We start from the raw sequence: 60,948 nt of genomic DNA, 5'->3' as shown, positions 1-60,948 counted from the left end.
CAGACTAGACGAAGACGCATGCGCTGTTCTGCACGGTTTCCCTAAAGCCTTTTACCCCTCACACTTTCTGAATTCCGCAGAGGCCGCACAACTCAAAACTAACTTGCACAATATTCCCGTTTTTTTTATTGTTGAGAAAAATCGTCCTTTTTCCTTCTGAAAAAAAAAAGACGAAACGTGGGGAACCACTCTACGTGGCATCCATAATGTCCGTCGATAAATAAAAGCAGCTGACAGGAGCCTCAATGTCTCGGGAATAGAAATGGATTGTGGAGTGTTATACGCGCTAGAATGTTTACTGTTCTCATTTTCTTGCTACTACATTTTTTTTTAGTCTGCGCATGAATCATGCATCCTGACTACACCTAACTTTATCCGAGGTCAATCCAACCCTGTCTGCTCTCCTCCATTTGTCTCCAACCAGCATTGCCAGAGTCTGCAGAGCTTCCAATCCAGTTCGGCTCGAGTGCACTGTCGTGCAGCGGGCCAACGCTCGCCTACCATAACGGACGAGGCTAGGTCTCGAAAGCATAGAAAAAAAACGAAAAGAAAAAAAAGATTTATCTTCCATCTTGGCGCCACCTTGTTTTCTGAAGCATCCCCTGCCGTGCCCCTGTCGACACCTTACTTTCTTCCGGTAAAATAAAGCCCCACGCTGGTGTGTGTGCGCAAAGGGCACGGCGACGACGAGGGGACAAGAGGGTGGCGAGGGAGCAGGAAAGGGAAGTGGCGGGAGCTGTGGAGGGCAGAGTGCGAGCGGTGGCGTCCCCTGCCGCTGGCGCGCCTCGCATCGACGTCGTCCGGTGCGGCCCCGCGCACATGCTGTGCTGGCAGCAACACGGACACGGCGCGCCAGGATTTCGCACTTTTCTTGGATAACTCCGGCCGCTTCCCGCTCGGGTGAGTAGTTCCCGTCGCCGCTTGCCGCATTCCTTTCGCTGTGTGTGAAAAAGCGCTGCGCTGTCAAAAGTTGTTGGCGAAGTTGCGAATCTTCGCATCAAGTTTCGATTGGGAATGTAGCAGCTCTGCTCGAAGTGGCGCAGCGGAATAGGGCGAGGGGAGTTTTTTTAGTCAACCGATTTCTTTCGTTCCGACAATTATTTCAGTTGTTTTGTGCGCAGAATAAGAATGAGAATTTTAGTTAACTTGTGTGAAAAAGGTGAGAAATTTAGTTAAACAGATTACAGCATAGCATGTATTTAAAGCCAAACTGCATTATTTCTCTGTTCGCGCTTCTTTATTGCTGCCATTTTAAAGAAGTACGTGTCCATTTGTACGAAACGATAGCCAGGAAACCTCTTAGGGAAAATATCTCTGAAGTCAACAACAGCACAGCAAAGCAATAAAATCAACCAGTTATTCGAGCACTCAACTAAGGACTCAACAATGATTATAATAATACATGAAGAAAAATTTGCCACTGGCACTGCACAAATTAATCAGACAAAGAAACCAATTTACATGTCTTGCCTAAGTTTCTTCCAGCTTTTACTTCGCGACGGAGGTGTTTTAATGGCTTCGAACTGACAAATGCTGTCGCTCTTTCATTACGTACATTGCCGCAGACAGGTAAAGCCACATTATCATGCACTGGCCGAATACCCTGTGCTATGAACTGGGAAGGAAAATACAGCTTACGGCAGCGGGAAGTTCGTTGTTGGTGTTCTCTGTAATGCAAGGACAACACGATAACGTTATAATAACGAGCAGAGGTCGCGAGAATACTCAAACCTCGTTGGAGAAAGATCTTGCTTAAAGGAACAAAATGTGGGGAGGTTATTGTGTGAAAGAAGCCAGTAAAGTGCGATGTCGGCAATCTCACACAAGCAGAAAAAAAAACGAACAAAACAAGCACTGTAGCTGCTTATCAGCACAGAACGAAAATACCTGCATTTTCTTTGCTTTTAATTGGGACGTTCTGGTCATAACTGTGCTTGGTAGATGAAGTTGACTTGGTGCTTGGTAGATGAAGATGAATGATGCGCATAAATTTTGTACAAGTAAATTTTTTTCAACGAGAAGTTTTTATAAATGCATTTTATCGCACATCTCAAGATTGCGCTTTAACAATCAGTATACGCTTGTAGTTTTCTACCGTTTATTGTCTTAAACGCGCCCCATTGGTCGAACTTTAAAAGCAAGGTTTTGCTACTTGTTGGAAAGTCACACAATTTCCATCTATTCTTTTATAGCGGTATCTTTCAATATTCAACAGTCACCTTACAATTAAAAATGATCTTGAATAGAGCTTGGCTTGTTTCTGCTTTATCCCTCCGCCGAGATTTTGTCAGTAATGCCGTGATTCACGTTTGTGACCGGCTGAGATAGAATAGGCGAAAATTTTAGGGGGCAAAGCCAAACAATGGTAAGTTTTCTTTCGTTCTGGTGTGCGCACAAATCTGAAGATGTTCCAGCCACAAGAAATAGATGTTTGGCAGCCGTTAATGCGGCGATCATTTTTTTTTTGTTTCTGAGAATCGCTTTATTCTATTTTACTTGTAGTTCAGTTCTTGGAGTCATTTTCAGGAGCCAGTACTGAAATGCGAAAACCATTAAGATTTTTTTGTGTTATCACTGCTGAATGCACATTGCAATGAGAGAAAAAGTTGTTTATTGTTTCCTCCGAAAGAATTAAAAAAAAATTGCGGGGGCAACCTTCTAACTGGTGGGTATATTTCGGCAACATTAATCAAATTTATGAACACAAGGTGACTTTTCACGCGCCGTAGATCTCTAAAACAGGTGCAAAAATACTGGCAGCGTTCGAATGTGTCTATTTAGCGTGGTAAAAACCTGCATGCTATTATGGATGTGGTGGATACAAGTATAAAGTGCCTAGACAAGCATATACGGGATGATTCTGTCACTCTTTACATGTTTACAATATATTACGCTGATGGTGACGTGGAGGCGATCTTCACTGTGTGTGTATTGAGCTCGGAGAACATAATATAACGACAAAGCGGATAGGTTTATGAGAATAATTGGGTAAATTGGTTGATTAAATTTTAATTATTCGCTTTATGCTGCATGTTGCAATCGCAATCTTCAAGACTGCATTGGTTCGAGACTGATGCAACTTGCCGAAGTTGTAAAAATGCAAGGGGTTTTGATGTATTCATCAATGAATTTTATTTTGTTTTCACACCTCATTCCTGAACTGGGCGCATGCCGAGGAAAAGAAAGGAGTGAATTTCTAAATATCTCAAGACCCCTTGCATTTTGACAACTTCTGTAAATCGGATTAATCTCGAACTAGTACAGTCTTCTAGACCGCGATCGCATCATGCAGCTTAAGTGAATGGTTAAACAATTTTGTGACAAACTCCTGCTAATCAGTCGCATAACCTTGACAGCTCTCTCGCTACCCTGTGTCCTCGTAGTCTAATACACATACAGTGAAGACAGCGTTCACGTGACCATCAGCTCCTTTTTGCTTTTTTCAAAACTGTGAAGATTATAAAGAACCACGCGGTGGAGTACGGTATTATCTCCTCGCATAATACTTCGGAAAGAAACGCAGTTCCTAAAACTGCCAAACTCCTAACTGAATGATTTGCCATGTTTTTTTTTTTTTGCGTGACGTGTCCTCGGCTAGTGCGCCAGTCGTGTGTATGCTCTCAATTGCTTCACGTGTGTCTTTCCGCGCCTAGATTAAGCAGACCTGAGTAAACTCAGGGGGGAAGGCAACGTACATTTCTTGCGGGGGGTGGGGATAATGAGAAGCCCAAAAAATGTGAGCCAGTCGTGCTGTATTCGAACAAGTGAACGTAAGTTTACTACTGGTGAGGTTTTTGCTGCTATTCATAAGCAGCTCCGCTTGCGTGCTCTTAAGTTTAAGTAGAAGACAAAAGCCCAGCGGCCAAACGCACAAATCCTGAGACAGCCATCGCACACCTCACACCCATTTTCTCTAAATTGTCCTCCTATCGTTCATGTTTTGCGGTCTTTCGTTATTTTCTACTCAGTTTGCTATCAAGACGTCAGCCTCTGAAAGCATAGAAGATTACATTACCCGGTTCGGCTGCTAAAGAGTAGCAGGAAAGCCACCGCTAAAGGGCTAGAAAGTGCATAACTAGATTGTAGGTCATCACAGCCGCACGCTGTGATGACCCAGACGAGAGGCATCAAACATTTGTGAGCTAATGGATCATCTCCACCAAGAGTTCATCACTTCATCATTACGGTAACTTCGAAGATGCAGTAGCCTCGGTCACGAAATTTCTCCCGCGCTTGTGGTCCATACTCGCATGACCTGAGCCTAACTTTGCGGGGCAGATAAGTTTTTTTTTTTGAGCGAGAAAGCTTTTCGCAGTTTGTAACGATGGCTGCTTTACATGCTGCCGGTTTGTTCATCCTAAGTGGACGTGAAAAACTCTCAAGAGCTTCAAAATGTCTTAAAGCGTCAGCCGTCAAAATCATCGAAATGAAATTTCCTTGCTCCTTATGAGTGAAGCAGGGATAAGTTCACTGAACAGAAACAGAGGGTGGGAGAGACATAAAAAAAAACGCAAAATATCATCTCATAACCTGATTGAGCACGCTGCATCATGACGTGATCTGACCTGTGCCTGAGCAGAAAACGTCGATCCTGGGATTTGGCGCATATCGTGGAATTAAGAAAGCCGCGATACGACGCGACGCTAGCCGCAATACGACGTTGCGGACGCTCGCCTGTCATTTGTTCAGTCTTGAAGAGACGTAACAGTTACTGGCTCTAAGAAGCTCGTCCGAAATTGGTTGAAGCCCGTGCAAACAAGCACGCACTTAGGCTGCCCTTTTTTGGCAGCAATAACGCCTTCAAGGAAGAACGCCATGGGAGAATGACGCAGGACATGGGCTGCTTTCATCTAACTTTATTCTCGGCGAAGTCAGCAAATGTAAGAGACACCAAGGCATGAGCGGAAAGCAAGACAGTGCAGAATCAACCAAACCGTTCAAGATAGGACATCAAGGCCTTAAAAAAGGTCACAGATAAATAGCTAACAGAATCTATCCACTTTTTTTTTTATCTGAAAGAAAGCCTTGGTTTTTCTTAAATTTGCTGGCTCCTGCGAGAATAAAGTTTGATGAATAGAACGCTTGCCTTTTGTCTTTTTCCTCTCGTGTTCGCCTTTGTGGGCACCACCATTTCCTGTCTTAAGTAGTATGCACCATAGAGCCCAGATTCAAGTTCTTTTAAATAGAGGGGCTCGCGCTTGGATCTTTGTCAAGCGCACTTTGACGGGCGAGCCGGTGTTTGGAACAGGGACAGCGATCCTTTTGCCACTCTGTCCTAAATGTTCTCACCTTTGTAAAGAAAACAATTGTTGAATAGTGCTCGCAGATCGACGAAGCTTAAAAACGTTCCCGCAAAGTGCCGCGTGATCAACGAATCATCGAGGATCTTCCAGGACCTCGAAGTTACCACTGCTACTGCTAGAAAGAAAATGGCCGAAAGCTGTGTTGTTCTAGAAACACCGCCATCATCTTTTTTCAAAATCAGCTCCATGTATTCCTGGTTTCCAACTATAATAATGTCTTCAAACGCCCACAGCAATGGGTAATAAACAAATTAATTCATTATTTTTATATTGACAGCTGTAAATCCGACTTCAGTCCTCGCGCCTAAAAAATCTATCATTATCAGCGTAAAAATCTAGCGCTAGAATGGCGTCTAGCGTTGTTATACGTCATAACAGAAATCTGCCGCGTTTACTTGCTGTTAGGAGGGACAGTAAAACAAAGAAAAATAATAGTTCACAGCTCGAATACCAGCTAGAAATAGAAAATATTATTAATGTATACCCAGTATGTAGTGAGCACACTTCAGAATCCGCGCTGCACGCATGTGTAGTATTGTGATAAGCTCTATCACTAAGGGAGGCCTGGAAGGGTGGAGGGAGGGAGGGTATAAATTTTTGCCTGTGTGCTGCGGAGATGGCCTAAAAGTCTGCAAGTTTATTGCTTATTTTAAATAGGACCATGTTACTTGCTCCATGTTTGTTGCTTTAAATTTAGTCGTTGAGGGTTCCTAATAACTACAACTCTCGCATAACATTTCTAGTAGAGAAGAAAATACGCTGCCGCTCCAAAATGTGTAAACATTTTGATGCCAAGAAACTGGCTCAACATTCAGCTCACTGGCTGTTATTAAACAATAGGTTTTGCAAAAACTTTTCCCCTTTCAGAGGTTGGGCTGCATTCCGCTTTACACACAGGTTAGCAAAATCATCAACTGTGACCAACGAACTACCAGCGCTATCGGCATCTCTTTATATGAGTACTTGCACATCACTTCACATATGTTTCCCATGCATGATATGACGATTGCTGAGATTATATTCTACGCGTAGAGAAATGGTTTGCGGGTATGTTTTTTGTTGTTACCGTTTTTATTTTCTTGTCTTAAAAGTGGAACGTCTTTTCGTTCACTAAGCACCAAGTGGCCAGTGCATCAATCACTAGTCATTCTGTTACGCTGTCAATAAGCGGGCGCGGTGATGACAGAAACTCCCTCGCCGTGTGCTAAAGGTGCCCTCGGTCGCGCGAGCACTTCATCAGTGTCAAGATCTCCACCGACTTTTCGATGTAAATGCCACAGAACGGTTTGGCCTTTCAATTTTCGTCAAAGTTGCACAGTGGTCGAGTGCCAAAAAGAAAGGGAAAAAGAAAGAAAGAGAGAAAGAAAGAAAGAAAGGAAAAAAGAAAGTTAACAGTCGCACATTGAAAAAAAAAGCACACAGACACAGCAACCAAAACAACTCTCACCTGTCGATGCATTCAGTCGCAGTTTATTAAGAATTATAGCAGAGAGCATATAAATGGTAGAAAACGGTTGCAAGTTAAGCATATAGCAGCCTCCATTAGCAAATACATGGATGACCAATTAGCCTCAATTATCCACCTATTCATATCTGGTAAGGGTGTCGTGTACAGAATCCTCCGTCTCCCAAACTTTCCAGTCTATGCAGTAGAAAGTCCGGGTTAGCCGATTGTCGGTTCGTTCATGCATGAGAACGGCGTCCAATACGAGGAGGTGTACGGGAAGCAGGTTGTCAAGTAACAATACTGACATGCTTAGTTCATGGGTGTTTAACGTCTCAAAGCGACTCAGGCTATGAGAGACGCCGTAGTGAAGGGCTCCGGAATTCGACGACCTGGGGTTCTTGAACGTGCACTGACATCGCACAATACACGGGCCTCTTTTCGACCGCCGCAGCCGGGATCGAACCCGCGTCTTTCGGGTCAGCAGCCGAGCGCCGTAACCACTAAGCCACCGCAGCATCCCGATATACTTGCAAAATTTAAATGCGGAAGGGAACGTAATTACAAATGTGCGTCTATGATTAAACAGTTGTCAGTCAGCGCTGTGTTCGTCCTTTTTCTTTTCCGTCTTCTTTTCTTTGGGTATGTGCCGTTGCGCTGGAATACTATGAACGTGAATCAAGAATACCAGCTAGCCCAATAACTAACTCTACTGAAGTACAAATGCACCTCGCGTTGTACTGGTGGTCGCCGTGCACGCCACACCCCGTCCGCAAGTCTCTAGGAAAGTGCGCTAGATGCGCATGATTGGAACAAGATTTAAAGGGCGCCCTCGAGCAATCATGTAAGACGCTGATTCTTCTATGTGCAAATTAGAAACAAATTCTCTGAGCTCTCATGCCAGAATGTCAGTTTTTTCTTCAGTGTACATCCTCAGTGTACATATACTTACACAACATATTCTTTTAATACTGCCGCCAGATTTCATTACAGTCATATGTAGCCAATTTAACGGCTCCGTCATCATTTTGTGAGCCTTATCCCACAGCTTACTAGACGAAAGGATATTTAATTAGCTTTATGTCAATAACTAAATAAGTAACTCTGACTTTTGTTTAGGCCCAACACCACGCAGTGATGCTGAAGTGGAGTTGAATGAAACGGCTAGGGACCTCTGAAAAAGTGAGGTGAGGGCGCCTGGGGAGGTTGAACCTGTAATGATGAGGCTGATGCTTAGGGGGGCCACGAAATTTTATTCGAGGTTGAAGTCAGGTCGAAGTATCTGAGGTAAAAGGCCCGCCTTTGCATGTCACTAATCAAAACAGCATAGCACAACGCGTATGAAGGTATTTTCCACTCAAAGTTGCTAGGAAAACGGCTGGAGGTCGTCGAGCCTCATAATGCTGCACAGTCTTTGGCGTCTCGCAGGGTCCTCCTCAACCATTGTTTTGCCTTATACCCCTTTATCCCTCCCCTTACGGCGCGGTTCAGGTGTCCAACGATATATGAGACAGATACTGCGCCATTTCCTTTCCTCCCCAAAAAAACCAATTATTATTATTATTATACCCCTCGACGAATTTGTTTTTTTTTTGGAAAAGGAGTGGAAGGTACGGTGCCGAAACACGCCGTCTTCTCCTACTCAGTGGAATATAAGCACCGCTTGCAACTCTTAGCTTATATTGCCAGTGTTAGCTAATTGAAGCATATGTAAAACTCGACAGCCGACTTTCAATGTTAGAAATTTAAGGAAAAGACACTTTTCTTGATTGAAACGAATTTATTGGGCGCGCCTCGTTACAAGAACCTTCCACAGATAGCACTAGTAGAAAGAATTCAACTTATTTCGCTGACACGTCGCAGTATCCATCCAGATGTCACTGCAGGTAAACTCACTCTCCCTGAGGCCCCAGGGTTTATAGATAACAAAAGTAAATACAAATTGGTTTAGAGAAATGGAATGAAAAAAAGATACTGAATATAGTGGCACGTGCTCGGTATGATTGGTAGCGGAAAATATTATAATTTTATGACATTGAAAAAGTTCGAAGTGTTGCCTTTCGCCCAGTCGCTACAGTGCATGGATAAAAATAAGGCTCTCTTAGAAGGTCAAGATATTACGAGTTCTCGCAGCGAATGCGCACGGTTCTGACTTCAAGGGCATCAACCTTACTTTTCTGAGAGTATCGGCATTACAAACACTAGATCGAGACGGGGCGTGGAGCTGGTTCGTTCCATGACCTCTAGACACGATGGTTCTACAGTCAGACTTCGCGTATGACTTCGCGTATTTCCCGCCTACGGGATTCTTTTATGTAGTCTGCCTTCTTCGAAGCCTTTTTCTTTTTTTTTAATGTCATGGTTGTCGCTCTTGCGCTTCGTCCCTGTCCAGTGGACACGTGATTTGCTTCACTTCGCAGTACCTGGACGTAATTGAAAAATCAGATGTAACAAAACTTGTTATATTTTCCTTGTGCTGTAGAAGTACTTTTACTTGACCGCCGGAAAATGTGGAGCGCACTGCTTCTTAAAGGGCCTCTGAAACGCCTTCCGATGAGAGCACATTAACTCACTTAATCACTGCACTGTGTTGCCATGAAAACCAGAGCCAAATAATACTCTTCTACAGGCAGCAGACGACCCACAATCACGCGTCAAAGTTGGCGAGCCCTTCCCGGCGACTTTTTCATGCTCGCACCCTCCTCCGTCCCCCGCATCTGCGTAGACAAGGTGAGAGGTGGCCATTGGTTAGATTCTTTCAGACGTCAGGGAGCTACCATGGCCGCGGCCAATAAGCCGCTTATCTCCGGTGTGTCGGGAAGCTCCGCTCCCAGAGGGAGGTCGGCGAAGGAGCGCATACCTTCCAGCGTGCAAAAAGTGACGAGAGGAGAGGGAAAGGCGCGAAGACGATGAAATCCAATTTTTAACTACAGATAACTCAACTTCTACAAAGCGCATTTAAAAATACTTGCTGGGCACTATTCGTGAAGCGGCGTGCTTCAATATCCCAGGCATGCCGCAACTTTATTAGAGCCCCCTTCACAGCCCCTTTAAGAAACTGAATTTTCAGCCCCTCATATTGCCTTTCTTTAATGCTCTGTGGTGGTCACCTTTGGCATACCAAAGCTCCTGGCGGCACTCGCGTTCCTGAATGCTCTTCACTGCACTCTTCATGTCTTAGTCATACCACTCAGCAAAAAGTTGTTTTTGTTTGTAGATATAGACCGTCCTAGAGAGCCATAAAAGAAGCGGAGCTTTTGAGCGACCAATAAAACTATTATCGCTATATATTTGGCCGTAGAGAGCACCTGAATGCCGCGAGTTGCATCATGTGCGGTTTGCCCCATAATAATTCCGTGGTAAAAACACGAAGTGCAAAGCTTTTTAAGCGTTATGTAAGTCAGATAAGAACAAAACTTATCTTTAACAAAAATAATTATTTTGAAAAAAGTAGCGTGTAAAAATTTCACGACTTTTCGTCCGCTTTCTTTGTACTCAAAGCTGATTTGGCAATAGATTTCTTTGTAGTGAAGGGGCTAATGTTGAAGCTTAAATTCAGTTGAAGCAGACGGGTGACGGCTAATGGCAGATGAATTTTGTTAATATTGTTACGTGGCCCGGTGTCTAGGCAGGCACAAGGACGACCGGAGCACAGGGCACAGATCACAGCGAACACCGAGCGGATTGCGCGCACACAACGGACACTTTCTTCACGTCGTCTTTTCGAAGATTATTCGTTGCACGGCCCCCTGGTCGAAAAGGCACCGTCCCGGTGTACATCAGGGCGGCGAAGGGGACTGCGAGACATAAAGCTTGAGTCTGGAAACGTGCATGCGCAATATCAGTCTGATGCTGAGAGGACGTGGCACCAGGCAAGGCCGGAGTGATCTCGTAGGTTACTGCGGTGACTTGGCGCAGGGCACTGTACGGACCGATATAGCGGGACAGAAGTTTTTTCAGAGGCCCCCACGCGGCTTGATGGCGACCAAAGCAGGACGAGGGAGCCAGGGGAGAAGGAGACCATACGGTGACGGCGGTTGTAGAATTCCTGCTGAGAGGTCTGGGAAGCGAGTAGGCAGGAGCGTGCGAGTTGGCCGGCGTGGTCAGCGCGAGCAATGGCGTCGTGGGCGTATGCAGATGGCGGGGCAGTAGAGGCGGGAAGCAGCGTGTCCAGAGGCAGGAGGGGCTCGCGGCCGTAGAAAAAATAAAAAGGGGAGTAACCGGGAGTGTCATGGCGGGAGGAGTTGTAGGCGAAGGTCACACAAGGGAGAGCGATATCCCTGTCGCGATGGCCCGATGGTCTTTGGTGGAAGTGCTGGGTAGACGATCTCCATGCCACGCAGCTCCGAAGCGGTCGTCAGGTCGGGCTTACTACCATCATGGCTCCACCCGGCGAGTCACGAACCACTCCTACTGCTTCCTTCGTGGTCATGGCTCTTCCCCGTGACCCCGGTACCTCTTCTGGGAATGACGGCACCGATGTCGACGACTGGCTCAGCCTATATTAACGAGGGAGCACTTATAAGCGGTGGGAACCCACAGTGATGCTAGCGAATGCTATCTCCTATCTTAGTGGTACGGCGCGGGTCTGGTACGAAACTCACGAAGACGAACTGACAAGCTTGGACACTTTTAAAGAAAAGCTCCGCACTTTGTTTGACAGGCCCGATGACAGGAAGCTCACCGCGAGAAAGCAGCTCGCGTCGCGCGCCCAGTCGTCAACCGAAAGTTATATCGCATATATTCAAGATGTCTTGGCGCTTTGCCACAAAGTTGACACCGTCATGACCGAGTCCTACAAGGTGGGCCATGTTCTGAAAGGTATTGCAGATGATGCTTTTAATTTAATATTTTTCAAAGACTGTACTACCGTGCACACATCATAAAAGGAATGCCGTCGCTTCGAGCACGTTAAAAGCCGCCGAATTCACAGAAGTTATCTCGGGTGCCTAATACGGCTGCCACCTGTTCCTGCGAGGAACAACGATTACCGTCCCGCGCGTCCTGCGATGATGTCCCCGTCGCCGACACTGTCACCCGGATTGTTCGCCGTGAACTGGAAGCCCTTGCCCCTGTGATGCCCCGTCCGCCTGCACCTGATATCTCTCTACCCGCCGCGTCGCTGATTCAGGCCGTCGTGCAGCAGGAACTCGCTCACCTGAACCTCCCTCCGGCAGTGTGCGCCATCAGAAGCCTGGACACCCCCCCATCCACCTCCCTCAGTTTTACCCCGCACCTCCACCAAAGATATTACGTGGCCCGAAGTCTAGGGAGGCACAAGGACAACCGGAGCACAGGGCACATATCACAGGGAACACCGAGCGGATCGCGCGCAGACACCGGACACTTCCTTCATGTCGTCTTTACGAAGATTATCTGTTGCAATATTGTACTGGAGTTCAAATTTCGCTATGTTGAAAAATATCACGCTTGGCTTCGTGTCCCATTTTACCACACTTTCCCCTAGATCAGATCTTTCTTTATATAGATAACCTATACTGGAAAAAGGTTCCTAAAGGCAAAATAATAGAAATAAAATCAGGAGTGGTAACTAATGTGCACATCTAAAGGCATCATATTAAAGCAAATGCCTTGGTGAAACAAGAGTGCCTTCTGAGCCCTGTTTGCTGAATAACTGCAGCGTTAAAGAATCGCTTGCTAGGAGGCGCGGCACTGCTGTGGGTAGAAGCCGGCTTGGCGAGCACTACTACTGGCAGTGGTGAACAACGTAGGATATTGTTTAATCGTGAAAGCACATATATAAACCGTGAGACGAAGAGTAGCATTGTGAGGCACACAACCTAACTCTCAGCCACCTTTATTTCTCTTCGGCTTAGAAGTATGCACGTACCAATCTTTTCCATCTTCTCTTCTTCCTGCTGATCAAGTAAGACCATGACTTGTAGATAGGCGAATATCGAATTAATTTACACCCATGATAGAAGTGACAGGTTCCTAGTGGCGCGGCCTCTTATCATGGTACAAATTGAGTGCACTCCCTCGCGGCATCCGGCGTTCGCCTCTCCGACGCCATCTCTCGGAGTTCTCCTCACTCGAACTGCACCTGGTGACTGTCTTCACCTTCACCGCTCCCACAAGCATTCCTTATCCACGAGAATTGAGGTCCCCTGAGTTATTTGGTATTGTCTCTCGTAATTGCATGGCAAGCCCTGGCAGTGTATCACAACCGGGAAGGATTGCTCGACGTTCACGGCTGTAACTTGAATGATGACTAATATTTTTTTGAGCGGCGTTAATTGCTAAACGCATAAAAATTAAATATTTATATGAATGAAAAACAGGGACGATTATACATAAACATAGGTTTGCAGATTTAATGAAGTCTAAGAGAGACTGATGATGCAGTCCCTGCGTTCAAGCATCGCATGTTAGAGGATTATCCTGTGAAAAATTTCTGCGGAATAGTTAGTCCTCGCGTTTCGATCTTCATGAGGTAACTTTCACAGTAGTTTTCGTTAGTGACATGCATCCCATACAAAAATGTCCTATGGCCGGCTATAGAATTTTGGCCCAAATAGCTCTAGACCTTTCCTATTTCTGTCTATAGCTGTCTATATATATATATAATTGGTTTTGGGGGGAAAGGAAATGGCGCAGTATCTGTCTCATATATCGTTGGACACCTGAACCGCTCCGTAAGGGAAGGGATAAAGGAGGCAGTGAAAAAAGAAAGGAAGAAGAGGTGCCGTAGTGTAGGGCTCCGGAAAAATTTCGACCACCTGGGGATCTTTAACGTGCACTGATATCGCACAGCACACGGGCGCCTTAGCGTTTTTCCTCCATAAAAACGCAGCCGCCGCGGTCGGGTTCGAACCCGGGAACTCCGGATCAGTAGTCGAGCGCCCTAACCACTGAGCCACCGCGGCGGGTATGTCTATACAGGCTGATATATTTTTCTATAGAGAGCTTAAGACAATTTTATGGTTCCAAAGCTATAGCTTTAGTGGCATAGATTTTTCAATAGCTGGCGATAAGCACCTCTATAGGTGTTTATAGACGTTCATAAAAGGCCATAGACGGACATAGTCTTTTTCCATAGACGCCCATAGGACTTTTTTTGTATAGGATGAGAGTCAGCTTAGCGATGCAAATAAAGTTCGAAGTATGGGGAGAGCAAATTTTTAATTTTCAACTGTTTCCTGTGGTGGCTTTCCTCAACATATGATCAGCCAAGTGCTTTGGTGCTCATGTACGCACAGCCTTGCGCAAGAAAGAGCCCGTACTGAATGGCGACAGAAGAAGATTAATGTTTAGAGAGAAGACTGGCCTTTAGATTTGCGATATCAGCACAGCTACAGCTACGAACGTTTCTATTCACTGCGGAAGCTTGTTTTTGCTTTGTTCGTAGCTCTATTCCTTAGCATTGCTGCCAGCGCCTCCCAGATGAAAGACAAGCTCTACACGCGAGGCATTGCTAGCGCTTTTTTTTTTTCGCCAACCCAGTTTTTAAGCCAGTTTTTATTTTTAAAAGCCGCCACGGCTTTTATTTTGTCATTCCTGTATTTGCTGCGGATGTTTTTCAGAAACAGTACATTAAGCAGAACCGCAGTGTTTTGATTACTTTTCATCTGAGCGCGTGCTTGTATGGCGCGCACTAGGCGAGTCCTTGCTTTTCGGTTGGCCAGATCTGAACGCAGCCGCGCGGGATGTGCGCCTTGTATTGCGCCCAGATTGTTCGTTTCATTTCCTGCGTGTTACTGTAGCGTCTGTTTGTCATTCTGCGGGGCGAGCGCAGACGAGTCGGCGTCAAGATGTCGCCGGAAAAACACTTCGCATGACCGCTTCGCTACGAAACGGGTAGCGTGGGCGGTGCTGATAAAACGCTTAGCTGGCTGCCCACGGTGGTGCGAAAAAAAAAGCGAACCGTGACAACATGCTCACTTTTGGTCAGCTTCACGTGTTGGGAAGGAGTGAGAAAAATGAAAAATAAAAGAAACGGCTTTGCCGTCGCGCCACCGGGCTAAGCAGAGCGCACGGAAAGCCAACCAACAATGCTCTTTCTTTCAAAGGCCTAGAGAGTGACGTGTAAAGAGCGGCTTTCGTCAGCTAGAAACGACAGAAGCGAACAGAGCAGAAACGACGTTGTTTGATCCATAAGCTGCAAGCAGAAAGGGCCAGTCAAAGAAATGAGAGAAACAAACTCAACGCGTGAAGAATACGCCGCGAGCGTATGAAAACGTGACCTGGGAAAACGCACTGCGCCCTCTTAAGTTTATGAGGTCTCTCGCACAAATGCGCTCAGAGATTACGTTTTCATATTCTATAACCATGAAATATTTCAAAATACACAGGCCCAGTGCTGGCATAGATTGCCAGCAGTCTCCTGGGCGTAAGTAATCCAGCAATGATCCCAACACGAGAGCTGATATCCTTCACTGTTCAAGCCGGAGCGCGACACAGAATTCTAATCAGTTTATGAGTATAAATTCCACAGGTGAAGAGAGTGGCTATCTCTGTCAATTCAAAAAATGAAATACAAAAGAAATCGGCGCAGAGCGTCTGAGTGATTTTTTTTTCTAGCCCCGTGGACACAGCCCATCAAATTCGCAATCACCTTCCTGAATGCTTTCCTCAATGCACCTTTCCCGCAGCTTCACCAGGGGACTCAGCAGAGCACCCCTCTGGGTCCTTCCCTCCTTCTCGCTGCGAACGCCTTTCCTCCCGAACTAGCAGTGCAGAGCGGAGAGGGATGCCTCCGAAGGGGCGGCGACACAAACACATGACTTCGCCGAGGTCACGTCTGCCGCTAATTTATGACACCACTCGGAGATTCGCGGCGCGCACAAAGGTCGACTCTCCCACGAGACACAGCTAGAGCGTTCCCGCACCGGGAAAAAGGGGAACGCAGAATCCCTTCCCGTTTTTAGACCTTGCGTTTTCGAAACTCCTGTTTGTGTTTGAACACAAACTTTTCTCATTATGTAGCGATAGCTACATTACGGTAGCATTTCGAGCCTTCAGTGTGTCGGCGCCGTGGCGATGGCTGTCCCGCCCCGCCGTTATGTTGTTGGTCACGTGGTGTGGAGCAGCTGCCGGCGGCGCGGCGCCGTGGCTGATCATTTGGTTGGTCACGTGACCAGCCTCGTGGTGCGGAGCAGCTGCAGCTGCCGGCGGCGCGGCGCACCGGCGAAACCGAGCTGCCACAGCTGTGCGCATGCACCACGTCAAGTGGGACGACTATGAAGAAGGAACGCCCAGCTAAATGGAGTGGCGAAAGAGTGACTTTGCAATTGAAATGAGCAAGTTCCACTCTGCCAGCTATAGCTATCGCGTCACTCCAGGTCTAACCAGAGCTAAACCACCGCCAATTTTTGTTATAATCTCTCTCGCTTCAGTGCAGAAGTCAAAGATGAAACCTGCATTCATATATCACAGGAAAGGTTGACTGGTTATCACAGTATTCAGAAATTATGAATTTGCGGCGAATTAGAATAAAAGTAATCATTACATTCCTAGTACTCCAACACAGAAATGTTATAAATTCAAGCGACGAACTCACTAAGGCGTTTTTGCTAGTTCCGGCATTGCGAAGGACTTCGGAGAGAGCAAAGTACCGAAAATAAAGCAGTCAATACTAAAAAAAAACTGCACAGCACATTGTCTTTCGCCGCATATATGCAGAAAATGCTCAAAAATAAACATAATCCTGCATATGCATTTGCAGAAGATAGCAGTGAGGGCTAGAACGGCGGGCAGTTGTCAGAGGCCATGAGAACAGAAAGGTTCGAGAAAAGATGTAAACAATATAGTTAAAGGAAACACATGGAAGGAAGCTCTGGAAGAGAAGAGAGAAAGAAAAGAGGCAGAGGAAGTGAAAATGAACAAGTGAAATCGCAAGGAAAAAGAGAAAGGAATGGAAGAAGTAATGGGTGTAGGCGATAAAGGAGACAAATAGCAAAGGAATGTATGCAATTGAAGGAAGAAAATAAAAATAGTAATGTAAAAGAGACAGGAAGAAAGGAAGGAAAAAGAATGAAGGAAGGCGTGTGGAGAGGAAAGGAGGAAGAAAAAGCAAGGCAATTAAATGAAATGCCGGTGAACCCAGTGAAAAGTTAACAGAATGAAGATTACAAGGACAGAACGAAGACAGCAGCGCAAGCGAAGAAGGCGTGTGAAGTAAACTAAACAAAAAAGTGCGGATGTTATACAAATATCGAAGAAAAAAAAAGAAAATACTCAAGGACTAGGCGTACAAGGTTCAGCGGCATGGAAATAACGCGAAGTACTGTGCAGCCCGTGTGCAACGAACAGCACGGACAACATTCGGTAGAGTACGCAGAATCCAACTTGTCCGACATGAAGCGCCGCGCTCCCTTTTCCGTTAGTTTTGTCCCTTTGTGCGCGCCTAGTTCTGGACGTTCGCTCCTGTGGCGAAGCGAAGCTGTACAGGATCCAGAAGGGAAGGCAAGAAAGGAGTAACCGGAGCGTAAGTTCCACACCGTGCTGCAGTGGTGCCAGGAGCAGCAGCTTTCGCTCCAAATCACGTGACTTGGTTTGTAGACATAACCCATTCCCCATTCGCATGGCAAGAAAGCGGGACGACAGTGCAGTTCGCGTGTCGGACTTGCAGTGTATCCGAAGCTTCAGCGACACTATATATATATATATATATATTTATATATATATATATATATATATATATATATATATATATATATATATATATATATATATATATATTAAAGAAACCAACAGTCACCGAAAACCCAGCTGCATAGGGGAATTTTTTTTCTATTTTTTTAATTTCTAGCGCTAATCAATTGCCTTTAAAGAAAATTACTTATAAAGCAGCAGAAAAACAACCATGCCGCCGGTAGGATCCGAACCCACGACCTCCGAATATCGCGTCCGGTGCTCTTACGCGATATTCGGAGGTCGTGGGTTCGGATCCCACCGGCGGCATGGTTGTTTTTTCTGCTGCTTTATAAGTAATTTTCTTTAAAGGCAATTGATTAGCACTAGAAATTAAAAAAATAGAAAAAATTCTCCTATGCACCTGGGTTTTCGGTGACTGTTGGTTTCTTTAATATGTTTGCAAACGAGCCCCTCATTTCATTTGTTTGTCTGCTATATATATATATATATATATATATATATATATATATATATATATATATATATATATATATATATATATATATATATATATATATACGATGGAAAGCAAAGAGAAACATCAAGAGTAGCGACGGCATGCAAAACGCCTGCGCGTTGCGACGAAGGAAAGGCGAGGGGAGGAGCGCAGCCAAAGATGGCCACCGGGAACAAGCGAAGCGTGAATCAGCGAAAACCCCCGCCTGGTAGGAAGCTGCGTTACGTAGTACGAACGGTCTGTAACGGCGGCAGCCCCACGCTAGCTTCTAGAACGCAAGCCCAGTGACCTTTGTACGCACACGCTTGCGTGTGTTTCCTAGACACGCGGAGAACAATAACGATCGTGGAGATGTTTCTTTGTATTATTAATGCTCTAGCAATTAGGTTGTCGTCGCAAGTAAAATTTCAGGCTTCTCCGTCAAGAAATTTCATGATTGGTCGAGTGAGGTCACGTGAGCATGGCAGGCGGCAATTTGTTCATCGGATTGGCAGCAAACTGCCCACCGTTCCTAAATTCAATGCAGTTGCCCTCCGCCCACGGCAGCTAGGGAAGAGCAACCTGTGTCTCGCGAAAGGGTCACCGGTGGCTGTGTATGAAAGAGCCACCTGCCGGGGGAGTGCCGCATCGCTTAACCGCTGCACCCCTGCTGCAGTAGTGTGAGGATTCCCCGCTATCTAGCAATGCGATTGAGAGAGTTGTGACGTCATCAATACTACGTGACCACCAGTCGGCCAATCGTATGGCACCGCAAAATTTGAAACTCTGAGGACCCAAAACTTTTTAAAACAGGCCCATCAATGAAAATGGACTAATGTGTATTAGTGGGTGTATTAGGATGTACTATGGACCGAAATAGTATAAACGAATATAATAATTCAATGGAAGATACTCGATCATGAAGTGGTGATTCATGCATACCATTGAAAGGCAATAGAACTGGTTATTATCGGTGTTTTGGCAAAAAAAAAAGCACAAGAGCATCACACACTCATTGCAGACACGATATCATGGAACTTAGTAAACGGTATCCCATTTTCTTTTTTAATAATGCGGTTAAGATGGCCTTCTTAGTATATTCCTTTAACTTTTTTGTTTCCCATTTTCTACGCCCTTCTCATTCCAACTTTCTCTCCAAAAACCACTCTCCAACGCAGAATACAATGTCAGCGCTGTCAAACCGACGGTTCGACACAGCAATCTTGTGCAAAGTGCTTAGCTGTATTTTTCAGCGAGGCTTTAGCATAGACGTGCACAGACAAGAGGAACGTTTCTACACTTTCCGCAGAGTCACTGAGATTTTCCTATGGGACTTGCGACAGGAGGAAAATCTATCCACTGTGATTTATGGCGTATTTACCGAGCTTGGAAGATCATAAACTGTTCCTGAAGAAGGCTCGGAGAGCATTTTCCTTTTGTTTTTGTTTGAAGAGACCACGGATAGGATTTTATTCATTAGAATTATTATTTTATCTCTGCTTCTTAACGCGGGGTATCTTTTCTTAAAATACAGTTGCAAGTTTGCGCTCGTGTGTGTGTGTGCGTGTTTCTCCCTCCCGTCCGGTGTTATTCTGCGCAGTTTTTAATTATGTCGCTACACCAACTGGCCCAACGTTCTACCCTATTTATTTTTCAGTTATGTAGGGAACTCTCCCTACATGCACTACATGAGCGGTTGTGCCAAGGCTTGGGCTTAATACTAAACGGGAATCTCTCGTTTTTCTGCTGAAACCATCGAATCTAAGTCCAAACATCAGAGCACGACCACCCCTGCGATAAAATGGGTTGTAGCGTAGATCAGAAGCCCCCCCAGAAAACAAGAGAAAAAAACGTTGTTTGTTGTTTACATTTTTCTGATGACAGCGCAGTGAAGGTCGCGTAATATTTTAACGAAGTTCGGCAAGAACGCAAGACGATCTGAACAAATGCCACTACTGTGTTTTATCAGAACAGAAACGGACTGAATAACGTTAGCGTGGTGCCTTGACTTTCAGAAGGATCGCGCACCTTTTGTAAGACGCCCAGAAACAGCCTACAAGCGTACGCATTCCCGCAGCTTCCAAATTACGCAAGCCTGAACACAGTGTGATAAAAACAGTGTTGAATTACAGAATCTGGAAAAGGCTGCGCGTCCTACGCTATCACATGACGATTCAGACATTTGCTCGAAATGTCTAGGCATATGCTTTCCTTTGTCTAAAGTCGTTTCGAAGCATTCAACAATTATACCACATTCTGCTTACTTTATGCGGTCAAAAAAAGAAACCTACTTGCAAGCGTAAGCGCAAGTTCCAGTGAGATGTCGTCTTGCTAATGCCAATGAGGTTTAGTTTTAGGTTTATGGGGTTTAACGTCCCAAAGCGACTCAGGCTATGAGGGACGCCGTAGTGAAGGGCTCCGGAAATTTCGACCACCTGGGGTTCTTTTACGTGCACTGACATCGCACAGCACACGGGCCTCTAGAATTTCGCCACCATCGAAATTCGACCGCCGCGGCCGGGATCGAACCCGCGTCTTTCGGGCCGGCAGCCGAGCGCCATAACCACTCAGCCACCGCGGTGGCTGCCAATGTCAATGAATATACGGTTTTGATAAGCGCTGCTATGTGTCAGTCTTCTTGTGTCAGTGATAAAACCACGTGACCAACTACGTGACCAACACGCCTCCACGAAGCTAAAGTGGTGCTACGGAGTTCAAGTGGTGCCATTCTGAAGGGTCGAAGAGGTGGCGTAGTGTAGCTATCGCTACAAAAGGAAGGAAGAGAGGTTTTGGGGGGGAGGGGGGGGGGTACATGCAAGAGTTGGAATGCAGCGAGCCCACCGATCTTATGATACCGCTGAGGATGTGTTTCGTTTTAACAAAAGTGTTTGAACTGCATATTTAGCAACGTATATGTGAGGAGGGCATAGAAATTCGGTTTTCGTCAAGAGGTTTTTAGCTTTCACCTGTGGATGAGCTGTGAAGGGAAGGACAAGTCGTGGCGCATGGTTCCACACATCAAATATGAGACGGCTCAGGACCAGCCAGCGAAGTAGTCTATGAGTGTGAAATTAGTTTCGTAGTCGCATGCATCTATGGCCTTAACATTGGCGCATGCATTCACGATGTATCTCGAAAAACGACGGTATTTGTGGCGCTATAATGAGTCGTCTTAATACCTGCAGATTTTGCAAATAATGGACACGATAGATCATTTGACATGACTCCATGAGCTTTAAAATTTCACTTACTCTTTGCTCTTCTTGTTGTGCCGCTAGTTAATAAAAATTCATAAGTGCTTGAGGAGTCTAGGTGGCTGCGTGAACTGCAAATGTCGTGCAATATACAGTCTCGCTTTGAAAACTCCAGTGTGTATTTAGCCCACTTGTAATTCGCCTTCTTTTTTTTTTCAGCGGTGGAAGAGTGAATAAGTACATGAGTGGCAGAGTGAGAAGGCCTGGCGTAATTATGACAAAAGGTAAAGCTTCTCTAGACTACACAAGCCGATCCAGTGCTGCGCAGCTTGTGCTGAGCTTTGCCCGGGTGCTTCAGAAATCTCTAGTGTCCATTGTTCTAAAAGGCATTGTTCACATGAACTGAAGAGTCGTTTTAAGTATATGGGGTGCGCGGAATGCCCCTGCCACCGGAATGGCTGAAGTGGATGCTTTCAACGCGTCCTTCGAAGGCGGAGACCTAGACGACAACATCACGGTGGTTATAAACAACGTCACTGACGCTCAAGTGCCCGACGAACTTTTGGGCCCTCCTTACCATAAACAAATCCGCATAGGGATCATCGTCACTATGATTATTGTGTCCATCGTCGGTAACAGCGTGGTCTGCTGCAACCTCCTGATCAGACAGCGCCGGCGTCGGGTGTCCAAGGCCAGGGTGCTGTTCCTCAACCTGGCCATTGCGGACCTGCTGGTCGCCTGCATCACCATGACCTCGCAGGTGGTGTGGGAGGTGATGGGTCGCTTGTGGATCGCAGGCGACGCCTTCTGTCGCTTCTTCAAGTTCCTGCAGACGTTCGCGCTTGTCTCGTCAACGTACATGCTCGTGGCCATCGCGGTGGACAGACACATTGCCATCGCCACTCCGTTGGCGCCAAGTCCGGATCCATGGAGGCTGGCCGCTGCTACTTGGTTCGCAGCGTGCATGCCGTCGCTGCCGAACGTGTACGTGTTCCACAGCGTCGAGGTGGCTCCTGGAAAGTGCTTCTGCGCATCCATCTTCTACGACCGGGGCACGCCACTCTACCATCGGCAGATCTACATGGGCTTCGTGTTCTTCATGGTGTTCGTAGCCCCGCTCGTGCTGCTTATCGCATTTCACACCGGAATACTTTGGGCCATATGGAAACACAGTGCGACCAACCGCAGGATGGGCCGGCAGACTGGGTCATCCCTGCCACGAGCAAAGGTGAGTCGGTGCACTATACATTTTGTTTTCTGAGTACAGTCATGTTCCATGCGGTAACCGAAAAAAATGTCTTTTCCTGGCCCTTCATCCCTGCAGATGTGTTGAAAGTTCGGAGCTTTGAAAAAAAAAACGACAAAACTGTTCTTAAAACTATGTAGACACGCATGACGTTTTTTTGCCAAATTTTAATTTAAAGTTCGGCAAATCCTCCTTATGTAATGTCACTGACGGCAGCATACCTTATAGAACGTTTGCTGTATTGTGTAAGCTCAGTGAACCTTCACGAGGTATACACCACCGCCACCGCCACCGCCGACCACGAATGCACTCCTCAGCGTCTCGCCTACTTCATTCGAAAGACTCACTCTTACAAAAGAAGCGTTATTCATTAAAGCAGCCACGTTAAATGCGTGTGCCATCCATAGTGGAGTTTTTTCCTCATTCAGAAGCAAGGGGCTCTATAATATCAACTGCTGAAGTGAATTGCTGCCTGGCTTATTCCCTAACTGATAGCTTGCAGTGGAGCTGGGCACGTTGCGTAACTTCCAGAACTGGGTAAAACGTGTTAATTTTTCAGTAGTGAATGATTTAAGGAGATTGTTTTTCTTTCTGCTCAGATAAAGACTCTGAAGATGACGGCCGTTGTGTTTGGTGCTTTCCTGGTGACCAACGTGCCATACATGGTGCAAGAAGCAATCTTAGCCTTCGGCAACCCCGGTATCCTGGACGCCAACGTGGTGGCTCTGTTCGGCGTCATATCGGCCTCCAACAGCGCCATCAATCCGTACATATTCCTCTACTTCCAACGAACTCACAAAGGCGTCAGTGATGGCGGCTTCTGGCGGACCCTGTCTCATGTAATCTGCGAGTCTCTCACATGTCGCCTGCTCAACCGCCCGCAGCCTGGTTCCCAGGTGTCGACCGACGCGATCGACATGTGCTCACCGTCCCGCCGTTCGAAACCGCCAGCTGTGAACAACTGCGAAAGCGAGTCTTCACCCAAAAAGAACTGCGTCCAGTGTTGACAGTGATTGCTGTGTGACGTTGTCAGGTGTCGGGCGCTGTCCGGTGATTGACATGACTGCCGCTGTGATCTTCTCACACCCCGCGGACGCCAGTATTAGTTCTTACGGAAGAACGTGCTCAAATTGTATGCGTGTCACCACCAATCGGAAAGCGGTGCGGCGACTTGGCACCGAACCTTTAACGTTTCTTTTCGTTTTACTTTCATTTACTTGTGGCGTCAATCATGAGGCAAGCAACATGACGGGGGAAGCAAACAACCAATCACTGGCCTGGCAGCTCTGGAGGCGGTGCCGCCGCTACCAATACTGCTTCCGTCGCATCTGGTCCGGCCATGTCGCAAGGACTTTGTTCCGTTAATTATTCGTGCGAGAAGCCCACAGTTTGTTCGCGCATATGGAAGTTGAACAGAAAAACCTCGTCAGGCATGTTTCAGCATGTCACAAGCATGGGACGAATTTATGGAATTACAGGTTGCACCATGGGTGTGCGTCGTTGACGACCAGCGTCAAGTATCACCTGCCCCCGCCCCTCGAGCCGAACTGCAGTGCCCGGAACAGCGGAGAACGCTAAAGGAACAAGTGAAATGAAAACTAAATGAAATTTTACAAACTACTGCCCTAGATGAGTACCTGCGTCGAGTGTGGCTTCATTTGAAGCGATGTCAAGCACAGGTAGAAGAAGGTGGTGCTCTGTGGACTTATGAGGCTATCCAAGAAAAAAATATTCAGCGCAGTTTTCTTTTTAATATTTTAATTTTTCTCCACCTCTCGAGTGTGTAGCGTATGTGTGCTGCCTGTTTCTGTCGTTTTTAAAGCATGCGCTCTTCATACCGCCGCGTTTCTTTTTTGCCTGAAGAAACTGTTCTCTGTGTCACGCATTTTTTTTTACCACATGCTACGTGAAATGGGTGTAAAACTTTGACATGTATACTAAGCCATGGTGTCGTGCAATAGAACGTGCATTTTATACTCATGTACTGTCCGGAACAAAAGCCTTCAAGACGCGAGACCGATGATTACTGCGTTTAGTTGCGCTATCTCCCGGCGGCTAGCAGCATTTCTGCGCTGCCCCCTAAGCGGGAGTTCCTCATTGTTGTGGAAGTGAAGGAACATCGGCCGCGGGAGATGTCGCACCTTAAACGCCTCTGTCGTTACCGGCGGGTTTCGAAGGCGCACGCGCCCGACAGTACATCCTTCCTGCTTATCGCCGCTAGCGACTGAGGGTCACATGTGGGCGCGTTTCTACTTGCGCGTGGACCGATCATCGTTCCAAAATAATTTGGTGTAAGTGGACCTGTACACAAATAAAAAACACATGTCGATGACGGCTGTGAAAATTGTGTAGAACTCTACAAGAGTGGTTTTAGATGAGCAGGAGTATAGCTCAAGCAATAAAAGGAATTAAAAAATCTCGATGAAGGAAGATTCCTTTTTTTTTTCCCCTAAACAGTGCCCATAGAGTTGAAGATATGCTGAAACTAGCATGCGACTTTTAAACGTTCGAAATATTATGATAGCACTGTATTGAAGGTTCCTGCCAATTTTCCTTCATTAAAAAGATGAGAGATATAAGATTACCTGGTTGACGTTGCAGCATGGCGTTAGGGCTAATGAATCCCAAGGAGAAATCTACTGCTAATTTTAGTTAAAAATAGGTTGAAATTAGCAAGCTATGCTGCAAAGCAAGCTGTGTTCTACGCAGGTGACGCCAAAAGGGTTGCATTCAAGCTCTCACTTCATCTTAAATGTATGTGCCATCAGGAATAAGAGGATAAGGCAAAGACAGAAATGTACTGTGAACTAAAACGGCAATCCATCCCGCACCTTAGCTATAGAAACATAGTTTTGTAATGTCCGGAGCCTCTACTATAATAGTATGATGATATATAGTGAAAAGCAGTAGTGACACAACAGCCCAGATTGCGACCGCATCGCACTGAGGTGATACCACTACAGCTGAGAATTTTTCCCCTGCCGATATTTGCAGCTGTACTTTGGTAGCCACGTGTAAAGTGCACGCAAAATTGTCCCAGCTGAACAACAGCGTAAGCTTAGTATGTCGCAGCCCAGAGGGACCATACAAGTAGCAAGAGATACTTTTTTTACGCTACTGATCCACTCCAAGGTGCAGGCATTCTTCAGAGAGAATGTATTATGTTCTCGTTGGTCGGAACCGATTTCGTACTGCCTATTGTGAAGAAAGAACGATAGGGACTGCGCGGTCAATTGTTCTCTGCAAGTTCTAAAGTAAAGGTAGCGTAAGAGAGCCGCTGACGTGGTAGCGATAATGTCCCCTGCGTCTTCAAGCTTGTACTTGGAAGCTGACCTTTAGAGGCAAACTGAATTGTCGCACGCACCAGTCAGGCTCGTATACTTCAAGAAGTTATGTCTTTTATGACGTTTCCTTCTTATGAGCCGATTTTCTGTGGCCGACCTGACTCCTGAGAGGTTTCACAGACCGATGTTGGCGGGAAAATAATAATTAAATGAACTTTAATAGTGTTCTTTACGAAACTGGAACCTCCATTATGTCTTCAATGTGAGGACGACATGAAGTTGAAAAGGAAAGACATAAATTCATTATATTTCAGCTCGATGTGGGAACCAAAGCCTATGAGCCATGGCGATTACCTAGATACAAAAGCATAAAAAGAAGTTCAGCACAAACAGTACTACAATACCTCCCACCATGTAAAAAAAAAAAACATGGAGGACAACAGGCCCGCAAAGCTTTAGTAAAGATTCTGCCATACTTCTTCAAAGTGTTCGAAAATTTAAACTCGTCCCTGCGCCTCAATCCACGCGGAGCAATAATCGTGCTGTTTTACATACGTCTTTGCATGCGATTTTTTAATGCGATAGCGTTTAGGTTGTGGTCTCAGCAAAAAATTCCGGCTTCTTTGTCAAGAAATATCCGGATTGGTCGACGGAGATCACGTGACCTTGTGTCGTCATCACAACCTGCCCACCGGGCTGCGAGAAAACCGCCCACTGTTGATAATTTCAATGCAATTGTCGTCTGCCCACCAAGACACTGCCCATGAACCTTACGGGAGCTTGGGAAGAGCAAAGCTAGTTTTCACAAGCACCAGCGCCGGCTGTGTTTTAAAGAGCCACCTGCCGGGGAGGTGTTCCGCGTTGCACCACTGCGCCAGTAGTGGTATAAGGACACCCCGTGATCGGTCAATGCGACTGAGGGGCACGTGACACCAACACCGCGTGACCACCAGTAGACCAATTATAAGACATCATCAAATTTGAAAATGTGAGGAACCCCAAAATTTGCAAGCAACCCCCAGAAATCTCAAAGGGTACTAAAATTTTTGGAACTAGGCCAACACCAGAAAAGATTGAGATAGATTAAGCGGGATTCTTGGTTGGATTAAGGTGAATTAGTTGGCTGTATGGAAGGTGATAAGTCATGCATACCGTGTAAGGGAATTAGAACCGGTTTCAACAGGATTTTTGGCGGGAATATTGCAAAAAGAACATTAGACACACGTGTAGACAGCATAGCAGGCAACCTAAACGCTATAGTATATTCTTAAGAGGGCGGTTGAGAAAGCCCCCAGTTTTTATTACACTGTACACCGTGAAAAATACTATCTCCATCAGAAGCAGATGCAAGCATTCATTTTTCACCGCCATGTAAGAAAAGCACACCAGCTTCTGTGTCTTCTGCCAATGAAAGAATTAGCATGTACTTAAAATGGTGCCTTAGTGCGCTGCAATCACTTTGACAAGCTTTCTTACTTCCTCATCGCTATCAGCATCAATATGGCGTTTGAGTCGTAGTCTTTGTAGAGGGCAAGGTTGAAACCCGGCATATCTTGCCTAGCTCACGGCTGGAGGACATTTTCGCCACTTTCGTCACTCATTCGTTAATTTTTTGCTTAGACCGAAACAAACATACTCCTACGCCGCAGCCGGCCGGATCCCGAAAGTAACGCAGCGGCCGCTAGAAGAGAGTGCCCAGTCTAAGTGGAGGATATGGAGACTAAATACAGCAACCTCTGGACGTGAGGTTGCTGTCTGTATGAGGGCGCCTCATCCACTAAGAAGGCGCCGCACATGAAGAAATTTCGACAACAACGCGAGCAAAGTCCCTCATGGTGTTGCTGCCATGCAAGATGTCAACGAAGTGCTCCACCGCAGTCCCAACACCGGAGGAAGCTGTGGCCCCATCCTAAGGCCAACGCGATATGCGTGGACACAAACCATTAACACAGAAGGGAGCAGTCTGCTATATTACCAGCGAACCGTTCTTCGTTCGGCTGAAGGAAACATTGGCCACCTTTAAAGGCTCGTTGATACGTAAACCAGAGCGCCAAAAACACGAACACACACACAAAACCATGTTTCCCGCAATATAAATGTTGCATTAGTGTTTTGTGCGTTTATATGATGAAAAAGACTGAGTGCTTTAGAAGGAGACATAACAGGATGCCCAGGTTCATTCACCAAGACAGCCGAGTGAACATACATATGCTAACTTATGACACATACGCGTCAAGATCTCGTGACAATCGCTGACTGTTCCCAATTGCGCGGGAAAGCAGGCCTAAGTATAAGATAGCACAAACGCGAACAATTTTTTAGTACAGCTGAGCTGTAATCGCAATCAATCTTCCTACCGAGTAGTTCAGAAGTTCGACCTCTCACAAGGGTTTCTTGTGCATTTCTTGAGAAAGCTATTCGCTCATGTAACTCTTATGCACAAGAGACAATCTTCCCGCACTACGCAACATCTGTTCTCTTCCCAGAAGCCACCTTCCCTACATTCTTCTCGTGACAAGCCACAAATAAAGACATGAATGACAACGTCATCGCTTCTCCTGACACATGCATGATTGATCGTGCCTTAGAACTGCTGTCGTAGCAGCTAAACATAGCACGCGATGCGCATGATCCAGCAGGGTGACGTGCGTGGGAGACTCGACAAGCACGACCTCATCCCTCCAGAGTGCCTCCACCTTTCATCTTACACGAGCAAAAGGCAAGTGAACCATAATTACCGGCTGTTGGGTTCAACAAGTGCTCCATCACAGATTATCATCAGCGTGGTATGAATTGATGGGAGAAGAGATCGAAAGTGTTCACACCTGTATGTTGTGTGTCATGGTTCAATTTATCAATGCGACCCAAAGAACCAGTTTGCGCTTCCATAGCAGCTATCATAGGAGGCTGAACAAAATACAAATCGGGCAAAACAATCCCCAAAAAGATACAATTAATACGCGTTCGCGGCAACGTAAAGTATACGTAAATATTCAAAAAATATCAGCAACCGATATCTATATGCTATGAGTCTTACACGGGCAGGTTGTAGCGTGATGACAAAAAAGCGAGGCAGTCTCCCGTACCCCTAAATTATCATGGATGAGGCAGAAGCCAATTGTAACATAAAAGAAAAGGAAAAAGTAGGGAAAGGTGGTTTGCGAACAAAATGTGAAACCTGGAGAGCGGTAGGGTGGTAAAAATTTAGGCAGAAAAATTCTAGTAGCAACATTCTCGTAGCGAAAGCTCAGTAGGCGAATTCTAGTATTAGTAGTAATTAGGCTGAAATTTTAAAGCGGGCTCAGATCTTATTTGAAGACTACACTGGAAGTAAATTTGATAATCAAGTGCAAGAAATGTCGCTGCAGAGATTTCCCACACGCTGGTATTTACTAGCGATCTTTATCTTCAGAACGGCCGAGGTGGCGCCGTGACCGAATCATTCCTGCCGTGAAATATTTTAGAAGATATAATGCGGCTAGGGCATTATATCATTGAGAAAAAAATTCACAAGTAAGGCAATAATGCTTTCTGCATAGAGAGAAAATATTTTTGATAATTTAGTTGTTTTATTTTTTGACAAAATGAAGCCAGTGGCGACTATCTCTCCCACTTTCACTTCTTTGTACTTAAGATCGATGAGCAGGAAGAGTATGAGTGAGGGAAAGAGGACAGGATGAGAGGCAAGGAATTATATACTTCGCGCTTCTCGTCTTGCTGCTTTAGCGCCGTCAACGGTGTTGCTTAAAGAAGAAAAGTTCCAAAAACGCAAAATTCGGTCAGCTGTCTTCGAGCATCCGTCCCTATTCAACCGCGTACCCACGCACACGCCTTCACCGTCGGATTCAGTTCCGCTCCTTTGATGGGATAACACATACGGCGCGAAACTTTCATCCAGCAAGCGTCTTTTTATTATCGTTTTTTCTTCCTACGCATTGCAAAAATGCGAGACTCCGCTTCGAGGGAACCAAATTACATAAAAACATGACATATAGGAACTGCAACTATCGCCCTCTGGGCGTTTTAGTCTTCGGCGTTCGTTCGGTCGGAACAACTTGCTCTTTTCTTGCTTTTAAACCTCGTTCATGCTCAGCGCCTCTTCTAGAAGCCTCGAAAAAAAATAAAAAGGAGACGCCGCGGCAACCTCAATAGAGCAGCGACAGTGTTCCATATATACGCGTATATTTTGTTTTCATCTCTGAGAACAAAGCGTCGCCTATGCTGCCTCAGCAGCCGCAGTTTACAGCGGCCTGAAAAACTTACAGTGGGTTGCGCCCAAGCAGGCCGGGCTGCATTCCGTTCTGCCGCAATCTCCAAAGCTCGAAAAACAAAACTGATGATTTCAACTTCTGCCTTTCAGCTTTCCCTGAGAGAAAGTCACTCAGGTGAAAAAGATAAAAGCGCGATGACCTCCTACCTTCAAGTAGTTTTTGGGCGCTCAGTGACTAACTAATCTGTTACTTGATTTGAAGGGAAACTGAGGACAAAATGAAGTTGGCGAGTATCGATAGATTACCGCGTGATAATCGTATGCGGACTTTTATAACTGGAGAAAGGAGACTCTACAGGCTGTAGAAAACACCAACAACTGAATTACAGGGGTTGTAATCACTAGCCTGTTGTACAAGCAAACAAAGGCGCGTCGACGCAGTGTTTTTGGCACGCATCCCAGATGCTAGGCTACCCAACCATCGACTCCACAACGGTAATCGCTGAGTGCTTTTCGATGTAGATGTGAAGGTTTTAATCTTGTGGCGGGAAGTTTACAGGCGCACTTTTCTCCCCAATGAATGCGTCTTTTCCTGCTGGGCAAACATCATCGTACCAAGAGAGAGCCATAGAATCTATTTTCACTAAGAAAGATTGGCTGCACTTGTCCTCAATGTCCCTTGAAGTTATCGGGAATGACTTGCCGTTTTGTTTTCCTAATGGCATTGCCGCTGATGGGCCCTCTGATAAGAAAACATATATTTTAATTGCTTGAATATTATTTCTTGTTTCGTGCGTATAAAAGCATTTTGTAGCGTGCTCCCAGCTGGGGGTAGTGGAAAAGGAACTTCTGGATAGGACACTTATTTCATAGTGCGACATATTAAGAAGCCTTGTAGAAGCGAAAACCTGTCGACCGGCGGCGTCACAATGGTGGGCAGTGACGTCATCAGTGACATCATCAGAGTGGAGATATCCCATTGGCTGGAGGTACGTGACGTCAACAGGGTGGCGAATGCTCACTGGCCGGAGGGTAGTGACGTCACCAGACCAGGTTAAACTGTGTGAAGCCTCCACTTGCCAACCGCGACAGAGGGCAAGTGTTGTACGGGAAGAGATCGGTAAGAGCTCTTGAGACAGCGACCCGCACCAGTGTCGGAAAATAACTTTTCTTTCTCTCTCTTTTTTTCGGGAAGAGCAACCATTGTCAAAAGCCCTACCAGACAGGCAGTGACGTCACCAGACCAGGTTAGTCCTTAGGAAATCTCCTGCCATGGAACTGTTGTAGGGGACAGGTGGCGTTCTGGAAGAGCATTGTGCGGGAAGAACATTAGCGGAGTGGGGCTTAACGTCACACCCCATGTGACCTGGGGGCGAGGTGGCAGTTCGTGGTTCGGAACATCAGCGCAGGCGCTGCGTCAGTCGTTAGCTGCACTTCATTGTGCCCAGGTGCAGCTGAACATGTCTGCATGCCGGAGCAGTTCCCCAGAGGCACTGAGCTGGTGGCAACCCCGTCTGGTGCTTCGAAGTGCGTCGAAGAAGATGAAGGTAAACAATGGTCTATGCTCTCGCGTAGCCACACCTACTGGTTGAATAAGTGCCCCACAAGTTTTATTTTTCGTCTAAAGACGACCTCTATAACATACGTCATCTGTGGTACGTCTATACATCAGAGGGCAGCCACTTATAGCCGATGAACGCATAACAACACACCAATGTTATATGCGGGGATTACTGCTTTTGCGGTGACATTTCAGCTGCCTGCACTTAAAATTGATAGGAAGGAAAGCGAGAATTCATATTATTCGTTGAAGAATTCATGCGCATGTTTAAAGTGCGCATTATTCCTGAAGAGACAATTATGTTTCGCTTTGATAGAAAGATATTGCCAATATCGGTCAGTTCAAAATATTGACTCCGTGAAGCGAGGCTTTATCTGCAAAATTTCTTGAAATATTTGAAGTAGTTTGTCTTCCAGTGGGTATAGTGAGGCTGATGAGGATTTTCTCAAGTATAAAATGATTTGCATTCTTTATACAGACGAGCCTGGATACATCGAACCCAGATATTTAAAATAGTCGATACATCGAACACAGAGGTTTTCCCTTGAAAATCTGTAGCACGGGGACGTTGCGCAGCATATGTAAATTTGATTTTGGGTGGTCGTTGGATATATCGAATGGCACATCTCGCCTTTGCTAGTGGCGCTTCTCATCATGACACCCTTCGATCACTTCTAGCGCGCGTAGACAGGTGGGCATTCGGGCCCTGGTAGCGTCTATAGCCCTGCGAAATCGCATGGCAAAATGACCATGGGGTGTTCTTGAGAATAGCCTTCGGTATCTTGTCACGTGCAACATTATCGGACAAAAATCTTGAATACTGAAAAACTGCATGGTACTGATCCAGAAAGGAAAACAGTAGCGCCGAAAAAACACACACACCATAGAAGAACGACGATAATTTTGATGGTTTTCATGAACCATCTAGCCTAAATAAAAGTTATAAACTGGTACAGAAATATTAAAGATAATGGTACATTCTTTCTATATGTAGCAAAATCTTTCTTTTATAATGCTTCCATCGCTCGAATTGAGCAGAGAATGCCACAGAAAATAATGTTGAATCCTTTTGATGATAGCAAAAGCGCTCATAAAAAAACAAATTCAAGCCTGCTGACGGGAGATGTGCAAATATATTGACTGTTTAAGTGAAATATTACAATATAAGAAAAAAATTGCTCTCGTAAACTTTTTCCCGTTCATAAATGCTTTTGTCCAGAATTGTTGGGTATGTACTCAGTTTCCACATGAAGTCACAGTCACGCGGTGAGGCGCGGTGAGGCATCGCCGCGGCTCTCGAGTGGAGTGCGTCGCTCACTTCGCTGCCTGGAGGTGCTGTGGAAACCAACTGTACCGTAATTTTAATGAATAATTATTTCGTATACAGCGCACTAGTAACAGAATTAAAACTTCTTATGATAGCACAGCGGTTAGTTCCAATGCACCGTCCGCTGCGGCTTCGATGCGAAGCAATTTATTCCTAGCAACGACTAGCGAGCGGTGGGTTGCTGGCACCCGTTCAGCGTCACGTCACAGCAAAGGGCGCACCACTGTCACGGGTTCAATTTATTAATGCTTATAGATTAAACAGGTTTATATATTGCCATTTTTCATGTCCAATTCTCAATATATCCAACTATTTCACGACCCCTTCGAGTTCGATACATCGGGGTTCGCCTGTAAAAGATACTTCTGAGTAAACGGTTTCCTAACAAGATCCCCCTGATAAAAATGGTCTACAGACTGTCTATAGACTTCTTATAGACTCTATTGCCTTCCTAAAAATGTTTCTTTTTGTCAATTCGTAGTCTACGGACTGTCTATAGAAAAAAATATACTAAAAGTCCATGACCATAAATTTATAGATTGTCTATAGACTGTCTATAGGGTTTGTACTGCCTTTTATATTACTCTATAGAGTGCCTATAGAAGATCTAGAGGCTTTATAGGCCAAACTGTATGGACAGTCTATAGACTATCTAACGATACTTTTGTAAGGGCCGGCTGAGCTGAAGTTCCCATTTCTAAAAACTCCGAAAATGCGCCATATGAAGAACTATTTGGACAATTTCACTGTGAACTCGGACCTAACAGTAGCTGCGGTGTGTCATGTTCGGCTGCTGAGCATACGTTAGCGTATGAGGTTCCAGCCGCGTCCGCTGCAATTCGGTAGAAGCTAAATGCATAACGGCTCACCCACTGAGACTCTGGTGCGCGATAAAGAACCGCAGGAAGCAAGATTTATTCCGAGGCTCCTTATCTACGAGACGTGCTCAGCCCACAGTGTTGCTATAGCAAAAACGTAGCCGATAACTATCTATTCAAAGGGCGTCTTCTGAACTTCTTTTCTCTTCCTGGTGCTAACAGTCCAAATAAAGCAGTTACTATTAACTGACTACAAAGACACAAATGCTTCTTCTGGTGACACTCTGCCACTGAAGGGAAATTAACGCACATGGCGTCTTTTATCACAGGATGTAAAGAAAGCGGCCGTGGGCATTATTTCCTCCAAGATAAAAGTTTTTCTCGCCTCGTGGTATCACTTTCCGGCATTGGGGGGGTCACATTTGTTTCGATTTAGAGCGTCCATATTCCCCGTGGCATCAGCAGGTAAATTTCTTTTGTCATGGAAGGGTTTCAATATTTCTTTCGGCTTTGCCACTTCGCGACGCCGGTGTGGCTCCTAAGTCAGTGTTTCCTTTTATTTTTCGCAGCCTCACCGAACCTCTTAGCCTTGAGTTTGGTTAGGTGCTTTAAGCGGTGCGGATGATCGAGACGGTGCAATAAATCTGACGCTTGACTCATCAAGAGACATTATACCCCATCATTTTATTACCTGTTTCGTTGATCAGGCGCTTGCGAAAGCATTCTGCGTGGAAATAAAGCCCCTCTTATCTTAGTACGTTATCTCTTTCGCGCCAATAAAAGTGGCCGGTAATGAAATAGAAAATGACGACAGTGATCTTTCTCTGCCTTCCTTTTATATCTGTGCAACTTGCGAAACATTCTTTTCCTCAGGCAAATGCTAGGAGTTATCTCCAGGTTGACAGTAGCGTTCTTTTGCACACCTTTTTGTGCCGTGAATTATAGGCTCGTGTGAGGTTCTCACTAATAAGATATGGTGGTTGTAACGAACGCGTAATGTATAGATTATTGTCTTTTTCTGTAAAATGAAAATGCTACATATGAGCGGCCTATTTTATTTGTCGTAACTGTGCTGGTGGCAGAACATTTAATAAAAGTTTAGTACTGCAGGTAAAACCTTTTTTCCCCTTTGTATCCTGATGAAATCGGTAATGAGTATTTCTCTGCAATAGCTTCTCTCAATATTTCAGTGTGCTTAACTTAGAAATTAAAGTTAAGTAGTGCACTTCTCGCGTGTTTCAGATGAAGCCATCTGCATGTTCCAAAAGAGGGTAGGCAATTGTTGTGTACACTTTCTACTGAGAGCCAAAACCAATATTTTGTTTCAGTGATGCGTATGAAATCCAAATATATTTTTTTTTGCGCTGGCCTCAAAGGCTACAGGGACAAAAGGAATTCACATCAATAGCACGAACGCAGCGAATACGCGTATGTTTACGGTGTTGCCTCGGGAGGTATTCTTTCGAGGCGTCTGGTCTGAAGTTCTGTTGTGTGGCATTCCTAAACGGCGAACGCCGACCGCAATCGATGTGAGCCGAGTGGCTATGTCGGCGATGCGTTCGATTTAAGGAAAATCATTCACCTAAGTTTTCCAAAGAAATACTATTCGCACTGGTTTCCGGCTTGGTCGCGTCAGTATGCTCGGTGAAAAGCGGACATACGTGAAACCGAGCGCATATGCTGCGAAATTCTCCCTTCAGCTCGTCGCGAAAACGTAGAAAATGAAGACAGAGAGAGACAGAAAGAGAAAAGTGGTAGAGGAAAGGCAGGGAGGCTAACAAGAAGAACGTTCCGGTTGGCTACCCTGCACTGGGGGAGACGGATGTGGGGGGCGTAAAAATAGAAGGGAGGTTTGTTAAGGGGGAGGGGGGGAGAGAAGGCCTGCAGACGCTGATGCAGTTCTTCTGTTGTTGCACACTCTTCACAGCTGGATAAGCAGAATTTAGAGAGAGAGAGAGAGAAAGGTGGTAGAGGAAAGGCAGAGAGGCTAACAAGAAGAATGTTCCGGTTGGCTACCGGGGGAGAGAAGGGCTGGAGACGCTGATGCAGTTCTTCTGTTGTTGCACACTCTGCACAGCTGGATAAGCAGAATTGAGAAAGAGAGAGAGAGAGAGAGAGAGAGAGAGAATCTTCAGAGCAGTCACTGTTCTGCACTTTCGACGCACGCAGAGAACTTGAGGGGCGAGTGGGCCGTTTTCGGCTTCCGAGGCTAATTTCCGGCGGGGCAACGTCATGCGTGCTCGCAGACCGCTCTTCTTTGTAGCCAGCGCGAGAGCTCTGCTCCACTTCCGGAATCGCGGAATTGTGATCGCGTCCAACTTGTTCCATTACCGACTCGAGTTTTGTTTACGGCTCTATTTCCGACGTTAAGCTGCTGGAACGTGAATGTTGTATCAAGACGAAACCAACAAAAAATAAAGAGAAACAAATGTGTAGTATGCGTACCGAACTTTCTTTTCTCATAGCTCTTGGTCTCTCCCTCGGAGCAAAGAAAGTTTCGCTTCTTGGAGTTGCATTTGTCCGTAATGGCCACAAGTCGTTTGGTCGAGCGGTCAATACCTAAACACAAGTTCTACCGCGCCAGTTGCCATTTTTGACTACGGTGATAATGATGCGACGCGAATATCCCGGCGATTCTTTCGAGTACTGAGATTTCGGCGGGCATGAAAAAATGATGGCTAGTATACCACTTCAGTGAGGCGGCCCTTGGAAACAATGACATTGATTTGTCATCTACAGCGGCAAGAACGGGAAAAGTTCTTAAAAGTTTTCAGGAAAAATTTCTTTTTTGCCTTTTCCTCGATGGTACGGGATTTAAACGATAGCTCTAATAGATAATGCTTGATTTAGACCTTTTGGTTTAAAAATCTTGGCTGACATTTAGAGCGCATTTTGTTTGCGTTGTGCTTGACCCTTGGCCTTTTAATTGACTGTCGACTGAAATAGTGGTGTAATTTTTTCGCCCAAGAAAAGCAGCGATGAGTGCTCTGCATTCGCGACAGTTAAAATTAAGAGAAGGTGTCAGATATGGCTGCGTTTGCGAAAGTAATGGTGCTGTATGCGTACGACAATGTTTTTGCCCGAGCATGATTGAAGCTAAGTTTCAAACTCGGTCGGATCGCATTGAGAGCATCGGTGACTGCTTAAAGTCTCATAACATCTGTCATGATGGTTGCCTCTCCAGTTCCAGTTGCTGGGGCGCTCATTTACAGGAATGACATTTAGCAGGTTTTGCATGAAAACACATACGCCGCCGAATTTAGCCAGCCGATCATAGGGACCGATGCATGCTTCTGCGGAGAAACATCGGGCGGCAGTGTACAGCACGTATGACGCCCCATACCAGGACTCTCGAAGGGCCTCAAACGGGGGACTCTCGGACACTCGGTAAGGGTGCCGCCAGGTGGTAGTGCAGAAAGACACTGCCAAAAAATTTAGAAATCCTGCACAAAGAAACGCAAAGCCACAACCAGTATCAAATTGCGCATTGCTAGAATTTTGCCAATCCGATGCAGTAAGAGTTGGATATTATGATCGATGCCCAGTTTATAACAAGTCTCCGTACGCCCTGAAGGGCTGTTACTCTTCACCTTCTTGATATCTTAATAGCCTATGTGTACTGGTGTGATTTTTGCCTCTGCTGCTGTTCAGTGGTTTTTACCGAGCGGAAGATGACAGAAGGTTCTAAAAATCAACATAAAACGTCAGCTCGCAAACTGCACATTTGCGACCTAGGGAAACCAGCAAAACACAAGACTGCACCTGATCCTTATTGCAAAGTTTCTAAATTTTGTTGCCTGTGCCACGAACTTTACTAAAAGAAACAAAGACGCTTGAAACAGCCAATCACAGCGTATAATCGCTATTGCTAATGCTCCAAGTATTAACCTCGCCATGATTCCCCATCAGGCTGCAATCAGAGTCTTCATTTAGAGACACTCCGGGATACATTCTACGGGGAAGGTCACCATGAGGAATGTACTTGAGGTGGAACCGTTGGGTATTGGCAAAACGAGTTCGATTTTTGTCAGATCCGTGCTAATACTCGTAGACTTGGCGCTTAATAAATATTCCAAGCTCTGCACTTCTAGGATGCTCCGTGTTCAATTCATCCTCGCAATTCCACGAAAGCACTTATGCCCAGTTCTCTTCTGAGGACCCACTCAATATCGAGTCCTGGCACTGGCAAGGCGTAAGTACTTCCCGTTCACTTGTGGATGGCGCTGCCGTTCTTCAATAAAAGCCCTTGCAGTCCTCACTGGGTCTGCGACGAGGAGAAAATCCACGCCACTCCACGGCCTCTACGAGATCGCGGGTGCCGGAAAACAAACCCTTGTGCTTACTCTTGTTCAAACTTCAGTGTTGTGGGAGATTTTGAGAGTTTCGCTTCTTGCAGCTGGCGCACACAGTGTGCTTCTTTTAGGTACTTCAGATGTCGTTTGATCCCGCTCACAGTTCGGCAAGCGTGTCGAGGAAGCGCACCAGCCCTGCTGGGGGGGGAGGGGGGGGGGGGGGGCGTGAGTCCTCCATTCTGTGTACTTGATCTGAGTATGCTTTGTTGCTTGCGCACAATAACGAGGAGTCCTGAGCTCTTACAGAGTTTAGTACGATGCACTATAGATATTTAGGCATGGCAAGCAGAGCCAACTGAAGCAAAATTGGCATTTTCGCAATTAAAAGAATAACTATTTGCCAACTGTCTTGTGCAGATGTGCGCTTATTTCTTTCAAAGCTAGATGTGTCAAACAATTTCTCATTTATTTTAATGTCCAGGAAAACGAGAAACGCAAGACTTTCGTAAAAAAGCACCAAATAAAAATTCAACGCTTCTAATAATAATGTACTGAGGGCTCGCATTCATGTACTGATGCGGGCCCATTTGTTAGAAGAAAAGCAAGCTCAAGAAATTTGTAACATAATCAGTCTCAAAGTAAGTGCAAATGAAATGAGGCGTCGTATGCCCGGTTTTGGGGAATTTCAATAACGGCTCACATGAGCACGTCGCTGGGAACGCGGACAAATACCCTAGTCTTGTCCCGCCGCTTAATTTTTTTTAAGCTTCAATGAAGATTTTCTGCAGGTGATCGATCCGTTTATTCTGAATTTGCAAGCTCTAACGCCTGCCATGAGCAATAGTAATTTTGCTTCTTGTTTCATTGCTTTATCTATGTTAGCAAGTTTTTAGTTACCCAACATTTCACAATTTGGACAAGACGGTTACAATTTATTGAGGGAACCGTGTAATATTGCAATCCGGAAAGCGGCTGTTTTGCAGAGTCGAAATAATTTAAGACCATGTTTTTAGTGGTCGTTGATGCTTGTGGCACAATCCTTACAAGAAACAATTATCTCATGCACCTTGAAGGAAAAAGAGACGCATACATTAATAAGAGCGTATAGCTGAAGAATAACACGTGTATGACCAGTGTGTTTTCTGAAGCAGTGACTGATAAACAAGTTATGTTTACAGTTTTAGAGGTGCAATAAAAGATGGAACACCACAAATAGAAGGAACAAAACGCGCGCTTTGCTGTCAAATAAAACATCTCACTTGCTATCACCGGCTTCTAAGGAAAACAAATTAAACGTTCATGCGCGCAGCCGCAAGGGCACACATTGCTGAATTCATTTCATAGCATCACTGCATAAATACAGCATGCTTTACAAACAAACGGTACGGAGAAAAAAGGGCGAATCGCGACAAACCAAATATGTACTACCTGTGAGAAGAGTTAAACTCTTGATTATAAGTTTTGAAATTTAGTCTTCTGGACGTCTGAGAATTTGTTTTGCTTCATAGAACTCTATTATTTATTGAGTCAGCTTATTTCCTTGCTTGAATAACACCTACATTTCCACCACGCACTTGACGATTGGTCGCAAGATACCCTTGGTGGATGTCCATTTAGAGCCACTGACAGCAACGTCATCAATTTTTTGTTTTGAGCAAAGCAGATTTTGCGGTTCTTTCCAGCTATGGAGAAGTTTGACCGACAGCAAAAAAAAAAAAGAAAACGCATTAATCGCCAACAAACGTATATTTAAAAATCGTCTCGCCAGTCGATTCAAACTCCTGGCGTCCTCACCGAAAAGGAAGGGGTGCCGCCGTTTAGCAGTGAATTACGGTGTAACACTGTCTCTTGGTTGCACCCAGAAAATTGTGTGTCGACAAACGCAGTTTACTTGCGATGTCTGCATGTGATGGCGAGAATTGTATTTAATTTGTTGGTTTTCGTTAGCTTATGAAAGGTCCGTTTTCGACGAGAGTGGTCTTTTTTTCGTTAGAATACCACAGTATCTTCGGTGTCCATTTAAAGACGACTAGTGTGCTCTCAAGCATACACTGGCAGATCAACCCGGCTGGCCAATGAACGCTTTGCCGCATGCACTCCCGGAAGGCGTCACCTTTGGTGGGAGGCCTTGTCGCAGCTGTCATAATATGTGATGCCACAGGAATAGGTGGTTGTAATGAGAGAGAAATTACTATTGGTGTCCACACAAGCGCAGCCAAAGAGCTACAAAGAAAAGCTATAGAGCTTTCGCAGAAACTTCGTAGTTGAAGAAAAATCCGTCCTGGTCCGGGGTTCGAACCCGGGACGACCGCATCACCGAAGCAGTCGCTCTACCAACAGAGCTAACCGGGATGGCAAGCTTATGATACAGCGAGAGCCAATAGATCAATAACTCGAAGTGGGGAACAGTGTTGGTCAAACGTTTAGGAGAATCCGCCAAGGAGATTAAATTTGAATAAGGGAGTAATTACTCATTGGCATTCACCCAAGCTCAGGGATTCCCCTAAACATTTGACCGAGTTCGGTGATTCTGTGGATGACGCGGCATATTTCATTCCAGCGCCGCACCGCCCTCGCCAGGTTCTGGGAGAAGTTGGAAAGTAGGCCAAGGTGTTGTACAGGCGTGCTTGCCGCTGCCACTCGAATCGTAGGAGCTTGCAGATACGAGTGCCCTGACTAACCAAGAGAGCGAGTCCGCCAAACAGCATAAGGATATCGGATGGAAGTACGTTCCGACGAATGCAAAAAGCGTACGTTCTGGACCTTCACAACGCCACTGCTAAGCGAGGTGCGAGATGCCACGGATCACGAGAAAGAGGAGGAAGGCCAGAAAAACTATTAATATACTCGCTGTCTTTCTTTGCTAACGTCCCCTGTAGAGTTTGAGCGCGCTTTTGTTCGCTTTGTGCTCGATAGCTTGACTTCGGCAGCGGTGCATACATTATTCCGTGAAAACGCCGCTGGCGAGATTGTGACGCCTCGACGCAAAGAGTGTGAAGAGAAAAGGGGGGAGAGAGGTAGAGAGGAGGCGCGCCTCCCAAATATCTCCACTCGGGCGGAACTCAATTAGCGGCCGCCACAGAGGAGTGCGGTGCTTAAACGCCTGGCGCAGCCGGATTAATTTGTCATTTCATGCCATAAATATCGAGTGTGCTGCATTTGTCACCACAGGGGCTCTCCAGCTCATTTCTCCTTTGGCTTTCGTAGCCTTCGGACGTTGGCGACGAGGACTCCTGGTCCCTCGAGAAGCTAAGACGTTGCAGCAGCCCTGTGCACTCCGAGATCTGGAATGTGGTGGCTTTGGCGACAGCGGAAACGGGAAGAGCAAGACCCTTTGGTACAGCGATGCGGAGAAGCCACCAGGAGCAAACCTCCTGGGCACAACAATGGCATCGAGAAAACCACGCTGCAGAGAAACGAAATATCGACGATAAAATCAAATTTAGACAACCAATGTAAAACCTGTTTTGCTAACGCAGATTTGCGACATCATAACGTATGATCGCCCGTCAATTTTTTTTTATGCGTTCGGTGGTCCCGTTTCGTGGATTAAGTGTCAGCCCTGGTGCGAACACTTGTTTCCTTGTTCGTTCCACCCGCAGGACCGGCATTTTCCTGAAACGCGCAACCCCAAAGGGAAGAAGTGAAAATAAAAAAAGAAAGTTACCGCTCAGACTCCAAGGGCACAACAACATTACGCCGAGAACAGGCGATAACTCCAAATAGGCATGACGTAGACGCTAGATGACCGTAGATACCATGCCATTGAGTGACGTAAATTAGCGAGTTCATGAAAGCTTATTTAGTTTGAGGAATCGCAGTGCATGCGTGGCAACAACACACATAACAGCCCTCATATATTTCTGCAGTGGGATGATGCTAACGCAGCATGGATTAGGCCGCAATTTTTTTGTTTGTGGGCGACTTTGCTTCAAAGCTGTCAAATTTTTATCTTAAGTTTCTTGAACCTAAGGCGATCGTGTCCGCTGAATTACCTGCCCCGCTGAACTTCTATCTTAACTTTAGAAGCTTCAACTGACGGCCTGTATATACTGCATACGTGAAGCCTAGATTGAACGCACGACTACATAGGCAGGAGGATAGGTTATCTATTTTATCCGGGTGGGTGTATCTTGGGCGAAGATGGAGATAAAGATGACAAAGCAGTAATAGACGAAACAGAAGATGGCGTCGGTACAATGCATGGGCTTCTATGGCAGCTTTTGTAAGAAGAACAGCAGAAAGAAGTGCTAATAAGTCGCCTTCATGGTTTCCTCTCCAAGCACTTTGGAAAAAGAGGTATATACAGTATAATTCCCTTTTCTACTCCTATTTAAACTACTGCCACTTAGTATGGGGTACAGCCACAGATAGCTGTCTTCAACGTATCTATATTCTACAGAAAAAGTTCCTTCGTCTTATTTACAATGTCCCCTGGGACTCTCCAAGCGCAGATCTCTTTTTAGAAAGTGGTGTGGTAAAAATCACAACATGTAAGAATATCGTCTAAGTATCCGGTTTAAACTTGAAACACGTAGGAATGTAAACTACATACGTAACCTTGCTAAATTACATGCCCGAGAAGCCAGCTACACGACAAGGTATGCGGAGACTTGGGTGGCACCGACTCCTCGAATAAATTCAGGTAGAGAACACTTGCAATTCACTCTTCCTTCCCTGTTAAATGCATATGCATATAATAATTTTGACCTCTTTACTTCGTCAAAAAAAATCTTTGCGTGCAATGTACGTTGACATGTAGAATATGCTTATTCTTTTTCTTTGCTATCGATCTGTGTTTGTCGAGTGCGAATGTCGATTCAATATTGTATAATGTTGTTTCAATTTATTTTGTAGTTTCATTATTGTGTACCTGTTAATACGTTAACCAACTGCCTTTGTTTTATAAGCCTTGCTGTCAAGCCGCTGCCAAGTTAAAGGGGGCTGCGGCTTTGTCAAGCTGTATCTTACAGCTTTTTCTACGCCTCCGCTGTCTGTACCTTTTCAAGGCAGAAATAAATTTTGATTTTATTTGATTTGATAATGGTGTTATATTAGGGTTGCGTGTAGGAGAATACGGAGGAATAGAGCAGATAACAACAAGAGACTCCATTTAGTGCATGGTCTTCTAAGAGAGCTCCCATGAGGAAAATGGATTGTCGATGTTTTCATCATATAGGAAATCTATTCCGGCAATAGTCTTGTCCCGCATGAGCATCGACACGATTAAGTTTTTCCCCTTTACCTTCTTGCAGTGTTGGATAACAGATGTGACCCTAATCGCGTTGTACTCTCTGCATCTCCGTTCTTTTATGCCCCATTCCTCTAGAGATGCAAGATGCGCGCGAAAAAGCCAAAGTTTTCCGATGCGCTATAATCTTGCCACGATATCGTCATCCAAGGACTGGAAAAAATGCATAATATAATATAAGTGAGCCGTGAATAGTCGGATGCACCGCCTATTTAAAAAGCCATTAGGAGAAGAAAAAATTATTTGTTTTCAAAGTAACGATGCCAACTTCAAGAATTGCACTCCATGAAATCATACCCAGTCCATTAAGAGAAAATCAAACAATGAACTCTTTTTTTTTGGAGGCAAAAACACCCAATAAAAGAGGCGCAGAATATTTTTACTTGGCTGCCTTGGCATTTGATTTTGACCTCGCCTCGTGGAATGAAATCTCAAAAAGCATATTAGAAGGGTGGCAGTGGAAGTCTTTCCAAAACTCACCATTATTCGCCTGTTTTATTATGACGCACCAAGGATGAAATCACGCCTTGTCATCACTAAAGGAAAACTGCACTTTCTGCTCCGTTGTTAAGTTTAGATGAAATTCCTTGTAGAGTTCTCTTGTGGGGTCTAACACTACGTTATGAGCTTTTTCTTTTCACGTCTACACACTTTCAGGCAATGACTTTGTTCTTAGGACTTTGGGTCGGTAGTAAAATGAAGCGTCTTTTTATTTTCTACTAACTCTTTGCTGACTGATGTGCACTTGCTTTCTTCCTACTTGATGTTGCAAAGCAGGCACCTATGCGAAATAATGACGAAATAATTTTCGGCTGGGATAATTACTTTCCGAATATATACATAGAGACGGGTTGAAAAAATAAGAAAATGACCCAAAAGTATCGGGAGTAATCTAAACAAGGTACCATTTCAAACCTGTCAGCTAATTCTGAACGGTACTATAGCGAAGAAAGCAGTTCAACGGGCGAATCTAACCAGTGTCGCGCTGTTCAAGCCAGAATTGACGCATTACTAGGCCACTTATCCTGTGGGCAGCGGCGCTGTAATTGATCAGTTGCGCGAGGTGCAGCCTACGCTTGATACAACGCCTGTGAGAGCAAGCTCCTCAGAACGAGCTAGTCATGTGTGGTTGCAGAGAGACCGCAAGGCTTTGGTATATGTCACAACGGAAGCGGTATTGAATTAGAACAAATGTTAGAGGGTTTGCTTCCTGTCGTAACGGAACAAATATTACGGTTCCATGGTGATAAGCTTACAATGTTAAAGGCCAGCAATTCCTCTTTATTCTTGTCGCCTCAGTGTTCCTCATGGGTGAGGTAACCTTTCTATACAAAGGATTTATGTTGCCTTTTACTCCTTTCAGGCTATTGGTGGCCTATGTTTCGCGTCGATACTGGGCTGAGACTGCGGCTGCCGAAGATAAACTACGTGCTCTGTCCGCAGCCTGTCGCAGCCCATTCACAACACGGCGACTTCTCTTCCCTTAATATGCAACCCAGCAGAGTGTGCGAAACAACCAGCGCTGTATTTACTTTTTTTCCGTGGCGTGAATATGAGCACACTGGGCTGAGCAAAAGTTTTTCTGAAAATATATCACCGCTGCTTGTATACTGTATGCAAGAAAAAAATTTCACCACAGCTCTAGGACGCAGTGTTCTAGACAAGAGGTTTGAAGAATTCAGATCGAATAAGGAGCGCGTATGTGAGAATTTTATCTTGCTACATGCTGAGAAATACAGTGACACGGAAACAACTTCAGTTAGTTAGGGTAAGAAACGTACTGAGACGTCAATTTAATGTAATCAGACAAAAGAAACTCACCGGCTCCCAGGGTAAACGACGCACGCAGACGTCAATTTAATATAATCAGACAAAAAGAAACTCAATAGAACCCAGGGTAAACAACGTACTGAGACGTCAATGTAATATAATCAGACACAAGGAAACTCAATGGTTCCCGGGTTAAACAACGTACTGAGACGTCAATTTAATGTAATCAGACAAAAGAAACGCAATGGCTCCCAGGATAAACAACGTACGAGACGTCAATTTAACATAATCAGAAAAAAACTCAGTGACACCCAGGGTAAACGACGTACTGAGACGCCAATTTAATATAATCAGACTAAGTAATCGGTGCCTGAATTGCGCAGCTGAAGCTGCAGTTTTTGCTTTCATCGTTGCCTTGATTCCACGCTTCCTCGTTTGGTCTTAGACTGCAAGTGGTGAAACCAGCTTAGATCACCAGCCGCAATGCACAGCAGGAAATCATCTTTTCGAGATCTCTGTCGAAATTGGGAAGTTATTTTGCTGCGTTGAACTTTGTGGTCCTGTGAAAAGTACCGGACGCAAGAAGGCGAAAGTTTTCCGGTAACGTAAACTTTCATTTCTTAACTGCATTTCGCCTTATCTCAAGCATAGTCGCTGTCTACTCTTACTCGCCTGTCTTCTTCTTTGAGTGCATTGAAGGTTTCCTTGTTGGCTTACATCGCACTGCCATAGGGTGGCTGCTTAAACGCTTATCTTAAATGCTAGTCTGGCCATCATTGAGAAGCCTGACTCATTTTCGCAAACTTCTAATGCACGCGTCGTCATGTGCATAGTGAAGCCTCTTTTCCATTTCCGCGGCTGAAATTTCTTCTTTCACGAGAAATTTTCCGACTCTGCACTGGCGCTATAGCCTGCCATTTCATTTAACGTACTGTTGGATAGATGATGCGACCTGTTGATTGCAAATGATGCTCCCAGATTGCGCAACAGATGGCGCAAAGTACCACCAAGCACGTACTTTTGTGCGCTTTCACATTTCCTTACAGAACAGTTTGGATCATTACTTTCAATGGCCCTAAACATTAAAAAGAAAAGCGCCCAAAATGATGTCTTAAGGAAAGCCGCGCGACACATGTAGTGGAGTACAAAGGGGGGAATCTATGGTGGTCATTTGGCTGCGATGATGTCAAAGCGGTCCGATAAAAGAAGCTTCTTTTCTTCGAAGAACACAGCGTCAGGTTTCTGAATTAACAGCCCGTAATTTGTACCTTCGAATTCCTTTGAAAAATCTGCAAATGCTCCCAGCACAACTTTTTCTTTTGTGCTAGGAAAAAAAATTATTGCCAAAACCTTTATGCAAGTCAAATTGCGATTAGTTTAAAAGTTTAACTACGTTTTGTTTTAATTTTATACAGCTTCTAAAAATAGCCTTTTCGGAAACTTGATATTGCAAGCAGTATGCATACGGTGCAATAAAATTTCACACTTTCTTTTTTCTTGCGAAGTAAAGGAACGCGAGCACTGCATTTCTCGAGCGAAAATTGTCTGCTTTTGATAAAGGCTAGAATTGTAAGGAACACAAGGTATAAGAAGATCTTGCACGCGGTTCCTCGGCTTTACTTGCATGTCGTGAATATTCATAGCAGTAATATTACCGAGAGATTTCATAGCTCAACTTACTTAGTTCTCAGTTGCAGGCGTCGAAAAGGTGCTACGCTCATTTTACTCAAAACACCAAGATCACTAGCCACTGATTCTTTATCAAAATGGTAATGAAGATCTTACTAAATCCTTAGGAACCTTTTTGCGTTAGATCTGTGTTGAGTATTCTTAGGTTACTGATGTTTGTTGTTAATACGGTTCAATATTGAGCTTTGCTTGCCCCACAAAACGTCAGAACGCCCATCACAGGAGCTGAACGCGTTTGCAAAGTAATCATGTCTCGCCCTTTTGATGTCTATATTCAGACTATTAAGAAAATTTATAAGTTCTTGCAAGATTTCAGCGTCTTTGATAAAAATAACTACTGGTATAATTCATTTTTCTCGACCCACTTGAAAACAAGGAGTTTTCCCACGTTTTGCGTATATTTTTATTCTTCTTAAGTCGTTCGAATGGAGCAAAATACTTCATATAATTGCTTCAGAGCGAGCATGAACTACATTTAGGCTTTATTTAGCGCCACTATTTCCAGCTACGTATTTGCAGCGCTTCATTTCAGAACATGGGGCTAAATTTGCTGCGAATGACTGACAAGTTGCTTTGCGATATTCTTTTTGTGTCGTAAATTTCATTAGATGCAATCTGTTTCTTACACGACCTTCACAGCAAAGGTGTATTGCGGAAGTGATCGCTTAGATAGCATGCAATTACTCCTGCCTTATCATTATCACGTATTCTCTTTGTTAAAAATACATTAATTAGGATAGAGGAGGATGTGCCCCTGAAAAGAATAAGGGCTGGCCCGGTCTTTACCCGACCGATGATGTGCCGACGAGGCTTTCAAGAAACCCCAGTGCGGAGCACATAACTGAAGTGTTTCACACCTGGAACAGAGGTGGGTGTTCGCCACATGCTGTGGACTTATGTAGGGACAACGGCCTCAAGGGCCGAAAGAATGAAGCAAGTGCGACTCATGGTCACAAGGGTGGAAGACTTCTCCAATATGCAAGGGGCAATATTAAGGGCAGGAGCCTGCTCTAGTTCTTGCATGAAAATTACCCACACGACTTCCTGTAGCATACGGCTAGCCTAAATTATGTTTTATGGTAAACGTCCCAAAAATATCCCGTTTTGTTCTGGCTGAATGATCATTCAGCATATTAACGTTTTTATGAGCGCGACAAAAGAAATCGTGGCGATTGCAAGTGACAAAATCAAAATTTTCTCCAAATGCGCTAAAATAAGCGGTGATGTCACCATCAAATGGGAGGTAATAAAACTAAATACCATATTTCGTAACCTATTTGACAGCAATTCGGTTATCAGAAAGCTTAGAGCGCTTAGGAAATGATTCATAGCTGCACGAATTTTAACAAATATACAAACAGCACCACCCCTGCAGATAGTGCGATTAAGATGAAGCTGTTATAAGACTGGAGGTTGGAAACAGTTTCGGCATTGATACGCTATGTTTCCGCCAACAGAATGGCGTCAAGACGTGGTCCTACTTATCGAAAAGAAAAGGGAGGCTAGACTTTTTAATCGTAATTGATCTTACGCTGAAATGAAATGCTTTCAAGTTTTGGTTTATGTGGCTTAACGTCCCAAAGCTACTCAGGCTATCAGGGACGCCGTACTGGGGGGCTGCGGATAATTTCGACCGCCTGGGTTTCTTTAAAGCGCACTGTCATCGAACAGTACACGGGCCTATAGCATTTCGCCTCCATCAGAATTCGACTGCCGCGGCCGGGACCGAACCCGCGTCTTTCGTGTCAGCAGCCGAGCGCTATAACCCGTATGCTACCTCGGCGGCTGCTAAGGATTTGCCAAATCGTAAATTCTCAACTGTGAAGTTTGACGTCCCGGAGCAACACTTGGGGGTTCGGAGAGGCTGTAATGAGGGGCTTCGGGTTAATTTAGACTGCCAAGATTATTTAACGTGCCCTGTCATCACTCAACACAAGGGCGTTTTTATATTTGGCATCCATAGAAGTATAGCCGCCGCTGACACAGCGGAATCCGCGATCTGAATATTTGACAATATACGCTTCACAGTCATTTGGCAGCACACGCGATGCGCCATTTGTGCTCGACGGAGATAGAGTGACGCAGTTAAATGAAATGCAGAGTATTTAGCTGACTTTGAAACAACGCTGACATGCTGCTCTGCGCTGGGAAAGGGACCTAGGAGGCACACCATGACAGTTAAAGTACTTTCAATTTACGCAACAGGGGAATGACATCACTCCATTTTGTTGAGATCTTTTTCACTATGAGGCGCGAGGCACTTTATCCGCTTCTATCTACCTTGCGAACACGTTTTCATTACTCAGCCCGAATAAGTGAATATTTCTCAGGGGCATTAGTTAGCGCTAAGAAAAACAATCGCCTGTGGAAGGCAATCAAGTTGCCATAAAGGCGTACTCAAGGTGCATTGCTTTTCAACCACGAACACGTCTCCATCGAATTCATTTTTCAGCAAACAGACAAAGTCGCTCTAGCGCAATAAACCCCTTATCAGTATGTTTTCTAAAATAGTTACTGGTTCGAGTACGTTTTCGTGTGCCTGATGCACCAGACGATGAATATTTATATAAGAGTGCCAGCTGAATTTCTAGGCCTCATTTAGCTGCAACTGCACCTGTCTCAGTAGCTGCATTGGTCTCAATGCCTTCTACTGATATTTTTTTTTCTGAGTCACAGTTTCTTTACTGTTTGTTTCAAGGTTGGTAAGCATGTGGTCGTACTGCCAAGAAATCTCTGCTGTAGACAATATCGACAATCGACTTTTGAGTAGCGCCAAATATGAATATTTCTTCAGCATTGCCGGAGCAGTGATGGCTCGGCACCGTAGCTCTTGTGGTAAGCTTGAAAGCATCGACGCCGTCTACAGCAAAGAAAAGCGTAATACGTGTCTTGAACAGGGGTGGCGGCCAACTTAGTGACGTGGCAAGGAGCGAGAGGGGACAGCGTAGCCACGCAGATGCCGGACGGGAGCACTTGAGAAGAGACGCCGAAGTTGAGGAAAAGCAGATAGAGGGCGTTGGCTTGGACGGTGGCGATGGTATGAGGCAGGGCGACGTTGAGGGTCAGCAGGAGGAGAAGATTGGGCGTAAAGAGAGTGTCGCCATCGGGATCTGGGCGAGATGGGGTCAGTGGAACGAAAGAGGCGGTTCGGGATGATAGGCGAGCATATTCGGTGCTGAACAGTCGCAGTGATACATCGACTGGTTCTGAATCCAGCAGTGTAGTTCGAGGTGTAGGATACCCTCCGAGCAGTCAATGAGGGCGGAACGTTCAGTCAAAAAATCCAAGCCGAGGATAAGGTCATGGGCACAGGTGGTCAGCATGGTGAACTGAACCGGTATACTTTGGCCGGCAATAGTGATGCGCACGGTACACATACCGTCGACAGCAGACGTGCCACTATTCGCGACACGCACACGGGACATGGCAGGCGTGACGACTTTGCGGAGACGACGGCGGAAGGCAGCACTCATCACTGATACATGAGCACCGGTGTCAATCAGGGCGCGCACAGGAACTCGGTCGATAGTGACGTCCAGGAGGTTCGGTCCAGTGGTCGAGAGAGGATTTGTGGTTCGGGTCGTTGATGCAGCGTCAGCTCCATGAGCTGAATCATTTCGTTTTCCAAATGGGAGCGGCTGTTGGAAGGCCACTGGGGGAACGAGAGCGGCGGCCCTGCGGAGACGGAGAGCGGGAGATTCGGCGTGGAGGGGGAACTGCTGCTTCAGACGGTTCGGACGGGGCTCGGGGCGAGAAGTTGCGGGACGAGGCGGGACTGTGGAAGGAGGAGGGGAAGACGTTGCGGGGCGGTGAAGAACAAGGAGTGCGGCAATGCCGGACGATGTGGCCAATGCGAGAGCACCGAAAGCAGATGGGGTGGTCGTCTGCCGTGCGCCACTCATTGGGATTGCGGTAACACGACGGAGAATAATAGGTGCGCAAAAAAACAGAGGGAGGTGGCTGGGCTTCTTATGGTGCTCACTGCCGGAGGGAGGTTCAGATGAGCGAGTTCCTGCCACACGACGGCCTGAATCAGCGTCATGGCGGGTAGAGAGTTATCGGTGCACGCGAACGGGGCATCACAGGGGCAAGGGTTTCCAGTTCACGGCGAACAACCCGGGTGACAGTGTCGGCGACAGGAACATCATCGGAGGACACGTGGGACGGTAATCGCTGTTCCTCACAGGAAGAGGTGGCAGCCGTATTAGGCAGCCGAGAGAACTGCTATGGAACTAGGCGGCTTTTAACCTGCTTGAAGTGACGGCATTCCTTTATGATTGTGTCCACGGTATTACAGTTTTTGTAAACAATTAAAAGCATCATACGCAATCGCTTTCAAAACATGGACAACCTTGTCGGACTCCGTCATGGCGGCGTCAACTTTGTGGCAAAGGGGCAAGACATCTTGAATATATGCGGCATAACTTTCTGTTGACGACTGGGAACGTGACGCGAGCTGCTCTCTCGCGGAGAGCTTCCGGTCATCGGGTCTGTCAAACAAAGTACGGAGCTTTTCTTTAAATGTGTCTCAGCTTGTCAGTTCGTCTTCGTGAGTTTCCTACCAGACCCGGGCCGTGCCACTAAGATAGAATATAGCATTCACCAGCATCCCGGTGGGATCCCACCGCTTATAGGTGCTCCCTCGTTCATATAGGCTGAGCCAGTCGTCGGCATTGGTGCCGCCCTTCCCAGAAAAGGTACCGGGATCACGGGGAGGAGCCATGACCACGAAGGGAGCAGTAGGAGTGGTTCGTGACTCGCCGGGTGGAGCCATGATGGTAGTAGGCCCGACCTGACGACCGCTTCGGAGCTGCGCGGCGTGGACATCGTCAACAGAGAACCTCCACCAAAGATGTTGCGTGGCCCGGAGTCTAGGCAGGCGCAAGGACGACAGGAGCACAGGGCACAGATCACAGCGGACACCGAGCGGATCGCGCGCACACACCGGACACTTTCTCCACGTCGCCTTTACGGATATTAATGCTTGCAATATTTCCGGCGTTATTACAAGAGAAGAGAGAAAGCGGACAGAGTAAACGTGAAAGAACAGTGAACTCAAATACTTATGATTGTTTGGAAAGCCTAACCCATTCCCAAACCTAGACAGGAGCTTTCTTCATGCGCGCAAGTTTCCTGCAGCATGTTCTGAGTAAACCCTCACCCACTGTTAAGTCCGAGAACAGCATCATGCGAAAGACGGGAGACTGCGTAACCGCCGAGCCGCGAGAACGAAAACGAAGTGATGTGTTACGGTCACTTCCATTAGAAATAATGGGCTTAATTATACTATAATGATGTTAACAAAGAATGCTGTGCCCCTACAAGACACGGGCATTTTTCTGCGAGCAACTCACGCCGCCTTAAGTAGGCAACAAGAAAATTATGCACTCTCCATGAAGATGCAATGCTGACAGGCTGGCCTTGCTTCTTATTCCAGCCAGCTTTGTCTTTGCTGCGCTTTCCGAGTCAGTGAACTGCTGATGACCAAGATAAGAACGCGAAGAAGGCAAAGCCAAGTAGGTGCGAAAAACGCGAATGCAACGTATTATTCTCCATTTTTTCTTGTTTAATATTTGCTGGAACGGTCTTGTTTTGTCTACTTCACAAAGCCGCGAAACTGCTGCGAGGCAATTTGTCGAGATTTTTTTTTCGCAATTAAGCAAATATTATATGAAGCAACAGTAAACTTGCTTTTCTGGTTGCCTATGGTGTTCTGTTAGTTTTTACTGCACTTTCTAGTGACACGTTAACGATCTTTGCACGCATCTTTCACTAAGGCAAGGGAGCCCGGAATTTCTTAGAATACATATGCTGACATTCAGGTTCAACCATTCCTTTTTTCTGTATTTCCGGCTACGCCAAATAATTCGTTTATTTTATGTCAGATTGTTTCCCCCTCAATCCTGACCAGTACGGCAGCCGCGATGTAATGTTGTGAGGCAAAGAAAGAAGTGCAATAAGAAAGCGTAAGGTTAGCTCCTTGCTTTAGCCCGTCACACTGTCATCTATCTTCGGTAATCACAAGTAAGGAAGGAAAAGAAAGCAGAAAACAAAAAAAACAGGGAGAAGAATCTTGACAGAACTTTCAGCGAAGACGGAGCTCACTGCCTTCTTCCTTCCTCTTAGTAAAGCCGCGAAAGCGGGAGTTGAGGACGTCCTCTTCTTGAGGTGTACCCTTTTGTTGCTTTTGTAATGAACGCTTGGCCGCCTGACTTTCTAAACCGCAGGTTCTCGACAACCCACCAAACTTGAAGCGCAGCTTTTGTTCTTTTTTATACTCATTCCTTCATTATGTTTCGCTAGCAAGAAACGCGCAGCGTGATATAACTTGGGGTTCATTTAAAACAATATACTAAATTTGCATAAACGTACTTTCAGCAAAACTGCTCTGTCAAGTACACTAAACCTCAGTGTTCTGCTGCTGAAGCCAAGCTTTCTGAAACGTCACTCATGTCTCATTCTGCCGGAGAGTGTGTACAGTTTAGGCCTAGGAATCTGGAAATGCAGCTCCAATTTGTTCCTTTTTAGCCATGCAAACAATTTTGGAAGTCCTCTCAAGGATTTTAAAGCGTTAGCATTAGAAACTGCGTGTTGGAAAAATATGTCCGTCCGTCCTTTTGTCTGGAGCATCGGTTGGCAGTTGGTGACATAAATAAGGGAATCCCCCTGTCCACTTGGGGAGGAAAGGAGGAGAGGGAAGTGGAGAGGAACAAGGCCGGAAGGCGACGGATGGCGAAAGAGACACTGTTGTCGGCAATCATAGTCGAGGAGTGGGGAGAGTGGAGGGGGGGGGGGGGCGGTACAGCACGCCATGCGGTTATTAATGAACGCCGAGATCCACTCGCACGGTCTGAACCTGTCAGCGACAACCTTTGCCCTGTCCGGGGGGAAACGTAGCACTAACGCATCCTCTGTTTTATGAAGCACAGTGGAACACGCAAAGAACAAAACGAAATGCTTCTCAATCAACCTTTAATAAATGCCTGTCTCAGTCGTTCGCAGTACAAAGACAACAGCAAACGCTCATGAGAGAAGGCAAAGAAGTATACGCCTAATGCTAACGTATTTCTGCGGCATTAATTACGTATTCACTGATTCTCAAGAAGCTCTGAAGCATGTAAAGAAAGTCCGCGATACCCTTCGGGTTGGCCAGGCATATATGCTGCTTGTCAATCCTACCCGGTGCCTACACCCATTCACTGAGTTCAACCTAACACATATATCCACAACATCGCACCTGGTGTGCTTTCTCGTCCAACAAACGTGTCACAAACTTGCCCTGCCTCTGTGGAATCAAACTTGCCCTGCCTCTGTGGAATCAGATCCACTTCCGACGCATTTAACATCTTCAGCCTTCCTCAGGCAGCGTGCATCCTCTCGTGTTAATAAATAAAATGTTTCATAGATTGTACAGATCAGCTGCTGCAGCGCAGTTTTGCAAACAATTGCAAGTCAGTATATGGAAAAGATTCATGAATTCGCAGTGTTCATGGCTTCACTCACTAAGCTAATGACTGATGGCAGTTCGGTTTCCTGAAAAACTTTGCTTCTGAAATGTTCTTGAAAGATGTCAAGGCTCATCTGAGACGTGAGGAGAATTCTTTCGATCAGCTGTACAACAGTATCATGAAAGAACAAGCCTGCTCAGTTCTTGGCATTACATCCATTGCTGAATCTCCCTTTTATTAATTCCTTTCTTCTTTGCATTCCCGCGGTCATGCTGTTTCGTACTCCGCCCTGAAGAAGTACAATAAGGCAGCGTGCAAAGACAGCCTGGTAAGCTCTAAGTTGCTTGAGATTATTCTTGACAGTAATTTTCTTGTGCCTGGGTCTGAGAAACTGATTGAAGGTAAGCTGTGAAAGTACAAGGGAGACGTTTACACCCAATCTTCTAGGTCATTGTTACTCTCAGTTTTTAGTTGAGGCGGGCTGCGTAAGTAGACCGTAAAATTTGTTTTCTGACGTCTGACTCTCATTTATGATGTATTTTTGCTGGCGTCTCGGGTGCGAAGGAAAAGCACTCGCACATACCAAAGCCACAACTGAACTGCCTTGCCATGGCGTCACGTGCCACAGCCCGGCGCCGTCTTTATTCTCCTCTTCCACGTGCAGCCGCGCCTCGGCAGTACTGTTGGAGTAGCCAAAGATGATTGCTACTGGGCCCCCCGCCCAGACTGGAAGCGGAAACGGAACGAAGCGCCGGCAGTGGAGGTGGGGCGACAGGGAGTCGAAAAAAGTGGATGGTGTGCTGTCCAAGGCAGTCTGCACTGCGTGACATTCAATCGGAATCTCCAGGTACGTCGGGAGGAGTGGGTGCAAACTTACCACCGTCCCAAGGCCATTCTGCAGAAAGGTGGCAGTCTTACTGTTTCGCAGAATGACTTGGAATGGTCCGTCGTGGGCGGAGGTTAGTCGGCACCGGACGGCGTAGCGGAAAAGAAAAACGTTCATGGAGGCTGAGAGATGCGAAATAGGCATGGTCGTAGCCCTAGGTATGCCTAGGGCGTGCAGGGAAAGGAACACTGACACGTAGCAAGACCAAAACCGAAATGCCGTGCCCTGGCGCCACGTGCCACTGCCCGACGCTGTCTTTATTTCCCTCGAGTACGTGCGGCCGCGCATTGGCCGTGCTTTTTTGCGCAGACAAACGAGGTTACTGCAGTTTTATTACCAAAAGCTAATACACAATGCAACGAGGAAAACACCATGCAACAGCGAATGGCTTAGGAGCGCTCCAAAAGTCGCACGTCCTGGTATTTGAAAATGACAAAAGTGTGTTTGCAAGCTTTTTTTCCTCCTATTTTTATCGCGTGTAAGTGTGCTTCGATCAGAAATATGGGTAGCTATGTAATATACAATCCGCATCGGCCTCGCAAGCGGGAGGATCAGGGTTCGATCCTCAGAGACGCGCGGCGCCGATCGATTTTCTCATGGGTACAAGTTTTCCCTCTGCCTTGTGCTTGGCTTTTAAGAGGGAAAATGCTTTAGAAAAGAGCCCCTGGACTGACCATCTTCAATAGATTGGTGATGCGCCCAAACTTTAAATCCGCCTTGTGTGGTAAAAGCCTGCTTGCGACCCTCTTTATTGCAGCGGTGACCTAGGGTTAGTGCATCCGCCTCGCGCGCCGGAAGTGCGGGGTTCCGTCCCGAATGGTGTCGGATACCCATCGGTTTTACAATAGGCAAAAGCGTTTCTATGGCCTGTTCTGATTTAGTGGGGGATGAAATTCTAGGGAAAAGGCCACAATTGGGCATCGCCGCTGCATCCGAGAAAAACCAGGAACGTGCAGCTCGTACCATTGTCAATGCCGAAAAGGACACTGCTATGAGTTTTGAAAAAGGGATACATTTTTTTAATTCAGCGCATTTAAAACAAAAAACGCATGTTAAATATGTACACTCAGCGAATTCTTCAACTGTATCACTGGAATGACGAAAAAACGGCCTGTGACAAAACGAAGCTCCGAAACGAGATAGAATACGCAAGCGCGGAAAGTGGAGGCCGATTTTAGCCTGTTCTTTTTTTTAATCCGCTTTGTCGACCCGGGTGATCATGACCTAGTGGCACGGAGTACACCCATTTTTTACACGGAAGTGTTGCGCAAAGTAGGGCAGCATTAATAGAGACCGCAAAATGCAATGCACTATTAAGCATATGAAGTGAAAATGAAACAGTGTTATTGTAGAAAAAAAAAGACGCACAATATAGCGTGGTGAGGCTAAATTCGAAATAGGTGCGCTCGCACTTCGGTTTTACTTGGTTGTCGGTTTCCATTCGATGCCCGTGTTTCAAGGTAAAGCAGGCTTTGGACAAACATGTGCGAAATGTTTAGTGAACTTTTTAGTGATTTTGTTAGCGGAGATTTTAGCGCGCTAAAAAAAGCAGCAGAAATTGTTGCCGACTAAAACGTTTAAGAAATTTTGCTTCCCGACCTTAGTTTTAGAGAAGCACATCTTTGCTCGACGAACGTTCGGGCATTCATAACCAAACACCTTATTATGAGCAGCGTTATTCTCGAAATAACCTTTTTTTTTTTCTGAATAACGGCTGCTAGGAGCATTTCTTGCTGCAACGTCGTAGGGATTGATTGCGACCGATGACGAAGCGATAATAGATCCCCGATTGCCCCCCCCCCCCCCCCCCCCTATTTTGCTCGACGGCTATATTCTGAAGACAGAGCCTAAAATGATCCCGCATGAATAGATATGCCAACAGCACAGCGTCTGGTCGATGAGCGTGCCGTTTCTCTGAGTGCCATGGGCTTTTTTTTGTTATTTGCCGGTCTTACCAAACAAGCTCCCAGCTGGTAAAGTCGACAGGAAAAAGACATCTGGTGAGCTCGGCTTTTCTTATTTTGCGCTGCTACCTTGATCTCTCCTCCTTGCTATTCTTGTCTCGTGTATACGAAAGTAGTGGTGACGCAGGAAGGCGAGCAAGCAGAGCGTATAAAGGCGTAAGGAATATGCGTCACAGGGAACAGAAGACGCAGAAAGCCGCACCCGGACGGCGGTATCGGCAGCTTGCGAGCCGACGCTCGCAGCCTCCTTTTTCGCAGGCGCGCTTCAAAGAGTATGCTGTATTTGCATTGCAACTCACATTTAAAACTGAGAAGCGTTCTTGGCCTATATGTGATTGGCGCGTGCGCAGCTTAATGGAAAATATAGAGAACCCCCTACACCCATCCAGAAGGAACTTAAGGTTGACCCTGTAGCCTTCTGAAATGCGGCGATGAAAACTTTGTGTAATATATTGGACAACAAATTTGCAGGGCGTGGGAGCCATGGGAGAAAGTTTAGTTCCATGAAAAACACTTCGGATGCTACTTTTAGAACATGGACAGTTATTTAGAGCACGGTTTAACATGTATTGTTTCTCTTTTTGTCATGAACCCTAATAATGGTGGGGGTCAAAAATTTCAGGCAGACTGGTGTATATTTAAACAAGCGAGAACGCATTTATTGGCACTCGAAATAGTGCAACCAGCGCACACGAGCATATATTTTAGCGATAAATGCTGTAGTTTTTTTCTGTAGTTCAGAAATTCAACAGTTTTCTCGTTAATAAATATTTCTCTGATGATAGCAAAAACTTCGATACTCAGCACAAGCTAATTACCGTTAAGTTTAGGGAGACTAAATTATATCCCTATACATTTGAACAGAATCGGCGATAGAGTTTACTCTCATAGCGTCGAGAGGAAAAATGCTAAACATTTAAATGTTTAGTGAAAGGTTTGGTTTATGAGGGTTTAACGCCCCAAAGCGACTCAGGCTATGAGGGACGCCATAGTAAAGGGCTCCGGAAATTTCGACCACCTGGGGTTCTTTAACATACAATGACGGGTTTAGTGAGAGGATTAGCATAACAGGGAATGAGGGTAGCACTTATGACGCTACCCAATTACCGTGTAGCTAGCAATTCGGGAGCCCACAATTTTCGCTCCTGAAACGCCGCATCGAGGAATATTGTGCGTTATTGTTCTGGATATATATATATATATATATATATATATATATATATATATATATATATATATATATATATATATATATATATATATATATATATATATATATATATATGAAGGGAGCCAACAGTCACCGAAACCAAGGTACATAGGGGAACGTTAATTAATTATTTTTTTTTAATGTGTTATGCTTACCAGTGGGATAATATTACTTAGATTAATAAATCGCTTAAAGAAAATTACTTATAAAGCAGCAGAAAAAACAACCATGCCGCCGGTGGGATCCGAACCCACGACCTCCGAATATCGCGTCCGGTGCTCTTACCAACTGAGCTACGGCGACGGCTGTCCAATCTGCTGCTCTCGTGGGTATTTATGTTTACTGGTTGTAAGCGAGCCTTGAGAGTGTTCACCAGCGCCACCCTCGACCATAGCGGCGGACGTAGCACGTCCTGTAATACCGCGAGCGTAACGTAGAACGTCATCTAACGGCGAGGGCGGAAACTGTGTGAGAGCCCTCTTATGCTACCTATGGCATCAAGACTGCCAGAACCGAGACCCTCGTTAAGCTATTAGCAGACTGCAGGCTCCCTTCATAAATTTGTCAAACGGGCCCCTCATTTCCTTTAACTTGTCTATATATATATATATATATATATATATATATATATATATATATATATATATATATATATATATATAAGCAAAGTTAACGAAATGAGGGGCTCGTTTGACTAATTTATGAAGGAAGCCAACAGTCACCGAAACCAAGGTGCAGAGGGGAATGTTTAATTTTTTTTAATGTGTAGTGCTGATCAGTGGGATAATAATACTTCAATTAATCTATCGCTTAAAGAAAATTACTTATAAAGCAGCAGAAAAAAAACAACCATGTCGCCGGTCGGTCCCGAACCCGCGACCTCCGAATATCGCGCCCGGTGCTCTACCAACTCAGCTACCCCGACGGCTGTCCAATCTGCTGCTCTCGGGGATATTTATGTTTATTGGGTGCAAGCGAGCCTTGAGAGTGTTCACCAGCGCCACCCTCGTCCATAGCGGCGGACGTAGCACGATCCCACAGGCGGCATGGTTGTTTTTTCTGCTGCTTTATAAGTAATTTTATTAAGTGATAGAATAATCGAAGTATTATTATCCCACTCATCAGCACTACACATTAAAAAAAATTAAACATTCCTCTATGCACCTTGGTTTCGGCAACTGTTGGCTCCTCTCATTAGTATATATATATATATATATATATATATATATATATATATATATATATATATATATATATATATATATATAGTATAGAAAGATAAACGTATTTAGTTGCTAGAGGTAATATTGCAGAGTTGAGAAACGCTTCATTTATCCATAGTTTTATTTTGGGTCGACGTTTCGGACATGGCCTGTCCTTTCTCAAGACTCTAAGACTTTGTGCAATGGTTTCCTGCCTTCGAATAAATAGGGCTCAGCAGCCCAGGTTATGTGCTCTCTTTTTTTCTCACATCAGCGGGGTGTTTAGGGGCTTTAGGGGCTCCGCGTCAAATTATTCTGCTTTGGAGCACTTAATCGGGGCATGCCGGGCCTAAACTAGACGTAAATCATTTTTATGTCGTTTCTAAGGGCATAAGTGTATCAAAGTTGTTGTTGTTATTGTTTAGTAACTTTCATCTTTCTCCACGGAGACGCATTTCAAGGACCTTCATATGTTCCAATATGATAGTAAAAGATTTCTCGCGAAACGTCCGCACGCCAAATTTTCTTCGTTGAAGTGGTGCGTTTTTTTGTTTTTTCTTTCCGGAAAGGTGCTGCAGCGCTCGTTACCAAACTCTAATCTTCAGGCTTTAAGTCACTTCAAACGTGGTTGTTTGTTCCACTGAAATTCGAGCGCTTCCAGACTCTGTTCCGATCGACCGCAGTTTTGTGCGCAGGTAACTACGCAGGCTAAAACATGATCTTTTTTTCTTTCAGCTGACAACTGATGAGTTTTCATCGCAAGGCAGTAAAGACATTTCTCCTGTTCTCTGCCTTGGCCACCAAATGGAATGCACGGATTTGTAGAAAAAGCAGTAAACATAGCATGCTTTAACCATCAAAGCGGCACTCAAATGCGACCTGAGCACGAACTGTGTTGGGATGACTCGAAGTTAGTATCAGCAACTCCGCCTTACCAAATACGTACCGAAAACTCATCGCGCATGGGAAGGCTGTGTTTCGCCTTCATTTAAAGCAGCCTCCAGATCCGAAAATTAATTGCCAGCTTAGAACACGATCAATACCGGTGCGAGGAGACAAAAAATTATAAAGAAAACTTTTTGGTTGCAAGCAATCTGCGGGAATGGGATTTCACCGTTGATGAGAGAGAAAAACAGACAAGACTAGTTTAAAACAGAATCCTTAAAGTCATCATCATCATCATTATTTATTTTCCCTTAAAGGCCCCAATGGGGCATTACATATGGGGGGGGGGGGGGGGGGAACAAATGGTAATAACGGGTCACAAAGATAGAACACAATTATAAATGGCAAGCACAAATAAACACAGTAAACGCCTTGAAATTACCAAGACAATAAATAGGTAAATAAAATGCATTCTACAGGAATTGAGGAGAGAAATAAGCAGTCAATAAGTGTTTAAATTTTACTGAGTTGGTTTCATTGACAATATCGTCCGTCAGGGAGTACATTCCACTCGGATATAACAGTTGGCAAAAATGAATTATTGAAATCTTTTGTGGTACCATGAATACGCTGAACACTGTTGCAATTAAACAAACGTCGGGAGGATCTCAAGCGGGGCAGAATAAGGCTCTCACGTAATTGCGGGAAATTATAATAAAGTTTGTGAAAGAGGCAAAGTCTTGCTATCTGACATCGTGATGACAGGGGGGTTAGACCAATGTAAGATTTGATATTAGTAACGCTCAGCCGAGAATCATATTTGGATGTTATGAAACGAGCAGCTCGGTTTTGGACTGCTTCTAACGCCTGGA

The 60,948-nt window shown here is 45.4% G+C and overlaps 1 protein-coding gene across 1 annotated transcript; it reads left to right on the top strand.

The window, feature by feature from the left end:
- Window positions 1–817: 817 nt before the first annotated feature.
- On the top strand, window positions 818–24,699 carry LOC144123624 (gonadotropin-releasing hormone receptor-like). Its single transcript, XM_077656425.1, has 3 exons — window positions 818–900; window positions 21,253–22,261; window positions 22,879–24,699. Exons 2-3 carry the CDS (start codon window positions 21,488–21,490, stop codon window positions 23,284–23,286), a joined length of 1,182 nt encoding a protein of 393 aa, XP_077512551.1. The 5' UTR covers window positions 818–900; window positions 21,253–21,487; the 3' UTR covers window positions 23,287–24,699.
- The last annotated feature ends 36,249 nt before the right edge of the window (window positions 24,700–60,948 follow it).

This window comes from Amblyomma americanum, chromosome 3 (genome assembly GCF_052857255.1).
Source record: "Amblyomma americanum isolate KBUSLIRL-KWMA chromosome 3, ASM5285725v1, whole genome shotgun sequence".
NCBI classification, from domain to species: domain Eukaryota; kingdom Metazoa; phylum Arthropoda; class Arachnida; order Ixodida; family Ixodidae; genus Amblyomma; species Amblyomma americanum.
This window is presented reverse-complemented; position numbering and strand designations above follow the sequence as displayed.

What these genes read in the sequence shown, in the direction of transcription:
- LOC144123624 (XM_077656425.1), top strand. Translation starts at nt 21,488, where the DNA reads ATGGCTGAAGTGGATGCTTTCAACGCGTCCTTCGAAGGCGGAGACCTA. An exon ending in CATCCCTGCCACGAGCAAAG is followed by an intron (nt 22,262 to 22,878) that starts GTGAGTCGGTGC and finishes CTTTCTGCTCAG; the next exon opens with ATAAAGACTCTGAAGATGAC.